This window comes from Hyla sarda, chromosome 11 (genome assembly GCF_029499605.1).
Source record: "Hyla sarda isolate aHylSar1 chromosome 11, aHylSar1.hap1, whole genome shotgun sequence".
NCBI lineage: Eukaryota > Metazoa > Chordata > Amphibia > Anura > Hylidae > Hyla > Hyla sarda.
The window spans coordinates 52,018,499-52,090,587 of record NC_079199.1 but is presented as its reverse complement, the minus strand read 5'-3'; positions in this window follow the sequence as shown (position 1 = coordinate 52,090,587).

The following is a 72,089-nucleotide window of genomic DNA, read 5'->3' as shown; positions in this document are numbered from 1 at the left end:
TTTGAAAAATGGGCCATAAATTGAAAAATAAGATTTTTTTACACTAAAATGCTGGGGTTATCCAATTTTTAACATTTTCACATGGGGTAATATGAGGAATTGGGTTACAAATTTTTGAGGGCTTTTCCCCCTGACTATAAAAATACATCCACATATGGGGTAACGTGCTGGACGGGCGCACAACAAGGCTCAGAAGTCATAGAGGTCACTTTGTATTTGTGACCTATGGCATATCAGTAGCTGACGGTTACATACATTCCGAGGAAAATACAAAAATGAAACACCCAAATGTGACACCATTACAGAAAGTACCCACCCTGAGGAATGGGTATAGGGGTAAAGAGGACATTTTTAATGCACAGGTGTTTCCTAAATTTATTTTCCAGGAATGGATGAAGGGTAGCTTTTGAAAATTGCAATTTGCAACCTATACTCTGCTTCATCTTTCTGGGAACAACTAACATGTGACTCCGAATTGTCGCCTGGAAATACGACAGAGCTCAGCGAGAACTCTTCGCATTTGAGGCGGATGTTTGTTACTGACCTAACAGTTACATACATTCAGAGGAAAATACAAGAAAGGAACACCCACATGTGAGAATACTATAAACAGTACACCCCCCTAGGGAAGGTGTATAGGGTGAAGTGGAGATTTGGAACAGACGGGTGTTCCCTTCATTTATTTTCCAGGAATGGATGAAGAGTACTATGGGGGGAAGAAAATTGCAATTTTAGTACTGATATGCCAATTATTTTCCCAGAATGATGACCCAGAGTACAGCCAAATGTAAAAATGATGCCCGCCCCAAACCCTATACTCTGAAACATCATTCTGGGAAGGGGATGTGTGGGGCCGTCCCTATTCTGTTACCTCAAATGCGCAACCCGCTCAGGTGGAGAGAGAGAGCGTTGCGCATTTGAGGCAACTGCAAACCTCCAATGCTGTTGATTCTGTGACCCATGACCCATTTTTTAGGGGGAAGAAAAAAAAAATATTGGAGTATTGGGAAAAAGGTTTTTTTTTTTTGGGCGGGGGTGATAGGGTATTTTGGTATAAAATTTGGAAGTCAATGTACCCTGGACTGGTACATTGGAGCCGAATTCTGGGGAATGAAAATTAGGGCAAAGGATGGAAAATTTAGTACTCCATGGAAGTGTGATACTCCGTTAAGCATTCTATGCAGAGGCCCGGATTATCTGGGCAAGTGTCACACTGAATGGTGGTGTCCCTCCGTCTCCCCTTCCTGTAACACACTCTGCATTTCTTCTGGGTTCGTCCCGACCTTCTAGTGTTGGGGATCACACCAGGAAAGTGTTGGCCCGGGACGATTCGGGGACCTAAAGTTCCAGAGGTGCTCTGACCCGCTCCTTGGTGGTCACCAAAGATGAGGGCCTTTAGAACTACCTCTTGGAACTCCAGGTATGTCCCTGTGTTGCCAGCGTTCTGGTACAGTATAAAAGAGTTGTACATGGCAACCTGTACCATGTAGACCGCAACCTTTTTATACCATACACGTGTTTTCCGCATGGCATTATATGGCTTGAGGACTTGATCAGAAAGATCAACTCCCCCCATATACTGATTGTAGTCCAGAATACAATCAGGCTTGAGGACCGGTCCCGCGGTACCTCGCACAGGGACAGGGGTGCTGCCATTCCCATGAATTGTGGTGAGCATAAGGACATCCCTCTTGTCCTTATACCGGACCAACAACAGGTTCTCATGGGAAAAGGCACGGGACTCACCCCGGGGGATAGGAGCATGTAGGGGATGGGGCGGAAGGCCTCTTTGATTCTTCCGGACTGTCCCACAAGCGACCGTGGATCTGGCGGCGAGGGATGTGAAGAGAGGGATACTAGTATAAAAGTTATCCACATAAAGGTGGTAACCTTTATCTAGCAATGGGTGTAAAAGGCCCCAAACGATTTTCCCGCTAACACCCAGAGTGGGGGGACATTCTGGGGGTTCAAAACGGGAATCTCGTCCCTCATACACTATAAACTTGCAAGTGTACCCGGAGGTACTCTCGCAAAGTTTATACATCTTTACGCCATACCGCGCTCGCTTGGTCGGGATGTATTGCCGGAAGCTGAGTCTCCCCTTGAAGCTGATGAGCGACTCATCAATAGAGACCTCCCGCCCCGGGACATAGGCCTCCCAAAATCTGGCCCCGAAGTGATTGATGACCGGCCTGATTTTATACAGGCGGTCATACGCAGGATCAGTTCGGGGGGGACATGCCGCATTATCAGCATAATGCAAACATCTTCGAATGGCCTCGAACCGGGGACGTGTCATGGCCATACTGTAGAGGGGTGTCTGGTAAAAGACGTCCCCACTCCAATATTGCCTGACACAGGGTTTTTTAACTATACCCATATGCAGCGCGAGGCCCCAAAAGGTCCTCATTTCGGCTGCATCGACTGGAGTCCAGCCGCCGGGTCTAGCTAAAAATGAGCCCGGGTTAGCGGCGACGAACTGTTGGGCATACAGATTCGTCTGTGTAACCATCAAATTAACAAAGTCGTCACTGAAAAAATGACCGAAAAAGTTCTTTTCAGTGAACCCGACAATGTTAATTTTGATTCCTGAGTCGCCAACAAACTCAGGAATCACGGGCTTGTGGTCCGCTGGCTCAGCCCAGTCAAGTTCTCCGGTACGAGGTACCAGTGACCTTGGCAGGGGGGCTTCACTAGTATGAGCGCCAGGGGGACTCATACTAGCATGGGGCACAGGGTCAAGGGCAGAGGAGGTTTGCGGCACCGCACGGCGGCGTCTCCGCCGCCTTGGTGGCTCATCATCTGAACTAGATGATGAGGAGGACGATGAAATAAGGAAGGTGGGGTCTTCATCGTCCTCTGAGCCGCTCTCGGTGTCGGAGGCAATTAGGTCATATGCCTCCTCCGCCGAGAACACTCTGCGGGCCATTTCCCTACTCTAATGTGGATACGGGTATGTGTGTGTGTGTGTGTGGGGGGAAAAACTTTATTGGTGTATGTGCTGCGTGTGGTGTGGTGCGATATTACCTCCCTAACCCTCCCTAGCCTAACCTAACTAAACTAAACTAACCCGCCCTAACAGAAAGAAAAAAAATATAAAAAAGGGGACTTTTATTTTTTTTAAAGTGAAAGGGGACTTCTAACGCAAAAAAAGCTCTGCGCCAAAAAAAAGCGTTTATCTAATCAGTGGTGTGCGCACTGATTAGCGCTTGTGGCGGCAGGGGGCGCAGAAGTCAGTGGGGGGTCCGGCCACTCAGCCCAGAACAGTGGCTGGTGGCTTGTACACAGACCCCCACACAAAAAAACGAAAAATAAAATAAAAAAAACGCTTAACCCCGAAAAAATGCACCCGCCTGAACCCCAAAAAAACGCTGATCAGTGATAAATCACCGACAGCGGTGGGACAGGCTGCACACACAGGTACGGTCCGTCCACACAGTACACGCCTGCTACTGGTGGCACGGAACACCTATGGGTGCAAAAAAATAACGCGGTAACCGAAAAAAGTGCCTTTACCACCAAAAAAAAACGCTGATCAGTGATAAATCACTGACAGCAGTGAGGCACGCCGCACACACAGGTAAGGTCCGGCCACACAGTACACGCCTGCTACTGGGGGCACGGACCGCCTATGGGTGCAAAAACACGCTAGAAAACCCGAAAAAAAGCGCCGGCACCACAAAAAAAAACGCTGATCAGTACTACGGGACTGATCAGCGGCGGGTGGGCTTTAACAAACGGTGGCGGACCGCTCTTTTATAACTAAGAGGGTCCGCACACACACAAAAAAAAGATCTGCGCCCAAAAAAAAACGCTAGCGGCAGACCGCAGCGACCCAGCAGGGCCGGGGTCACGCAGCTAAAGGTGCTACGGACCCACGGACACCCACTGAGGTACGCTGGAAAAAATAAAAAAGACTTTTTTTTTTAACCCTAACCTGTCCCTACCTAATCTAAAGCTATCCCTGGGGATTTCTGTGCCACAGAAAGGGGGCAAGGGGCACTTTTTTTTTACTGAGGGGATGGTGGGCAGCACGGGGCTCCGTCCTGCACACCAGATCTCTCTGAAATGGCGGGCAGAACGGAGCAACATGCTCCTAGCCCACCAGATCCCCTCCCATTACATTGTGATTGGTATGGCCACTTTGGCCACCCAATCACAGCTGTACTGAGGGGGGTGGTCACAATGCCAGCCCCCAGTACAGCATGGATGGTGATTGGTGGTGTATACTACACCACCAGTCACCATCTATATCCAGGTCACAGGGTCACACGTGACCCTGATGACCTAGAACCGCTGCAGTACGCCGGTTTGTAGTTACCGGCGTCCTGCAGCGATCGCCGGTATAGGAGGTCCTCCGGACCTCCTCCGGCACACTGCCGGGATGTCTGCTGATAGAAATCAGCAGACATCCGGCTCCGATCCCCGCCCGGCGAGCGGCGGGGAACGGAATCGCAGCGCATAGCTCGTCTGAATTGGCGAGGGATGCGCTGCGATCGCCGACATGGGGGGTCATCATGACCCCCCTAGGCGATATGCCGGGATGCCTGCTGAACGATTTCAGCAGGTATCCGGCTCCGGCGCCCCTCCGGCTAGCGGCGGGGGGCCGGGATATGACAAACGTCCTGAGTCCTTAAGGACTCGGAAAAGGGGCCGTTTGAGTACGTCCTGCGTCCTTAAGGGGTTAAGGACCCATGACATAACGTTATGTAACGAATTCGCTCCTGATCTATAACGCGGGACCACTGCCGGGACCCGTGACTAATAACGCGCGGCAGTGATCACGGTGTTGCGCGATATTAACCCTTTAAATGCGGCGTTCAAATTTGAACGCTGCGTCTAAAGTGAAAGTAAAACCATGCCGGTTAGCTCAGTGGGCTGTTCGGGATCGCCGCAGGGTAATCGCGGCATCATGAACAGCTGCAGGAGATAAGGAGGGTCTCCTACCTTGCCTCCTGGTGTCCGATCGCCGAATGACTGCTCAGTGCCTGAGATCCAGGCATGAGCAGTCAAGCGGCAAAATAATCGATCACTGGTTTCCTATGAGAAAGCATTGAACAATGTAAAAGATCAGTGTGTGCAGTGTTATAGGTCCCTATAGGAGCTATAATACTGCAAAAAAAAAGTGAAAAAAAAAGTGAATAAAGATCATTTAACCCCTTCCCTAATTAACGTTGGAATCACCCCCTTTTTCCCATAAAAAAAAAAACTGTGTAAATAAAAATAAACATATGTGGTATCGCCGCATGTGGAAATGTCCGAATGATAAAAATGTATCATTAATTAAACCGCACGGTCAATGGCGTACGCGCAAAAAAATTCCAAAGTCCAAAATAGTTCGTTTTTGGTCACTTTTTATATCATGTAAAAATGAATAAAAAGTGATCACTAAGTCCGATCAATACAAAAATGGTACCACAAAAAACTTCAGATCACAGCGCAAAAAATGAGCTCTCATATTGCCCCATACACGTAAAAATAAAAAAGTTATAGGGGTCAGAAGATGAGAATTTTAAACGTATACATTTTTCCTGCATATAGCTATGATTTTTTCCAGAAGTACGATAAGATCAAACCTATATAAGTAGGGTATCATTTTAACTGTATGGACCTACAGAATAAAGATCAGGTGTCATTTTTACCGAAAAATGTACTGCGTAGAAACGGAAGCCCCCAAAATTTACAAAATGGCGTTTTTTTTTTAATATTTTGTCTCACAATTATTTTTTTTGCCCGTTTCGCTGTAGACTGCTGGGTAAAATGACTGATGTCTTTACAAAGTAGAATTGGTGGCGCAAAGAGTTATGATTTTTTTAAAGGTAAGGAGGAAAAAATTAAAATGCAAAAACGGAAAAAACCCTGGTCCTTAAGGGGTTAACTATTTTAAGTCCTGCACATAGTCAAGTCGTGTCTAATAACAGTCAAGTCTAAAGTACAAGTACAAGTCCATCAAGCTGTGAGGTCCGTTTGGTACTGGTCACATCTCTGGGACAATCTGGCCATAGCTGTGAAGATAATTACACCTGTCTTCTACTCAGTAAAGCCTCCGTTTACCTGCAACTGGTTGTGGACTCTTGATTCACTACTAGCCCATGGGATAGTGGAGAATCCGGGCATGTGGTGTTCCGGGACTTGAAAATCACACTGGCGTCACAAACACATTGGGGTTACTACCATCCGACGTCCGGTGTCAAGAACATCTGATCCCACCACTCACTGCAACACCAGTGGCCCTGCGACTATTCACTATAGTGGTGCACCACATTGTGAACCGAATATTTCATGAAATTCATAACGAATTTGGGTTCGTCAGCTTCGATTCGCTCATCTCTAAGATGTCTGATGGCGAGGGTCTGGCCGCTGGGTCCCCCCTGTGCTCCAGGCTGGCACCCAGCATTCTAAACATTTATTTCAGTTCAGTATGCTGGCTTCGTGTGGCCATGTTCGTGATGACACGCCACGCCCCATCCATTCATGTCTATGGGATGGGGCGTGATGGCTGGGGTCACTCGACTCAAAAAACGACAAAACACAAAAAAAAAGTTTTAGATTAAAAAAAAAATACTTTTCTAAAATTAGATTGAAAAAAAAAACATGGAAGAAGTAGGCGTATGTTCTTTAATTTTCATTATAGTACACTGTTTTGGGAAGTATGTTTCTTAATAAGAGGGCTATGTTTTTTTTATATAGGGCAATGTGGGTTTACTCTGTTATTCTGTCATTTAGTGTAGTGCTATTCAGGCTCTCCTCCTCTTCCCTCAACAGGTGTAACTTGAATGGTTATGATAGCCTTTGCTATTTTAACCTATTTTTTTAATCACTTCGTTAACCAGAAATTAATCCTTACCACAGAAAAAACCCTAAATCTTGGCCACTAGGTACCATCTTGTTAGGGAATATGTGTCTCAGAGATACCAAAGCACAAAACCCATAAGTGGGGTAGATTTGACAAAGCACATAAGTGGGGTAGATTTGGCAAGTGCTATGTGTAGGAGAGAAACCAAACCTGGTCTGTGTCCTGCAGGCTAAGCCAATCTGCCTGACATACTGTTCCTGAAAGGTAAATCACGGCTATTCCCACTGGTCACCCATAAAGATCTCAGTAGCTTTCTCTTATGCTATTGTCCAACATTTCTACATTTCTGTTGCAGGCTGATCATTTTGCAAGGTAGAAATACTATTTTAAGTAACATAGTGAGGGTTGTTGTCAGCGCCATGCAAACCTGGACAAATGCTAGGATAGGAATCTTTATATTCTGGGTAAATATGATCTTTACTTGTCAATCTGAAAGTAGGGGGACATCATGAGTCCAAGGGCCCACCAACACCTGGAACCATCCCTGGTGTCAGTGCTCATTTAAACACACACACACACACACACACACACACACACACACACACACACACATATATATATATATATATATATATATATACATACAGTGGGGATCAAAAGTTTAGGCACCCCAGTTAAAAGTTTGTATTAATGTGCATAAAGAAGCCAAGGAAAGTCAAATTACAGATTAAACATTCTTATACTATGTCAACAAAAGTTAGATTTTATTTCCATCATTTATACTTTCAATATAACAGAAAACAAAAAAAAATTGGTGTCTGCAAAAGTTTGGGCACCCTGCAGAGTTAATATCTTGTACTGCCCCCTTTTGGCAAGTATCACAGCTTGTAAACGCTTTTTGTAGCCAGCCAAGAGTCTTTCAATTCTTGTTTGAGGTATCTTTGCCCATTCTTCCTTACAAAAGTCTTCCAGTTCTTTGAGATCTCTGGGCTGTCTTTCACGTACTGCTCTTTTAAGGTCTATCCATAGATTTTCAATTATGTTGAGGTCAGGAGATTGTGAAGGCCATGGCAAAACCTTCAGTTTACGCCTCTTGATGTAATCCCTCGTGGATTTTGAGGTGTGTTTAGAATCATTATCCATTTGTAGAAGCCATCCTCTCTTTAACTTCAGCTTTTTCACAGATGGCAAAAAGTTAGCATCCAAAATCTGCTGACATTTTATTGAATCCATTTTTCCTTCTACTCGTGAGATGTTCCCTGTGCCACTGGCTGCAATACAACCCAAAAGCATGATTGATCCACCCCCATGCTTAACAGTTGGACAGAAATTCTTTTCATTAAATTCTGTTCCCCTTCTTCTCCAAACGTATCTTTGCTCATTCTGGCCAAAAAGTTCAATTTTAACCTCATTGGTCCACAGAACTTGTTTCCAAAATGCATCAGGCTTGTCTATATGTTAATTTGCAAAATTCAAACGCTGATTTTTGTGGTGAGGACGTAGAAGAGGTTTTCTTCTGATGTCTCTTCCATGAAGACCATATTTGTACAAGTATCTCTTTATAGTGGAATAGTGTACCACAACTCCAGTGTGTGCCAGATCTTTCTGGAGGGATTGTGCAGTCAAACATGGGTTTTGAATTGTTTTTCTCACAATCCTGTGAGCTGTTCTGTCTGATATTTTTCTTGGTCTTCCAGATCTTTCTTTAACTTCCACTGTTCCTGATGACTGCCATTTCTTAATTACCTTCCAAACAGAGGTTATTGACATCTGAAAATGTTTTGCTTTCTTCTTATAGCCTTCTCCAGCTTTGTTTGCGTCAACTATTTTCAGATTTCTAGACAACTGCTTAGAAGAACCCATGGTGCTGATTGTTAGGGCATGGTCAGATCAGTCTGAAAAACATTTGAGATTGACATCACCTGGTCTTCCCAGATGATGATTGAGAACAATCCATGACACTGGCAGGTCTCAGTTCATGCTATAAATTCTGCAGGGTGCCCAAACTTTTACAGACACCATTTTTTTGTTTTCTGTTATTTTGAAAGTGTAAATGATGGAAATAAAATCTAACTTTTGTTGACATATTATAAGAATGTCTAATCTGTAATTTGAAGCCTTTTGGATATTTTTCCATCTTTCCTTGGCTTCTTTATGCACATTAATACAAATTTTTACCTGGGGTGCCCAAACTTTTGATGCCCACTGTATATATACCGTATTTATCGGCGTATAACACGCACTTCGTATTTATCGGCGTATAACACGCACTTTTTTAGGCAAAATTTTTTAGCCTAAAGTCTATGTGCGTGTTATACGCCGATACACCCCCAAGAAAGGCAGGGGGAGAGAGGCCGTCGCTGCCTGCTTCTCTCCCCCTGCCTTTCCTGGGGTCTAGAGCCCTGCTGCCGGCCCTTCTCTCCCCCTGGCTATCGGCGCCGCTGCCCGTTCTGTCCCCCTGACTATCGGTGCAGGCGCCCCATTGCCGGCGCCGATAGCCAGGGGGAGAGAAGTGGCGCCGACAGCCAGGGGGAGAGAAGGGGCAGCGGCACCCATTGCCTCCCCCCATCCCCGGTGGCATAATTACCTGTTGCCGGGGTCGGGTCCGCGCTACTTCAGGCCTCCGGCGTGAGTCCCCTGCATCGTTGCTATGCGCTGCACGGCACGGCGCATGACGTCAGTGCGCCACCCTGTGCAGTGCATAGCAACGACGCAGGGGACGCACGCCGGAGGCCTGAAGCAGCGCGGACCCGACCCCGGCAACAGGCAATTATGCCACCGGGGATGGGGGGAGGCAACGGGGCAGCGGTGCCGGCAATGGGTGCCGCTGCCCCTTCTCTCCCCCTGGCTGTCGGCGCCGCTTCTCTCCCCCTGGCTATCGGCGCTGGCAATGGGGCGCCGGCACCGATAGTCAGGGGGACAGAACGGGCAGCGGCGCCGATAGCCAGGGGGAGAGAAGGGCCGGCAGCAGGGCTCTAGACCCCAGGAAAGGCAGGGGGAGAGAAGCGGGCAGCGACGGCCTCTCTCCCCCTGCCTTTCCTGGGGGTGTATCGGGGTATACACGCGCACACACACGCACCCTCATTTTACCATGGATATTTGGGTAAAAAACTTTTTTTACCCAAATATTCTTGGTAAAATGAGGGTGCGTGTTATAGGCCGGTGCGTGGTATACCCCGATAAATACGGTATATATATATATATATATATATATATATATATATGTATATATGGTACAACAGTGGCAGAACAAGTTCTTATAACCTGATGTATGCAAAATTACTTTATCTTCTACCTCCCCAACCCTCTCAGGGCCAAGTGCTTCGTTGACTTATGCCTTTGTTCATCTCAAACCTGGCAGCAGGTATGTTGTCAGAGTCACCTTTAGCTATACTACTGATGAAATGTGCTCCTCTGTGCAGAGAAATATATGACGGTATCACACAACCAGATGGAGATGTAGATTAATAATGTACATGTACTGCATTAAGGGAGATACACTGCACACAATGCATTTTGCATACTATCACATCCTACTCCCATAATGTGTTCTACACCCATGAAATTTCATACTTGTTTTTTGACTTTCTTCAATTATTTACATTATCCGTATTGTACAATATTTGCAACAACTGCGGTGTTAGTTCCTAGGAGCTGCAATAAAGTCTTTTATAAATGGAAGCCGACCGTTTCAAGTCCATTACCAAATAAGCGGAGGCAGATTGTTAGCCGGGCATATGTTCTTGTATTTGCAGTGTCGCACCATAAAAGTGTTGAGTAGAGAATATCGGGTTTCTTTGGGACTCTTTCATTAGTAGTCCCATCACTCGGAAAGCTTCTCTCATTAACATTTAAATAAGTCCTGTGCTGCAATGTCCACACCACTACATTTTATTCTTCAATGGAAGGATGAATCTTGCTCATTGTTCGCGGCTGAGAATTTGTTTTCAGATGTAATTCCCTCTAATGGTTCAGCTAGAGAACATGTGTCGGTCCTATACAGATTGTCTTCTCTATACCAATCCTACATTCTTTCTTTTCTGATCTGTTTTATGTTTGAGCTTCATTATCATAAACAGGAATTGTTAAAATAAAATATAAAATTTATGGGGACTAGATGAAGTTAATGTGTCGGATACTACAGGACTATCAGATTAATGGTATAAATATATTACTCAACGTTTATAGATTTTCCAAGATGTAATGTAAAAATATTAAACTGAAATAGAAAAAAAATAATATTTTAACATGAATATTTTTAATGCTAACCCTAAAACGTAACTAGTTGAAATGTGAATCTGTAATTATGTGTCATGAAACTGCACATTCAATTGCTTGACCCCTTAAGGACTCAGGGTTTTTCAGTTTTTGCACTTTCGTTTTTTCCTCCTTACCTTTTAAAAATCATAACCCTTTAAATTTTCCACCTAAAAATCCATATTATGGCTTATTTTTTGCGTCGCCAATTCTACTTTGCAGTGACATTAGTAATTTTACCCAAAAATGCACGGCAAAACGGAAAAATAAATCATTGTGCGACAAAATCGAAAAAAAAACGCCATTTTGTAAATTTTGGGGGCTTCCGTTTCTACGCAGTGCATATTTTGGTAAAAATTACACCTTATCATTATTCTGTAGGTCCATACGGTTAAAATGATACCCTACTTATATAGGTTTGATTTTGTCGGACTTCTGGAAAAAATCATAACTACATGCAGGAAATTTATATGTTTAAAAATTTCATCACCCTATAGCTTTTTTATTTTTCCACGTACGGGGCGGTATGAGGACTCATTTTTTGCACCGTGATCTGAAGTTTTTATTGGTATGATTTTTGTTTTGATCTGAGTTTTTGATCACTTTTTATTCATTTTTTAATGTTATAAAAAGTTACCAAAATACGCTTTTTTGGACTTTGGAATTTTTTTGCGCGTACGCCATTGACCGTACGGCTTAATTAATGATATATTTTTATAGTTCGGACATTTACGCAAGCGGCGATACCACATATGTTTATTTATTTTTTTTTTACACTGTTTTATTTTTTTATGGGAAAAGGGGGGTGATTCAAACTTTTATTAGGGAAGGGGTTAAATGACCTTTATTAACCCTTTTTTTTTGCAGTGTTATAGGTCCCATAGGGACCTATAACACTGAACACACTGATCTCTCATCCTGATCACAGACGTGTATTAACACGCCTGTGATCAGCATTATCGGCGCTTGACTGCTCCTGCCTGGATCTCAGGCACGGAGCAGTCATTCGTCGATCGGACACCGAGGAGGCAGGTAAGAGCCCTCCCGGTGTCCGATCAGCTGTTCGGGACGCCGCGATTTCACCGTGGCGGTCCCGAACAGCCCGACTGAGCAGCCGGGATACTTTCAGTTTCACTTTAGAAGCGGCGGTCACCTTTGACCGCCGCTTCTAAAGGGTTAATACCGCACATCGCCGCGATCGGCGATGTGTGGTATTAGCCGCGGATCCCGGCCGTTGATTAGCGCCGGGACCCACGCGATATGATGCGGGATCGCGGCGCGATCCCGCTTCATATCGCGGGAGCCGGCGCAGGACGTAAATATACGTCCTGCGTCGTTAAGGGGTTAAAGGGGTACTCCGCCCCTAGACATCTTATCCTCTATTCAAAGGATGGGGGACAAAATGTCTGATCGCGGGGATCTCGCCACTGGGAACCCCCGCAATCTTGGCTGCGGCACCCGTGCTGGATGACTGGCAATGTGGGGCAGAGCCTCGTGACATCACGGCCACGCCCCTTCAATGCAAGTCTATGGGAGGGGACATGATGGCCGTCACACCCACTTCCATAGACTTGCATTGAGGGGCGTGGCCCTGATGCCTCGAGCGGGGCGCAGCTGTGACATCACAAACCTCTGGCGCTGTACCTGGCACTCTAAACGAATGCCGGGTGCAGCAGGGAGATGGCGGAAGTCCCCAGCAATTAGACATCTTATCGCCCTATCCTTTGGATAAGGGATAAGATGTCTAGGGGTGAAGTAACCCTTTAACTTCTTTCTGACATACTTGTACATCTAGTGTCGGGCAGGCAAGTTGTGCATTGTCTATGGAGCTGCATGAGATAACCAAATAAAGAATGCTAGTAGTTGGACCCCCTGTGATCTGACATTTATCCCCTATCCTGTACATAGGGGATAAGTTGGAATTCCCCTTTTCATTTTCAGCTATAAGCCTACTAGGTTTGCCATGTACTGTATAGACTAGGAGAGCTGTCAAAGTGCAATGCAGAAGTATTGCAGTATATTGTATATTACATGTTAATACATTTGCTTGCTCACATCCCCAAGGGACCTTAGAATTATAAGTAAAAAAAAATATTAAACAATTATAACTACAACTGTACCAATAAACTGTACCAATAAACTGTACCAATAAACTGTACCACAACTGTACCAATAAAAGTTTCACTGTGACTGACAGCCATTAAGTAATGAGGGCATGAGCTAGACCTACCTGGGATATTGCTTTGCTGGGGAATGCCCCCTGGACTTTTGAGCCACATTTGCATAAAAACCAAAATGCTGAAATCTTGTTGCTGTTTCTGATGTCTAGTCGTATCTAGCCATGGGTTTATTTACACCCATGGTTTTTCTGATGAGAGGTCTACTTTAGACAAACAGAGAACTAGTACATGCGGGACCTGCAGTAGTAATATGGGGCAAAAGAACAATCTCTAGGAGAAAGGAATATCAATCACCACAGTCACTGCGTCAAACTGGTTTCATCAGGTGCATCCTAACTTCATCAGGGATCTTATGGAGTTTTTTCCATTCCACCACACAAGTTACTTTTAATTGTTCAATATATAAAAACACCAGTGCTGCATCAAGAAGGAGTTAGGAGGACATTGATGAATGAGGACCAAGAAAAGGAACCCTCAAGATACTGTGGTACACCTAGGGGGTTTGTAGGGTAGTTGGGATGTTGCTGTTCTAAATAATAAAGGGCGCTGTTAACCCTTGTCACTCGTAACGCCAGGGTGAGGGTTAAATACTGTAATGGTGCTGGGCCTATCCCCACCCTTCCCAAGAGCGATAGGTGAGTGCATAATAAATGGATTGTCCACAACCACTGTTTAACTGAAAACTTGCAGGAACTTTTACTGAAGATTTTCGGTAGCAGGCAATATCAATAACAGTCCAGATAACAAAGTCTATTTGTAGTTGAGCAGCGATTGGCAGTTGGTTGGGATCAGATAAGCTCAGTTTAGCTTTGGAAAGATTCTGTTGCATAGATCCGCTGGATTTAGGGGTGCGTTTAGGTCCAGTGATCTTGCGGAGAGTAGCGGGGAATTGTAGATATATAACCGCTTTGGTATAGGCCGAGGCCACAAGGCTTTGGCCTAGTAAACTTACTTGTAAGTTGCGGAGGTCCTACATCATTCAGTGACAGCAATCCAAGAGAGCGATCAATGGCCGTAGCTCCCTTATATGGGCAGGGGCTGATTCGTTTTGGATTGGTCCATAACAACTGTCACTCACCATTACATGGCATTATGGGTGAACACGTGACTTAAGAACCACCTAAGGTCCTTCAGCATACCATAGAATTCTGAGTAACGGGTCACATGACCTAAGGTCCTGCGACGCCAAACAAGTGAGTAATGCAATATACATATTTACAATGACAATATTAATAAATATTAACTTACTAAGGGGTGACTAGGGGCTAACTAGGGAAGCAGACCCCCACAGTCCTAGGAACTCTGAATTTGGGGACCCCCCCACCAAGGCACAGTATGAAATGCGGTGCCGGGACACCACAATACCATCTATATACTCTCTATATAGGAGCAGAACATTGAAAATGATGGTTAGTACCAGATTCTTTACATGTCAGACACCAATGGCAGTCAATAAACTCCATTGACTTTAATGGGGCCTGTTAGAATTGTACATGCTGCACTACAGTGTTTTTAAATGAATAGAAATGTTTCAAAAACCAGCATTTTTACTGTTGTTTCGCCTTGCATCTCAATATATTAGCATATGTTATTTGATTTTGTTAGCAAAAATGATTAAAAAAAATATATATGTATTTGCATATATTTGGTTGATGTTCAGGCTTCAGAATGGTGCCCCATATCATAAGAATCATGAAGTGACACATTTTCTTCAGGATCATGGCACTGAAGTGTTACCATGGCTTAGCAATAGCTCGGACATGAATCAAAGAAATTATGAGCAGATTTAAAAAGTAAAAAAAAAAAGATCCATAACGAACAAAGAACAACTGATGGAGGAAGTTATAACAGTTTGGGCATGCAATGCCTGTGTAACGCTGGTGGTTGTACCTGTTGGTGTAAAATAGGTCATGGTCCTTACCTTGGCCGAGCCGCACGCTCGGTTCTCCATCCTTGCTGCAGGCTTTGGACTTCCTCCTCTGCACTGTCGCACATGGTGACAGTTTCTGGCACATCCCGTAGAGCAGTGTTTCCCAACCAGGGTGCCTCCAGCTGTTGCAAAACAACAACTCCCAGCATGCCCGTACAGCCTTAGGCTCTCTGGGCATGCTGGGAGTTGTTATTTTGCAAAAGCTGGAGGCATCCTGGTTGGGAAACACTGCCATAGGGGCTGCATGCATGCACCAGCTGTCTCTACAAGAACCTTTTCACATCTCTGAATCTTGTTCTTTTCCAATCCCTGTCAGGCATCATCTATATGAGAGAACTCCTCCCTGACCAATATTGTGTATTGTTACATACTGCGCACCGGCGGTTAGCACCAGCCGTGAGAGCAGTAGCTCCGTGTCCCCGGTCACCGACGGGGCCGCGATTCGCATTGCGGGACGTGCCCGCATGCGATTCCCGGCCCGTCACTTACCCACGTCCACTCCTCCTGCTGCTGCTTCGTCTCAGCCTCGGCGCCCACATCCCTGTCCCTTAGGGTGCGCACGCACTGGTGCTTTGAAATTTAAAGGGCTAGTGCGCCCATATTTATTAAGTGCACCTGAATGCTACATTATAAATTCCTGCACCTCCCACACATCCCTGCCTGATCTTCAGTGCTCATTGCCTAAGAGAAAGTGTTCCCATTGCCTGTTTTGCCTACCCGTGTCACCAGACTTCCTCGCTACGCTTTTTGACTACGAACCTTTTCCGCCTGCCTTGACTTTCTGCTACGTTGACTACTCCTCTGTCTCATCCTCCTGTACCTTGTCCTGCCCAGTACCTGTGTGGTCGAGCCGTATCGGGGTTGGCGACCTGGGTGCCCTCTGCCACAGCAAATCCATCCTGCCTTGCGGCGGGTTCTGGTGAAGAACAGCGGCACCTTAGACTCCGCTCCTCAATTCGGTCCGAGTCATCAGCCACACAGGTAGAGGATCCACTACCTGATCCGTGATATCCGCATCCAGGTACGTGACAGCAAGATCCGGCTATGGATCCAACTGGGGTTCCTCTGCCTGACATCTCGGATCTTGCATCTATCGTGGCGCTCCAGTCTCAGCAGTTGGCCCAGCAGGCACAGCAGCTTAAGCAGCTATCTGCCATCATGCAGCAGTTGTTATCTGCTCAGCAGCAATCCCCACTGCCGCAGCCTCCTCCTCCTCCTCCTTCTCCAGTACAGCCTCCTGCTGCTGCAGCCTACTCTGGGACCAGACTCCGCTTGTCTCTTCCTGAAAAATATGAGGGGGATCCCAAGTCCTGTCGAGGCTTCGTGACACAGTGCTCCATGCACATTGAGCTCATGGTGGACCAGTTCTCCACGGAACATGCAAAGGTGGCCATCGTCATCAGTCTCCTGTCTGGAAAGGCCTTGGCCTGGGCAACTCCGCTATGGGATCACAGTGATGTCATCACTTCAAATCTCCAGGCATTCCTGACGAAATTTTGCACTGTCTTCGAGGAACCTGCCTGTGATTCCTCTGCTGGTTCAGCTCTGCTAAGTCTCTCCCAGGGCAACTCCACTGTTGGCGAGTATGCCATCCGGTTCCGAACCTTGGTGTCGGAGTTGTTCTGGAATATAAAAGCCCTCTGCGCTACTTTTAAGAGAGGTCTATCGAGTCAAATTAAAGATGTCCTCGCTGCACGGGAATCTGCACGACCTTGGCGCTTCCCTCGTCTGGCGCCTGTCTTCCACATACCTCCGCAACCTGCTTCGTTGTCTCCCGCTGTGGAGGCTATGCAAGTGGTTCGGTCTCGTCTGACCCTGCAGGAAAGGACACGCAGATGAAGACTTTGCTGATGTCTTTTGCGAAAAGCAAGCTAAAGTTTTGCCTCCACATCATCCATATGATTGTCCTATTGACTTGCTGCCTGGTACCACACCTCCCAGAGGCTGAATCTACCCTTTGTCTGTTCCAGAAACCCAGGCCATATCTACCTATATTCAGAAAGGGTTTATTAGGAAATCCTCTTCTCCTGCCGGAGCTGGTTTCTTCTTTGTGGAAAAGAAAGATAGGTCCTTGCGTCCTTGCATCGATTACCGGGGACTGAATAAGATTACAGTTAAAAAGCGTTATTCTCTCCCCTTAATCTCAGAGTTGTTTGATCACCTGCGAGGAGCCATGGTCTTCTCCAAATTGGATCTTAGAGGTGCCTACAACTTGATTAGTATTAGGGAAGCGGACGAGTGGAAGACTGCATTTAATACTCGATACGGACATTTTGAGTATCTTGTTATGCCTTTCGGACTATGTAGTGCTCCAGTAGTCTTCCAGGAGTTTGTCAATTACATATTTTGGGATTTTCTCTACTCGTGTGTTATTGTCTATTTAGATGACATCCGCATCTATTCTCCAAACTTCCACACTCATCGTCTCCATCTCCGTCAAGTATAACAACGTCTACGTGACAACCAACTCTACGCAAAACTTCAAAAGTGTTCTTTTGTCAAGACCAGCCTTCCATTTCTAGGATATATTGTTACCAGTCAAGGGCTTCAAATGGATCCTAACAAGTTATCCGCTGTACTGGAGTGGCCTCAGCCTACAGGACTGAAAGCAATACAACGCTTCCTTGGCTTTGCCAATTATTATCGCCAGTTTATTCCCCACCATTCCACCTTGGTCGCCCCCATCGTATCCCTAACAAATAAAACTGCCAATCCTAAGGTCTGGTCTCTAGAGGCCGAAAAGGCCTTCAAAGAGCTAAAGTGTGCCTTCTCTTCCGCTCCGGTGTTGTCAAGACGTGACCCGGACAAGCCATTCATTTTGGAGGTGTATGCGTCTTTGGTCAGTGCAGGAGCAGTTCTGACACAAAGATCTTACAAGTGTAAGATTGTGACCTGCGGATTCTTCTCGAAGACTTTTTCTCCAGCGGAAAATAATTATACTATAGGAGATTGTGAGCTCCTGGCTATTAACTTGGCCTTGGAGGAATGGCGTAATCTCTTAGAGGGCTCTATGCATCCCATAACCATCTATACGGATCACAAGAAGTTGCTTTATCTCCAGTCAGCCCATCACCTCAACCCACATCAGGCTCGCTGGTCCCTGTTCTTCTCCAGGTTTACCTTCCTCATTCATTTTCGTCCTGCAGAAAAGAATCTTCGGGCTGATGCCTTATCTAGATCTACTGAGGTACAGGATCCGGGACCTCATCTGCAACACATTGTCTCTCCGGATCGTCTTATTTCCGCAGCACCAGCAGGTCTTCAGAATTTGCCCCCAGGGAAGACTTTTGTTTCATCTCGTTTGGGACTCCGAATCCTGACATTTTGTACCCTTGCCTGGGTTACCATCTGCATCTCAACTTGCCAAAAAATTCCTTACTCATATTTTCCCGCCTCCATGGATTGCCGACACATATAGTCTCTGACAGGGGAGTCCAGTTCATCTCAAAATTCTGGAGGGCACTCTGCTCATGGCTCAAAGTTAGGTTGGATTTCTCCTCACCCCCAGTCTAATGGACAAGTTGAAAGGGTGAATCAGATTTTGGGAGATTATCTTCGCCACTTTGTCTCCGCTCACGAAGATGACTGGTCTAACCTTCTACCCTGGGCCGAATTTTCATACAACCATAGGGATACCGAATCCACTGGACCCTTTTATGTAGTCTATGGACTTCATCCTCGTCCGCCTCTGCCCTTGTCAACTCCCTCCGGTGTCCCTATGCCAGATGAACTAGTACGGAACTTTACCACCATTTTGAAGAAGACTCGGCTCTCCCTTCTTCGTGCCACAACACGAATGAAATGTCAAGCGGACAAAAAAAGGCGTCCTCCTCCTGAATTTTCCCCTGGAGACAAAGTGAGGTCATCTTCAAAATTCATTTGCTTCAGAGTACCCTCCTACAAACTGGGCCCACGCTTTTTGGGGCCTTTCAAGGTTAAGAGACGTTTAAACCCGGTGGCTTATTCGCTACACTGCCTTCCTCCCTCTGGATCCCAAATTCTTCCACGTTTCCCTCCTGAAACCAGTTATCTATCATCGCTTTACTAAGAAGGACATTTCTCCAACTCCCATCTCTGGTACCTCAGATGTTTATTCCATCAAAGAGATTCTAGACACCAAACTTGTCAGAGGTAAATGTTTCTTTCTGGTAGATTGGGAGGGATTCGGTCTTGAGGAGAGGTCCTGGGAGCCACAAAATAACATCCTGGATCAGGAACTTCTCAAAAGATTCTTGAGTCATAAAAGGAGGGGGAGACCAAAGGGGGGGGGGTACTGTTACATACTGCACTCTGGCGCTTAGCACTGGCCATGAGCGCAGTAGCTCCGTGTCCCTGGTCACCGGCGGGGCGGGGATTCGCATTGCCTGTTTTGCCTACCCGTGCTACCAGACCTTCTTGCTACGTTTCTTGACTACAAACCTTTGCCGCCTGCCTTGACCTTCTGTTATGTTGACTACGCATCTGTCTCATCCCCCTTTACCTCACCTTGCCCAGTACCTGTGTGGTCGAGCCGTATCGGGCGTACGACCTGGGTGCCGCCTGCCGCAGCAAATCCATCCTGCCTTGCGGTGGGCTCTGGTGAAGAACAGCAGCACCTTAGATTCTGCTCCTAGATTCGGTCCGAGTCATCAGCCACACAGGTAGAGGAACCACTACCTGATCCATGACATCCGCATCCAGGTATGTGACATGTATCTTGACAACAAAGGTCTGTTCTCCAGTGATCCTGTGTTCCTGACCAAGCTTGTCACCTGACTCTGCCTCAGCTTGATTCCTCTGTTTCTGTCTGTTTCCTTGGGCATGGCCCAGATTGTCGATAGCTCCTATGTCTGCTGATCAAGCCTGCTCCACCTGGCTGTATCTGAGCTCCTCAGCTCTCCTGTTCTAAAAGCTCCTGCTCAGTTATACACCAGGCCAGCTCTGCTTCCCCAGACTCTGTGGCTGTGCTAATTTCCTCTATAGACACAGCTTGACCTACCTGCCTGTATCACTGGAACTTGGCATCAGGACATTCTGGCCTGTCTGCCTAGCTGACACTGTCACGATGCCGGCTGGCAGGAGGTGGATCCTCTGTGCCAGAGAGGGATTGGCGTGGACCGTGCTAGTGGACCGGTTCTAAGCCACTACTGGTTTTCACCAGAGCCCGCCGCAAAGCGGGATGGTCTTGCTGCGGCGGTAGTGACCAGGTCGTATCCACTAGCAACGGCTCACCTCTCTGGCTGCTGAAGATAGGCGCGGTACAAGGGAGTAGGCAGAAGCAAGGTCGGACGTAGCAGAAGGTCGGGGCAGGCAGCAAGGATCGTAGTCAGGGGCAACGGCAGAAGGTCTGGAAACACTGGCAAGGGACACACAAGGAACGCTTTCACTGGCACTAAGGCAACAAGATCCGGCAAGGGAGTGCAAGGGAAGTGAGGTAATATAGGGAGTGCACAGGTGATAACTCTAATTGGAACCACTGCGCCAATCAGCGGCGCAGTGGCCCTTTAAATCGCAGAGACCCGGCGCGCGCGCGCCCTAGGGAGCGGGGCCGCGCGCGCCGGGACAGAACAGACGGGGAGCGAGTCAAGTAGGAGAGCCGGGGTGCGCATCGCGAGCGGGCGCTACCCGCATCGCGAATCGCATCCCGGCTAGCAGCAGGATCGCAGCGCCCCGGGTCAGAGGACGTGACCGGGGCGCTGCAGCGGAGGAGGTGAAGCGAGCGCTCCGGGGAGGAGCGGGAACCCGGAGCGCTCGGCGTAACAGACACTTATCCGGGACCACTTTTTCTGTAGCGACCTGGTGTCCCCCTTAAAGGGGTACTCCACTGGATTTTTTTTTAATCAACTGGTACCAGAAAGTTAAACAAATTTGCAAATGACTTCTATTAAAAAATCTTAACCCTTCCAGTACTTATCAGCTGCTGCATTTCTTTTCTTTTTGAATTTCCTTTCTGTCTGACCATAGTGCTCTCTGCTGACACATCTGTTCATTTTAGGAACTGTCCAGAATAGGAGCAAACCTCTCCTGCTCCGGACAGTTCCTGACATGGACAGAGGTGTCAGCAGAGAAAACTGTGGTCAGACAGAAAAGAAATTCAAAGAGCAAAGATTATACATAAGTATAATAAGTATTATACAGCAGCTGATAAGTACTTGAAGGCTTAAGATTTTTAAATATAAGTAATTTATAAATCTGTTTAATTTTCTGGCACCAGTTGATTTAAGATAAAAATTTTATCTACCGGAGTACCCCTTCAGGCTGAATTCCAGTTTCCTCTTCCTGGAGCAGGATAAAGGATGAAAACCAAGGGAATACTGGCCCAAACCCAAAGCGGTAAGTGGCACAGGGGGACCATACCTGTTGGAGCATTACAGCCTGTAGGACTGAACACATTTAATAATTTATGTATATATATATATATATATATATATATATATATATATATATATATAACATAAGAAGATGTTTTTTTTTGTAAAACAAAGTGTCATCTATTATGTCTGTATTAATTTTTTTTAAAGATTTCTATTACTTTGTCAACACTGTACAGTATATTGTTTTGCATTTATTGTGGAAAGGGCAAGGGAAATTCTAATTCCTATCAGAAACTCAAATACAGTAGAAAACAGAACCTTATTACTTTATCTCAGACAGGGTTGGAGTGATCGAGTACCAGAGGATCATTCAGTGGGATTAGGCTCTTCCAGCAGGCGAAAACCTCATTTGAATTCAATAACTTAATATTAGGGTGTACTTCTTATGGAAAAAAAAAACTTTACATGCCCTTTGTGTATAGTAATAATAAAACTATATTGCAATTATAGGTGAACATGCATTTAAAGGGGTTCTCTGGCCTTAAGACATCTTATCCCCTATCCAAAGTATAGGGGGTAAGATGTCTGATCGCAGGGGTCCCACCGTTGGGGACCCCCACTATCTCGCATGCAGCACCCACCTCTGGGACCTGCACGCAGCACTGCAGCCTTGGAATCAGCGGCGGGACTCCTGCAATCAGACATCATATACCATATCCAAAGGGTGGACCCTCAGAATCCCCTATTTTGAAGGACCCAAGAAACCCTCTTTCTGCTTTTATATATATATATATATATATATATATATATATATATATATATATATATATATAGTGGGCATTCTGTTTGAGACATGATATAGCACACAAAGGGTTATACTGAGACAAAGATGCAATCAGGTAACAGCACTGTTGGTAATATGAGGTTGTCACTATGTATTACTTGAATGTATGCTTACTCTGTGATTTTATCTTTTCCTGTTGGATAAACACAGACATGACTTGCTACAGCACATTGCAATGCAACATAACAGGAATAATTTACCCCCTTGTGGTGTAACACATATAGACATTATAAGTTAGACCAGAGCTGTGACAATAAGCTCAATACTTATATTTAAGTCAATGAAGCTTTTTATTTTCCTATATAAAAGGAAATTGTTCTTCGAGGTCCAGAAGTTTTATTTTCCAACCAAGCCATCTGTTTATATGAAAAGATACTTATATCAAGGTGTAGTCTATGTCCTTAGGCTTATAATTTCTATTGCTGTAAATGTTTAAAATGAATTATAAAATATATATATTTTAGAAGTAAGCTAAGAAAGCTCTACTAACATAAATGGGATTGAATCTGGCCCTGTGGGGTCCGGAATGCCTTTTTTTAGTGCCCTTCCCTTGGCACTAAATATATGGTCATCTGCATGGAGTGAAAGGATAAGCTAATATAAGTGAGACGTTATTTAAAGATGTTACAGGGCCATAGACATGTACAATGGTCCCTCAACATACGATGGTAATTCGTTCCAAACGACCCATCGTTTGTCGAATCCATCGTATGTTGAGGGATCCGTGCAATGTAAAGTATAGGAAGCTGTACTCACCTGTACCCGTTGCTCCGGACCAGGTCCACACCGCTCCCGATGCTGTCCCAGGGGCTCCCGATACTGTCCCGCTGCTCCGGTGTCTTCTTCGCGATCCTCCGGCTTCTTCCGCATCTTCTGCAGAGTCCGGGCCTCACTTTCTGGTGACATTATTACGCTTCTGCGCGGCGTGCGTAGTGACGTAATAACGACGCCGGAAAGCGAGGCCCGGACCCTGGAGAAGATGCGCAAGACACCGGAGGATCGCGAAGTGGACCCGGAGCAGCAGGAATAGGTAAGCGAACCTGCCAGGGATGCTTAAACTGCTATCCGACAGCAGCTTAAGCACTTTGCGCTGTCGGATAGCAGTTCATGCGATGGCCCCGACATATCGTAGGTCGGGGGGTTACTGTATGTTCACCTCAACATTTAAAGGGGTACTCCGGTGGAATTTTTTTTTTTTTTTTTTTTTAAATCAACTGCAGCCGGAAAGTTAAACAGATTTGTAAATTACTTCTATTTAAAAATCTTAACCCTTCCATAAATTATCAGCTGCTGTATACTACAGAGGAAGTTTTTTTCTTTTTGAATTTCTTTCCAGTCTGACCACAGTGCTCTCTGCTGACACCTTTGTCCATGTCAGGAACTGTTCAGCGCAGGAACAAATCCCAATAGCAATCCTTTTCTGCCCTGGACAGTTCCTGGCACCAGTTGATTTTAAAAAAAAATGTTTTCCATCAGATTATCCCTTTAATCATTAACTGCATATAGCAGCGGGTTGTCTTCTAATAGGTATATAAATATACCCCAACTATAAGTAGTTTATGGCTTATCCTGTGTCATATTTTAATGGAAAGGTGTGGGAAATGGTTATGAGTAAGAGACTATCAAGCAACCCCACCCTCTAGATATTTCTACATTATAAAGAAAAGAGGAAGGCCACAGCACCAAACTTGAAACTCTGGGATCTTGAGCTTTTAAAATTATTGGATTCCAAAAACAACTTTTTGGCTACATGTTAGCCTTTATCAAGAATACAATGTGAATGAACTAATCCCACAGCGCCCTTTATAATTCAGGAAAAGCAAAACCCCAACTACCCTATACCCCCACCAAGGTACCACCAAGTCTTTTTGGCGTCACGAACAGGATTCGGGTGTGTGCCTGCTGCTGTTGCCACTAGTGAAATTGTACTCCCCCTAATATAACGGACTTTATTCATGTGCTGCAAACCGCATTTCTGTGTACAAGAGCGGTGCGTGTGGTGTGCATCACAAGGGGGCCACACGAAAAGTAAAGGGTGAGGTGAAGATTTATTTGCTGCAAGAATGTGTAAACTGTGAAATAAATACATGCTACGATCCTCTGGTCCGGTCAGCACAGGAAGAGTTAACCTGCTGCCGGAGAAGCATGCGAAAAAGTCCCTCAAGTTGCTGTGTCGCAGCCGAAAGGGAACTTGGAAACAGAGGAGTCATTTCTGGGAGGACAGGAAGTCGGGGCTGCACAGATGATGTCCTTCCTGCCGGCCGCCATTTTGGAGAAGCCCAGTATAAAGGACACCCTGCACAGTGACCTCTTGAGTCTGCACAAGGAGCCGGAGAGTACAGACATGGAGGAGAGCAGCATTCCACGTGGTGAGAACAGCAAAATGGTGCTGGAGCAAGGGAAAGTTGTGGTGGTCGCAGCCCAACTGTTCCAGGATATTGCCGACCGTCTGCAGCGGTTGTCATTGGACGAAGAGGGGTCCTGCAATCTTCCCCCACTGCCCGATGATGATGATTACTGGCCGGATACACCTACAGGAGACTGCGCTGGGACACCTGGAGTAGCATCGCCGGTGAGATTGTCCCCTCAACACAGGACTTGGGGCTCATGGGTAGGGATCCCATCGGAGGAGTCTGCAGTGAGTACCCCACCAGTGGCAGCCTTTTCTTACTCCTTCAGCCCTGAGCCTGAAATACCCCTATCCAGCCTGCAGAGTGCACGACCGCACTCACCAAATTTGCCCCAGTGGATTTTTGGGGAAGAGCCGGGTCACAAGACCAACAGCCCCAACACAGCTTCCCTTCAAATACTTTCTGTCTACAGATTGGGAATCGGATCCCTTCAACCTGAAGCCGAAGTGGTCGCCTCCACCAACGTACTCAAGGAGGAGGAGCCTCTACAGCATCAGTCATCTGTTTCGTGCAGCAAAGTGCCAAGACCTGCTCAGGACCAAGAAAGTAAGCCCAAATTGTGGGCACCAAAGACCGTACCTAGACCCTCTCGGAGCAATGAGAGTTTGTCTGTTTCCAAGGTACCAGTGTATTAACTAGGCCCTCTCTGAGCAATGAGAGTTTGCCTCCTGCAAGGGTACCAACGAAAGTGATCTGGCCCGCTCCTGGCATGGAGAAGGGGCTAAAACCTTATGCACCAACCTTGATCCCGACGAGTAAACCCCTGGTCACTTTGAATCCCACTGTTATCCATTCTACTCTCACCAATGTGGTGTGGGAGAGTTACATTAATTTCCAGCCAGCCCCTGATGTTGGGAGGCTAGAGGGTCTACAAGAGGCACAAGAAGAGTACAGAAGAATGTTTTCTGAAGGACAGTAAAGTAATTACTGTTGTTATGTTTATAACTACTTTTATTTTTCAGCAACAGAAGAAGTTCAAGACATATGTGCCTAGCAGGACTATGCTAAGACGGTTCCAGTTCCAAGTTCAGCAATGTAGCCATTAAGCTTTGTGCCTGACCATCAGGTCAAGAGACTCCTAGCCAGTAGGAGATTCGTGAGTTTTGTGCCCGGCTGATTTGTGGCAGCCATAAAACATAGACTCCTAGTGTAGGTGGACTGCAGATCTTTACACGTCCGGTTGTGTATATATCCCTATATTCATGAGACTTTCTTGCTAAAAATTGCACTTATCAGGTGTATGCACCTGAACCTTGTTGGAGAGTTAATAAATGTGTAAACTTGTATAATAAAAATGTATATGGTTCTTGTACACAGAAAAGATAGCTTTGTGTCTGTGTACATAAAAAGTAAGTAAGTGTTGTACACAAAAAATTCTGCTAGGTGCACGTGTACATTAAAAAACAAAAACCACTTAAATAATTCTTGTCTACATGTACATACAAAGGTATAAAAATTCAAAAAATGTGTTTTAGTAGTTGCTAAATAGGTGACTCTCCCGGCTCCTCCGAGAGTAGCATTCCAGTCACCAATCACTAGCACCTGTCACAAAATAAAACACCCTTAAGATACCAAGACTAACTTTTAAGTAGTACTTGCACACATAGTACCTTAAATTGCTCACTTAAATGTACTACCTCAGTCTTCTTCAGTACATACACAAAATACAAATATGTCTCACACTCAAGAAACACTTTAGGAATTGTAGCCTATTGATATCCAATTCCTGCCACTGTTAGGTACACAAATTTTCTCTCTTCTCTTTATTACGTTTGTGAGATGCTCTACCTGGCCAGTAAGTGCTCTTGCAAGCTTGAAATTAAACACTTATTTCTAAAGGTAACCTAGGTAAGGTTATACTGTTGTGTTCTAGGGGTAAGTAGCGTGTAGCCGATAGACCCTAGTAGCTAACCTTATTGGTATATAGCCTCATGCAAGCCAATTTACCCTTTTGTGTACTAACAGGTGACTCATCGTGGCAAAACAAAAGTAAATGTGGTGAGATTTCAAAAATGTTTAGTCAGCTTGAAACTAAAGGTATAGAGAGCTGTACTAATGTCTAGTTAGCCTCATAAATGTATAGAGAGCTATGTCTAGACAGCTTCATAATGTCTAGTAAGCTTCACAATTGTCTGGTAAGGATACTAGTCAGACTAAAAGAGAATTTTGTCAGAATGTATATAGAGTGTTTATAATTCTGTCCTTGTCCTAGTCCCTCTGCCTTAGGGGACAGGCGTCGGGGCCGACTTGTTTTAAGTAAGGGGTTTGTGGTGTCCCGGCACCGTATTTCATACTGTGCCTTGGCTATTAGTCCCCAAAGTCAGAGTCCCTAGGACTATCGGGGTTCGCTTCCCTAATAAGCCCCTAGTCACCCCTTAGTAACTTGATATTTATGAATATTATTTTTGTAAATATGTATATGGTGTTACTCACTTGTTTTAGCATCGCAGGACCTGCGGGTCATGTGACATGGTTCAGAACTCTTTGGTATGTTGAAGGACCTTAGGTGGTTTTTGTGTCACGTGTTATCCCATAATGCCGTGTAACGGTGAGTGACAGTTGTATAAGGGAGCTGCGGCCATTGATCGCTCTCTTGGGTTGCTGTCACTGAATGAGGTAGGACCTCCGCTACTTTCAAGTACGTTTGCTAGGCCAAAGCCTTGCAGCCTCGGCCTACATCACAGCGGTGATAGATATTTGGTCCCCTGCTTCTCTCCGCAAGATCACTGGACCTAAACGCACCCCTAAATCCAGTGGATCTGTGCAACGGAATCTTTCTAAAGCTAAACTGAGCTTACCTGATCAATCGCTGCTCAAATATAAATAGATTTTGTTCATAGACTGTTATTGCTATTGCCTGCTTCAGAAAATCTTCAGTAAAAGTTCCTGCAACTTTCAGTTGACAGTGGTTGTGCACAATCCATTTATTACGCATTCACCTATCGCTCTTGGGAAGGGTGGCGATAGGCCCAGCACCATTACAGTATGTTACCCCACCCTGGCGTCACGAGTGACAAGGGTTAACAGCGCCCTTTATAATGCAGGAAAAGCAACACCCCAACTACACTATACCCCCACCAAGGTACCACACACTTATATACATATATGTAAAAAATTATTGGATAAAAATGAAGTGCAAATAATTTCCATTAAAGGGGTATTCCAGGATTTTGTTTTATTTGACTATGCAACAGGAGCTGTAAAGTTAGTGTAATTCATAATATAGTGTCTGTACCTGTATTTCATGGTGGTCTCAAAATTCTTTTGTGAATTTTGTCCCAAGGTTTATGGTTAACAGCGTCCAAAATGAGTGTTGTTTCAGGTTTTCCCAGGTTGAATTGTGGCCCAAGACATTACATCACTAGTCAGGTGATCAGAGGGAGCCTGTCTTTGCTTCAGTGGGTGGAGCGACTGCTGGTTGGGAGGAAGGTCATTCTGTTTTTGCAACAGCTGGAGGCACCCTGGTCAGAAAAAACTTGTCTATTGCATTGAAGGTCTCAGAATTGAAACACGTGTTGGGGTGGCGGTATCCCGGGACTCCTGACTTCTCAATACTGTGGCTGTGGTTTGTATTACTGCTCTATTTTGGGTTATACATTGCTTGTAAGCCTCCAGACAGTAATCCAAAGAAAAGCATCACTCCTGGAGCTCAGGGTGAATGGGTGCACGCAGAACCAGACCTTGGTTAGGGGTCCATAAACTTCCCAGAAAGTTCATTTAAATCCGCAGCACACAAATCCAATGTGGTGAAAAAAGAAAAAAGATGTATTCCATCATGTGAATGTCATACAGCGACGTTTCTGCTGGCTCATTACCGACTCTGCATACTGCTTTTTTGCACATATATTTGTTTGCACATACTGCCACCAGACCCACATAGTATTTTACATATTTTGCTGCTATTATCACTGAGTTCATTATATCAAGTCCCGGGTATGCCGCCCTTTTTCTGATGTCCATTTCCTCCTTTTGTATGATGCACCTCTAATAAAGATACTGGGCCCCATTTACTAAGCTCAAACCGACCGGTTTTTGTCTGGTTATTTTGGCGCAGAGTGTCTGAGACATGTCTGCGCCAGTGTGCGCCTGGAAAATCCGACAAACCCGACATTGCACTGGGAAAAGCCGAAAAGAGACGTGGTCTGTCACAAATGGGGCGTGGCTGGTCCGAAAAGGGGCATTGTTTCACAACCCGACCAATTTACTATTGAATTCACAGAAAATCCTGTGGATAAATGGCTTGAAATATCCACCAGGAAAAAGTTGGTCAGAAAATGTTCCCGACTTTTACCAATAGTAAATAGAGACGAATCCTGTAAGTCTGAAACAACTTTCCCACTAGTAAAAACCCGAAACTCATAGTAAATGAGGCCCATTGTGATTGTTATACTATTTCTGAGTAGCTCCAATTCTTCTTGGTGTTTCTATATGCAACAGGAGTCTACATTGGCCATATTATTCCTGCACTGGGGGGTGCCCATCATTGTTATAACTATACAGGTGTTATATACACATACACAAATATAATATATACAGTTACATATTTACATGATGGGCATACACTAGAGACATGTTTGTGTTCTCTCTCCCACTATTGTAAAGGTAGTTTTGTACATGTTGCTGTGGTTTGTCTATTGCATTGAAAGTATCACAGGTGTGTTTAAGTGGGTGGGATGGCTGATATGTGGGAGGGTAAAAGTGACCTCACACTTACAACAAGGAATCATGGGATTTGTAGTTTAAATGAACAAACTCCAACACGAAATACCCAGTTCACAAAAATAACCTTAGCTTTATGGCAATCTCTCAACATTTAGCCCCAAGATAAGTCCGGATCCATTCTAAGCAAGTCCATTACTGTCTGGCAGGTACATACTAATATCACCTTATGTTGGATAACCCCTTTAATTGAAAACACACGCAGTGGCATAGGGGCAGGGGGCGTTCACCAAGTCACTAGCACAACATTATCCCCTCCCTTCCGCAACTCCTCCGTACTCATCATCCTACAGTGATCAGACATGTCGTCCACACTGATTTGGACCAGTGTGCCTCAGAACAGTCAAAGCAAAGAAGGCTGGCGCAGCACGAGGTCTGCAAGCTTGCCACCAGCCAGTAACAGAGTCTGACCCTGGAAAGCTACTGACAGGGATAAAAAGGGCTGCTGGTGGGTACTAGGTTTTGGGGAGGGGATTACCCGGGGGGGTTGCTTGCAGATGATGGGGGTGCTGTTTCTGGGGGGAGGTTGCTGGTGGATGATTGGGGTGCTACTGCTGGGGGGGTTGCTGGGGGATGATGGGGGTGCTACTGCTGGGGGGGTTGCTGGTGGATGATCGAGGTGCTACTGCTGGGGGGGGGGTTTGCTGGTGGATGATCGGGGTGCTACTACTGGGGGGGTTTGCTGGTGGGGGTTGGGGGTGCTACTGCTGGGGGGGTTTGCTGGTGGATGATCGGGTGCTACTGCTGGGGGGGATTGCTGGTGGATGATTGGGGTGCTACTGCAGGGGGGGGTTTGCTGGTGGATGATTGGGGTGCTACTGCTGGGGAAGTTGCTGTGGATGATTGGGGTGCTACTGCTGGGGGGGGGTTCTGGTGGATGATGGGGGTGCTACGGCTGGGGAGGCGGGTTTGCTGGTGGATGATGAGGGTGCTATCCCAATCATCCACCAAGAACCCCCCCCCCCCAGCAGTGGCACCCCAATCATCCACCAGCTGATGCTATTAACACAGGAGAGTAGGGGGAATGGGGAGGGGGGGTGTTCCTGGTCGATGATGGGGGTGCTACTGCCAGGAGGATGGTGCTGCTGATGGATGATGGGGGTACGAATGCCAGGGGGGGGGGGAATGCCAGGGGCTGATGGTGCATGTGAGGGGGCACAGAGGCATTACATGTGAGGGGGCACAGGGGATAAAATATTTGATGGGCACTGGGGCATTAGATGTGAGGGGGCACAGGGGCATTTTATGTAAGGGGCACATGACAGGAGGCATTGTATGTGTGAGGCACATGACGGCATTATATGTGAGGGTCACTGGGGGATTATGTGAGGGGAACGTGACAGAGAGAATTATATGTGAGGGGCATCACAGAGCATCATATGTGAAGGGCACATGACGGGACATTATATCTGAGGGGCACATGACGGGACATTATATGTGAGGGGCACAGGACGGGCCATTATTATGTCATGCGAACAGGATAGGGCATTATTATTATATGTGGGGTGCACAGGGCAGAGCATACAGTAATTACTATATGTGGGAGCACAGGACAGGGGGCATTATTATAATGGGGGGGCACAGGACATGTTGGGAGTATAGGATAGGGGAAATTATTATATTTTATATGTGGGGCACAGGATGGGGCCTTATTACTATATTTGAGGGGCACAGAGTGTTTTGCATTTCACAGATATGGTGTATATTATAAGGAATTTCTGGGGTGGTATGGTTTTTATGAGCCACAATATGTTGTGGTATTTTATTCAGATCGTGCACTGTACGGCAAGGTTATACTAAGAGGGCACAGTGTGTGGTAGTATATTCAGAGGGTACAGTGTGTGTTAGTATTATATTCAGAGAATGCAGTGTGTGTTTGTATTATATTCAGAATGTACAGTGTATGGTAGTATTATATTCAGTGGGTACAGTGTGTGGTTGTATTATATTTAGTGGGTACTGTGTGTGACAGTATTATATTTAGAGGGTACAGTATGTGGCAGATTTATATTTAGAGGGTACGGTGTGTGGAAGGTTTACATTCAAATAGTGCAGTGTACAGTAGTATTATATTTAGAGGATACAGTGTCTGGCAGGTTTATAATAATTATTGTTTTCATATAGAGGATCAGAATCTGCTTACATAGTGAGGAGCTATCTGGGTGTCAAGTTCTACCGAGAGAAGATTTTTCTGGAACAAGTCATGGTGGTATGTTCCATCTGAATTAGATAAGGAAAGACTATAGAGAAGATGTCACCTATAGTCACTGATCTCAATACATAATAACTTACATATTTAGGGGGCTGACAGACCTGTTTGTATACAAAACCTCTTCGCATGTGTGTGACATCATTCAGGCACGGGCTATTATAGGACCAAAATCCATGGGTTATGTCCGTACCCTTATTGTAACAATTTTCTTGCTGCATCTGTGCGATTATCCCACATCTGTGCAAAACACAAGGGGGAAGATTTATCAAAACCTGTCCAGAGGAACAATTGCTGAGTTGCCCATAGCAACCAATCAGCTGGCTAATAAAAATGTTGAAAGGCCACTGAAACATGAAAGAAGCAATCTCATTGGTTGCTATGGGCAATGCAGCAACTTTTCCTCTGGACAGATTTTTTTTTTCAAATCTCCCCCACTATAGTTCATAAGGTTGAAAAAAGACCATCAAGAGTAAATCAAGTTCAACCTATAACCCTAATGAGTCCCTACTGAGTTGATCCAGAGGAAGGCAAAAAACCCTCATACTAGAGGTAAAAATTCCTTCCCGACTCCAAATATGGCAGTCAGAATAAATCCCTGGATCAACGTTCTGTCCCTATAAATCTAATATACATAACCAGTGATGTTATTATTCTCCAAAAATGCATCCAGACCCCTTTTAAATTCTTTTACATAGTTCACAATGACCACCTACTCCGGAAGAAAATTCCACAGTCTCACTACTCTTACAGTAAAGAACCCCCGTCTGTGCTGGTGTAGAAACCTTCTTTCCTCTAGACGTAGAGGATGCCCTCTTGTTATAGATACAGTCCTGGGTATAAATAGATCATGGAAAAGATCTCTGTACTGCCCCCTGATATATTTATGTATAGTTATTAGGTCGCCCCTAAGCCTTCTTTTTTCTAAACTAAATAACCCTAATTCTGATAATCTTTCTGGGTACTGTAATCCTCCCATTCCCCGTATTACTCTGGTTGCCCGTCTTTGAACCCTCTCCAGCTCCACTATATCTTTCTTGTACACTGGTGCCCAGTACTGTACACATTATTCTATGTGTGGTCTGACTAGTGATTTGTACAGCAGTAGCATTATTTCCTTGTCGTGGGCATCTTATGCCCCTATTGATGCACCCCATGATTTTATTTGCCTTGGCAGCAGCTGCCTGACACTGGTCACTACAGCTAAATTTACTGTTAACTAAGACTCCCAAGTCCTTTTCCACATCAGTGGTCCCAAGTGTGCTCCCATTTAATACATAATCCCAGCCCGGATTTTTCCTCCCAATGTGCATTACCTTACATTTATCAGTGTTGAAACTCATCTGCCACTTCCCAGCCCAAAATTCCAACCTATCCAGATCCATTTGTAACAGTGCACTGTCCGCTGTTGTGTTTACCGCTTTACAGAGTTTAGTATCATCTGCAAAGATTGCTACTTTACTATTCAACCCCTCTACAAGGTCATTAATTAATATATTAAAAAGGACAGGACCCATGACTGACCTCTGTGGTACCCCACAAGTAACAGTCACCCAATCAGAATAAGTACCATTAATAACCACCCTCTATTTCCCTCTACTCAGCCAGTTACTTATCCACTTGCACACATTCTCCCACAGCCCAATCCTCCTCATTTTATGCACCAACCGTTTATGTGGCACCGTATCAAATGCTTTGGAAAAATCCAGATATGCGACATCCAAAGATTCCCCCTGGTCCAGTCTGGAGCTCACTTCCTCCTCACCATGTCCAAACTCCGCTCCTCTGTAAATGATAGCATACCGTGTTAAAATGACACAGTAATTCAATCTTACTAATTCAATCTTAATAATTCAATTATTTTATTTGAACCACAATTTCGGATCTGGTTGAGCCAAATCATGGCTTTCAAAATACCTTACGAACCAATTTGTTTCTTCATGAGGAGCACTAGTGCGGGTATAAAAATGTGTCAATTCTTTTTTTTTTTTTATAAAAAAAAAACCACCACCACAACATGTATAAGCCATTATCTAATACATTTGTGGTGGGACCATGGGGTGTAGCGGTGTAGGTGGAGGGGCAAGATGGTATTAACCCCCGGGGCAAGGTGTTGTTAACCCCTAATGTTTGTGACGCCAGGGTGGTTTTTGTGTACCAGAACCACACGAATGGAATCTCCGCTATTCCAGAGGCTAGGTAGTGAAAGGAGAGTCCACAACCAGTTATGGTTTTAACGGGGACTTTACTGAGTTTAGATAGATGGTATTATCTTCACAGCTGGGCCAGATTCCCAGAGAGGTAGCCAGGAAATCAGAAGGACCTCGCAGCTTGCTGGGACAAATTAGACTTGTAATAGACTTTAGAGATTTGACTTCAGACTTGACTACAGGCTGGACTTGACTATTTGTAGTGACAGCAGACATAGACTTTTGACTTACTGGAATGACTGAAGAATTGAGGCCTTCCAGGTGCTGGACACTAGTACTGGTTGCTGGTCTCAGTAAAGAAGAGTCTCAGAGAAGAGAGACAATTATAGTAGCCACCTCCTATATAGAGGGGGGCTGAGCCAAAGCCCATTGGTCAAGCTGCGGGTCATGTGTTAAGCTGGTGCCCTCTGGGTAAACATGTGACAACATAAACATAACATGTGACATCTCACAGGTCCTTTAGACAACTGCTGGAGTCCTCCAAAGGTCCTTTATATTAACTATACATAGGACACTGACTATCCATAAACTACAATAGATAACAGTACAGTAACAGTAGGGGAGACACTGCAGGAGAGCCCCCAGGTCACTGAGGGACTCCACCTGACAGGGCCTTAGGGTAGTACAGAACCATGTTCTGTACTGGGATATTACACATTCTCCTAAAAAGAGCATCCTCCAAGCCCCAGAAGGAAGACATAATTTACTGTAGTATATTCACATAGGTGATAACAAACACAGTTTTATGATAACCATTAAAGCATTACAGTGGAGATGATTATGGATGTGACGAAAGCCTTCATATATTTCATCCAACATGAGTGGTATATAATAAAAATAGAAAAAAAATGTAAACATTCAATTCCAATGAATTTGCATTTATACAAAACTGAGCAAGATTTTAAGAAAAGAAAGAGAGAAAAAAAATGCAAAAAAAAAGAAGAAAAAGCAGGAAAACCAAGAAAAGGCAAAGAAAAAAAAGGAAAAGAAAGAAAGGGAGGTCAAAAAAGAAATAAAATACAAAAACTAGAGGAAAGAATGGGCACAAATAGCCACACATAGCATTTTGCCAAATAGTTAAATTCTGGTCTCATCTGACCAGAGCACCGTCTGCCACATGTTTACTGCGTCTCTCACATTGCTTCTGGTAAACTCTAAATGGGATTTCTTGTGGCTAACTTTCAACATCCGCTTGCTTCTTGCCACTTTTCCATAAAGGTCAGATCTTTGCAGAAATCTCCTTGCCGGGCTTGTCAGTTTGGGTAGATGGCCTTGTCTTAGCAGGATTTTATGGTACCCAGTTAAATGTTTTAAAGTTTGGGATATTTCCCCCTACTTTCAAATTATAGGCTTTTTGGTTTTGGTCCATTACATATAATCCCAACAATTAATTTTAATGTGTGGTTATACCATGAATTTTTTTTTTTTTTTTAAAGTCCATGGGGAATGGGTTGAATACTTACGTAAAACACTATGGGACATTTATCAAAGCATTTAGTAGGTTTTCTTTTGCTTAAAATTGTCGCAAAAAAGTCAAATGTGCGACTACTCTATTTTTTGTGCGACTTTTTGATTGTTCAATGCCCTAAGAAAATTAAAAAAAAAGAAACTTACTTACCAAAGCAAAAATGGATTTTTGACTTGCAGTGGTCAGAGATTTATCAAGTGCAAAATTTACTCCAGCTCAGACATGGAGCAGAAAAAGCCACTACCAAAGCAAAAAAATAAATAAATAAATAAATAAAATAAATAAATAAAATTGCTTACGTGAAAGAAATTTATCATCAGGCTGAAACCAGTTGATAAATACGTCGCACATAAGCAAAAGAAATAGTAAGAAAAAAAGAACTAAAAAAAGGAATACCTAAGCAAACATTGATAAATGTCCCCCTATATTATAACTTCAACTACCTATGATATTTGGACAATCCCCAAATAGTGGTATATAGAGGCACAAGTGTTGTTTTAAGGGATCTTTTTTTTTTCAACCTCCTGGGAAATCTGGAATTAATTACATGACTAAAAATCCCACAAGGACACTAACGCTCTTCTTCACCACTGGGACTAATACAAACAAATTCCCACTTAGAGTTTTATGACACTGTAATTCTGTTAGGCCCAATAATGTGTCAGCATGAGATATAGGAACAACATAAATGTAACTTGTCAGATTTTAGCACATAAGCTTTGGGTAAATTGCATCATCAGACACTTTGGCTTAATAACATGACCCTGAGCGGGGGTTTGAGCTGTCAGGTTGCCCAGGTCATCTGCTGGACTGGTGGTTTGTTATTATTATCTGGAGACAATCCTGTATCCAGGATGTATACCTATTCATACAAAGATGTGTATGAGACACTCATGACATACACAAGTGAACCCTTAAGGAGACCACCACTTCATTAAAGGTGTCTAGAATCTCTTCTTTACCGATGCATATACATATTGATTATAGCAGTCAACTCAATAACGTTGAAAGGGAACGTACTGTCTTTTTTTTTTTTACTTTAGATATATTTTAGATGTTTTTTAATGGTATTCTCTTTTTAGTGTCACAAAAGTAAGAGATAATAATTGTTCTATTTTCAACAACAACAAAAAAAAAACTTTCACTGAGAAAGAAACCTAAACCTTTACTTTTATTTGATACATTATAAACCTTAAAACCAAACACCAAGACTCAGTAATTCCACGTGTGCTCAGACCAACTATGTGCTACAGAAATAGCCCACTAGGGACAAAACAATTGCACTCACCCAACGCTGTAATGCCAGAGTAATGCCAGTGACAGATAAGTCACAAACCCACGATGGTAATACCACAAACAAATAATCAACAATGCATGTATAATGTAATAGATAAGCTAAAAATAAGGAAGGCAGTGAGTGCAGGGAGTGCATGATAAATGCCTATATAGAAAAAGAACAATGCACAATGTGTCCTAAAGATACTAACTGTACAGTTATCCTGACGGCCACATAGTCATGTGTAGCGGGCTTTGCTCCATCAGAGTAATTCCTATATGAACTGGTAAGCCAATTGGTATGTAAACTCTAACACAGTACTCTATAGTACAACCAAGGGGAAGACACAGACAGCAGAGGGCCCCTGTGCAAAGAATATGCCTGCCCCCCCCATACGTCAATTGTTCAAGAACCCCCCTTTCATATGTCACTTACTCAGGTGGGCCCCATATGTCACTTGCTCAGGGGGCCCCCACCCATATCAGTTGCTCAGGAGGACCCCTCCCCATCTAATATCAGTTGTTAATTATTTATTAAGGTCCCCCATATGCTGCAGCACATTCAGCCCCCCCCCCCCCATGTTGATGCTCTGAGAGGGTGACAGACAGTCCCATCAGACCTCAGATCAGACTAAATATAAATAAATAAAACTTACCTCTCCTGCTCCGCTGCTCTCCATGTCCGTCGGGGTGTCCCGAAGTGAGCACCTTCCCTGCTGGTCTCCAACAGCCCGTGCTGCACAGTCACGTGACCTGATTCAGCCTGCGCTGCACAGTCACATGATCTGACTGCGTACAGCGTCAGGTCATAGTGTGCGCTGCACGCAGTCAGTTTGGAGGATACCAGGGAGGAGGCGGAGGCCGAAGGAGTGAGTAGCGCTTCACTCCTTCTCTCCTTCCAAAAGCGCTCACTAGTATGAAAGGGCCAGGGCTGGCTCAAGACATTGTGCTGCCTAGGTCCAAGAGTCTATTAATCTTATGCATTAGGTAGCCAGAAGTTCCACCACATTAGGTAGCATAGTTTCCCCACATTAGGTAGCAGTTACCTCACGTTGAGTAGTATAGTTTCCCCACATTAGGTAGCATAGTTCCCCACATTAGGTAGCATAGTTTCCTCACATTAGGTAGTATAGTTACCCACATTAGTTAGCATAGATTCCCCACATTAGGTAGCAGTTTCCTCACATTAGGTAGCACAAGTGTACTGTAGCAAAATTTTCTGCCTTCATAAGTGCATACCACACACCTACATCTAAGTAGGGTACTGTTTTGTACCTGTTAATCTGTCAAGGGCCCAGATACTGTGAAAGGACAGCCAAAAGTACACACCTGCTGCTGTTCTAGACAAATATTGTTTTAAGCATAGTGAAGCGTTTTGTACTCCTCTCATATATGCACTAAGTATGTCAGGCAGAGAAGTGCCAGGACGAGCACAGAGGAGTGGCAGAGGCCTAAATTCATCAGGCGTGGGCAGAGGTCGCAGCAAAGAATGGTATGTAGCAGCAGGAGTCACAGGCAGAGGTCTGAGCTCCCATGTCAGCTGGCAGTCGTGTCTCGACCAGCAGCCCAGCAGCTGTGATTGATCGGTTCACTCAGTCATCCACTTCATCCCAAGTGATATCCGACACCCCCAGTCAACAGTCGGTGGGTTCCTCAGACTCAACCCTCAGTTGGCATTGCCCTCATGCTGCTGCTGCCACTTCCAGGCTCATTTTGCAGCCATATGGTCTCTTCATACAGATGCTGCCACCTCCAGGCTATCTCCTTGTGCTGCTCTAGAGTCTCCTCAAGCAGATGCTGCCACCTCCAGGCTCTCACTGTGCTGTTCTATGGTCTCCTCATGCTGATGCTGTCACCTCCAGGCTCTCTCATTATGCTGCTCTATGGTCTCCTCATGCTGATGCTGCCACCTTCAGGCTCTCTCATTGTGCTGCTCTATGGTCTCCTCATGCTGATGCCACCTCCTCCAGGCTCTGTCATTGTGCCGCCATATGGTCTCCTCATGCTGATGCTACCACCTCCAGGCTCTGTCATTGTGCAGCCATATGGTCTCCTCATGCTGATGCTACCACCTCCAGGCTCTGTCATTGTGCAGCCATATGGTCTCCTCATGCTGATGCTATCATCTCCAGACTCTCTCATTGTGCTGCCATGGATACTGCAAAACATAACTAAGGTGCTGGTCCCCAATTACAGAAATTCCTCTGCATTAGACCACAAGTAAGTATTGAGGATATGCATTAGCTAAAACTTAACTTTTCTTAGGATAAAATATATGGATCCAATATTTTTTTGAAATCTAACAAAAGGAAAGGTGTGCAACACCATGTGCCACCTACACCACCAAGTATTGATGCGATGCAAAGACCTCTAAAAGGTGGAAGGGACCAACGTATGGTCCATTGTAACAGGTGGGGGTAAAAACTTCCCATGTAAGGCCCTACTCTTGCACTATTAATTCCCTTATTGGCAAGTGTTACTCGTCCTAAAAAGGGCAGCCCCACACAGGAACCTCTCCCTATTTCCAACTAAAAACCATGGGAAATGACTGTGTTTTTAGGTGGAAGTAGGGAGAGGTTCCTGTGTGGGGCCGTCCTTTTAGGACGAGTAACACTTGCCAATAAGGGAATTAATAATGCAAGAGTAAGGCCTTACAGGGGAAGTTTTTAGCCCCACCTGTTAGAATGGACCATACATTGTTTCCTTGCACCTTTTAGAGGTCTTTGCATCACATCAATACTTGGTGGTGTAGGTGGCACATGGTGTTTTTGCACACCTTTCCTTTTGTCATATTTTTTAAATGTTTGGGTCCATATATTTTATCCTAAGAAAAGTTGTTTTAGCTAATGCATATCCTCAATACTTACTTGTGCACACCAACACTTTGAGAGAAAAAAAAAGACGGTTTTCTTCTGCCTACCTGCCTCAGCTACTATTCTGATCCTGCCACCCGCCTGATGCCACAAATCTGATGCCAAGTTCTCCTTCTTTCACCCACCTTTGTCACCAGGTACTGGTTTTAACACCCACAACCCCACTCTACCAAAGTGTATGTTACGCCGAGCGCTCCGGGTCCCCGCTCCTCCCCGGAGCGCTCGCTACACTCTCGTTACTGCAGCGCTCCGGTCAGATCCACTGACCCGGGGCGCTGCGATACCGCCTCCAGCCGGGATGCGATTCGCGATGCGGGTGGCGCCCGCTCGCGATGCGCACCCCGGCTCCCGTACCTGACTCGCTCTCCGTCGGTCCTGTCCCGGCGCGTGCGGCCCCGCTCCCTAGGGCGCGCGCGCGCCGGGTCTTTGCGATTTAAAGGGCCACTGCACCGCTGATTGGCGCAGTGGTTCTAATTAGTGTGTTCACCTGTGCACTCCTTATTTATACCTCACTTCCCCTGCACTCCCTCGCCGGATCTTGTTGCCATTGTGCCAGTGAAAGCGTTTCCTTGTGTGTTCCTAGCCTGTGTTCCAGACCTCCTGCCGTTGCCCCTGACTACGATCCTTGCTGCCTGCCCCGACCTTCTGCTACGTCCGACCTTGCTTCTGTCTACTCCCTTGTACCGCGCCTATCTTCAGGCAGTCAGAGAGGTTGAGCCGTTGCTAGTGGATACGACCTGGTCACTACCGCCGCAGCAAGTCCATCCCGCTTTGCGGCGGGCTCTGGTGAAAACCAGTAGTGACTTAGAACCGATCCACTAGCACGGTCCACGCCAATCCCTCTCTGGCACAGAGGATCCACTACCTGCCAGCCGGCATCGTGACAGTAGATCCGGCCATGGATCCCGCTGAAGTTCCTCTGCCAGTTGTCGCCGACCTCACCACGGTGGTCGCCCAGCAGTCACAACAGATAGCGCAACAAGGCCAACAGCTGTCTCAACTGACCGTGATGCTACAGCAGCTACTACCACAGCTTCAGCAATCATCTCCTCCGCCAGCTCCTGCACCTCCTCCGCAGCGAGTGGCCGCTTCTGGTCTACGACTATCCTTGCCGGATAAATTTGATGGGGACTCTAAATTCTGCCGTGGCTTTCTTTCCCAATGTTCCCTGCACTTGGAGATGATGTCGGACCAGTTTCCTACTGAAAGGTCTAAGGTGGCTTTCGTAGTCAGCCTTCTGTCTGGAAAAGCTCTGTCATGGGCCACACCGCTCTGGGACCGCAATGACCCCGTCACTGCCTCTATACACTCCTTCTTCTCGGAAATTCGAAGTGTCTTTGAGGAACCTGCCCGAGCCTCTTCTGCTGAGACTGCCCTGTTGAACCTGGTCCAGGGTAATTCTTCCGTTGGCGAGTACGCCGTACAATTCCGTACTCTTGCTTCAGAACTATCCTGGAATAATGAGGCTCTCTGCGCGACCTTTAAAAAAGGCCTATCCAGCAACATTAAAGATGTTCTGGCCGCACGAGAAATCCCTGCTAACCTACATGAACTCATTCATCTAGCCACTCGCATTGACATGCGTTTTTCCGAAAGGCGTCAGGAGCTCCGCCAGGATATGGACTTTGTTCGCACGAGGCGTTTTTTCTCCCCGGCTCCTCTCTCCTCTGGTCCCCTGCAATCCGTTCCTGTGCCTCCCGCCGTGGAGGCTATGCAGGTTGACCGGTCTCGCCTGACACCTCAAGAGAGGACACGACGCCGCATGGAGAATCTCTGCCTGTACTGTGCCAGTACCGAACACTTCCTGAAGGATTGTCCTATCCGTCCTCCCCGCCTGGAAAGACGTACGCTGACTCCGCACAAAGGTGAGACAGTCCTTGATGTCAACTCTGCTTCTCCACGTCTTACTATGCCTGTGCGGATATCTGCCTCTGCCTTCTTCTTCTCTACTATGGCCTTCTTGGATTCCGGATCTGCAGGAAATTTTATTTTGGCCTCTCTCATCAACAGGTTCAACATCCCGGTGACCAGTCTCGCCAGACCCCTCTACATCAATTGTGTAAACAATGAAAGATTGGACTGTACCATAGGTTTCCGCACGGAGCCCCTTCTAATGTGCATCGGACCTCATCACGAGAAAATTGAATTTTTGGTCCTCCCCAATTGCACTTCCGAAATTCTCCTTGGACTACCCTGGCTTCAACTCCATTCCCCAACCCTGGATTGGTCCACTGGGGAGATCAAGAGTTGGGGGCCCTCTTGTTTCAAGGACTGCCTAAAACCGGTTCCCAGTACCCCTTGCCGTGACTCTGTGGTTCCCCCTGTAACCGGTCTCCCTAAGGCCTATATGGACTTTGCGGATGTTTTTTGCAAAAAACAAGCTGAGACTCTACCTCCTCACAGGCCTTATGATTGTCCTATTGACCTCCTCCCGGGCACTACTCCACCCCGGGGCAGAATTTATCCTCTGTCCGCCCCAGAGACTCTTGCTATGTCTGAGTACATCCAGGAACATTTAAAAAAGGGCTTTATTCGTAAATCCTCCTCTCCTGCCGGAGCCGGATTTTTCTTTGTGTCCAAAAAAGATGGCTCTCTACGTCCTTGCATAGACTACCGTGGTCTTAATAAAATCACGATAAAGAACCGCTACCCCCTACCTCTCATCTCTGAACTCTTTGATCGCCTCCAAGGTGCCCACATCTTTACCAAACTGGACATAAGAGGTGCTTATAATCTCATCCGCATCAGAGAGGGGGATGAATGGAAAACGGCATTTAACACTAGAGATGGACACTTTGAGTATCTGGTCATGCCCTTTGGCCTGTGCAACGCCCCTGCCGTCTTCCAAGACTTTGTTAATGAAATTTTTCGTGATCTCTTATACTCCTGTGTTGTTGTATATCTGGACGATATCCTGATTTTTTCTGCCAACCTAGAAGAACACCGCCAGCATGTCCGCATGGTTCTTCAGAGACTTCGTGACAATCAACTTTATGCCAAGATAGAGAAATGTCTGTTTGAATGCCAATCTCTTCCTTTCCTAGGATACTTGGTCTCTGGCCAGGGACTACAAATGGATCCAGACAAACTCTCTGCCGTCTTAGATTGGCCACGCCCCTCCGGACTCCGGGCTATCCAACGTTTTTTGGGGTTCGCCAATTATTACAGGCAATTTATTCCACATTTTTCTACCGTTGTGGCTCCTATCGTGGCTTTAACCAAAAAAAATGCCAATCCCAAGTCATGGCCTCCTCAAGCGGAAGACGCCTTTAAACGGCTCAAGTCTGCCTTTTCTTCGGCTCCCGTGCTCTCCAGACCTGACCCATCTAAACCCTTCCTATTGGAGGTTGATGCCTCCTCAGTAGGAGCTGGAGCGGTCCTTCTACAAAAAAATTCTTCCGGGCATGCTGTTACTTGTGGTTTTTTTTCTAGGACCTTCTCTCCGGCGGAGAGGAACTACTCCATCGGGGATCGAGAGCTTCTAGCCATTAAATTAGCACTTGAGGAATGGAGGCATCTGCTGGAGGGATCAAGATTTCCAGTTATTATTTACACCGATCACAAGAACCTCTCCTATCTCCAGTCTGCCCAACGGCTGAATCCTCGCCAGGCCAGGTGGTCTCTGTTCTTTGCCCGATTTAATTTTGAAATTCACTTTCGGCCTGCCGATAAGAACATTAGGGCCGATGCTCTCTCTCATTCCTCGGATGCCTCGGAAGTTGAACTCTCTCCGCAACACATCATTCCTCCTGACTGCCTGATCTCCACTTCTCCAGCCTCCATCAGGCAAACTCCTCCAGGAAAGACCTTCGTCTCTCCACGCCAACGCCTCGGAGTCCTCAAGTGGGGTCACTCCTCCCATCTCGCAGGTCATGCAGGCATCAAGAAATCTGTGCAACTCATCTCTCGCTTCTATTGGTGGCCGACTCTGGAGACGGATGTCGTGGATTTTGTGCGAGCCTGCACTGTCTGTGCCCGGGATAAGACTCCTCGCCAGAAGCCCGCTGGTTTTCTTCATCCTCTGCCTGTCCCCGAACAGCCTTGGTCTCTGATTGGTATGGATTTTATTACAGACTTACCCCCATCCCGTGGCAACACTGTTGTTTGGGTGGTCGTTGATCGATTCTCCAAAATGGCACATTTCATCCCTCTTCCTGGTCTTCCTTCAGCGCCTCAGTTGGCTAAACAATTTTTTGTACACATTTTTCGTCTTCACGGGTTTCCCACGCAGATCGTCTCGGATAGAGGCGTCCAATTCGTGTCAAAATTCTGGAGGGCTCTCTGTAAACAACTCAAGATTAAATTAAACTTTTCTTCTGCATATCATCCTCAATCCAATGGACAAGTAGAAAGAATTAACCAGGTCTTGGGTGATTATTTACGACATTTTGTTTCCTCCCGCCAGGATGATTGGGCAGATCTTCTACCATGGGCCGAATTCTCGTATAACTTCAGAGTCTCTGAATCTTCCTCCAAATCCCCATTTTTCGTGGTGTACGGCCGTCACCCTCTTCCTCCCCTCCCTACCCCCTTGCCCTCTGGTCTGCCCGCTGTGGATGAAATTTCTCGTGATCTTTCCATCATATGGAGAGAGACCCAAAATTGTCTCTTACAGGCTTCATCACGCATGAAGAAGTTTGCTGATAAGAAAAGAAGAGCTCCTCCCATTTTTTCTCCTGGAGACAAGGTATGGCTCTCCGCTAAATATGTCCGCTTCCGTGTCCCTAGCTACAAGTTGGGACCACGCTATCTTGGTCCTTTCAAAATTTTGTGCCAGATTAATCCTGTCTCTTACAAACTTCTTCTTCCTCCTTCTCTTCGTATTCCTAATGCCTTTCACGTTTCTCTTCTTAAACCACTTATCATCAACCGTTTCTCTCCCAAACTTGTTTCCCCCACTCCTGTTTCCGGCTCCTCGGACATCTTCTCCGTCAAAGAGATTCTGGCATCCAAGAAGGTCAGAGGGAAAACCTTTTTTTTAGTTGATTGGGAGGGTTGTGGTCCAGAAGAGAGATCCTGGGAACCTGAGGACAATATTCTAGACAAAAGTCTGCTCCTCAGGTTCTCAGGCTCTAAGAAGAGGGGGAGACCCAAGGGGGGGGGGGTACTGTTACGCCGAGCGCTCCGGGTCCCCGCTCCTCCCCGGAGCGCTCGCTACACTCTCGTTACTGCAGCGCTCCGGTCAGATCCACTGACCCGGGGCGCTGCGATACCGCCTCCAGCCGGGATGCGATTCGCGATGCGGGTGGCGCCCGCTCGCGATGCGCACCCCGGCTCCCGTACCTGACTCGCTCTCCGTCGGTCCTGTCCCGGCGCGCGCGGCCCCGCTCCCTAGGGCGCGCGCGCGCCGGGTCTTTGCGATTTAAAGGGCCACTGCGCCGCTGATTGGCGCAGTGGTTCTAATTAGTGTGTTCACCTGTGCACTCCTTATTTATACCTCACTTCCCCTGCACTCCCTCGCCGGATCTTGTTGCCATTGTGCCAGTGAAAGCGTTTCCTTGTGTGTTCCTAGCCTGTGTTCCAGACCTCCTGCCGTTGCCCCTGACTACGATCCTTGCTGCCTGCCCCGACCTTCTGCTACGTCCGACCTTGCTTCTGTCTACTCCCTTGTACCGCGCCTATCTTCAGGCAGTCAGAGAGGTTGAGCCGTTGCTAGTGGATACGACCTGGTCACTACCGCCGCAGCAAGTCCATCCCGCTTTGCGGCGGGCTCTGGTGAAAACCAGTAGTGACTTAGAACCGATCCACTAGCACGGTCCACGCCAATCCCTCTCTGGCACAGAGGATCCACTACCTGCCAGCCGGCATCGTGACAGTGTACTAAAGTGCACGGCAGCGCCGACGTGTGGAGCTGTAACTATGGTCAGGGACAATACATGTCCTTTATGGCCAACTGGGTGAATGTGGTTCCTGCACAGCCACAACAGCAACTTGGACATGTCACACTGCTTCTGCCTCCATGCTCTCAGGCTATTGGTCCTGCCACAGTGTGCGACTCTGCCTCCTCATCCTCCACCATGTCCCATAGTCACTCCAAGGAGAACTTGTCTGTCCACGAAAAATGTGGAGAGACTGACCTTTGTGAAGATGAATCAGGCATGGATCAGCCAGGATTTCCATTCACTAATGCCTGATGTATCAGAGTAGATTGACCATGGTGCCACACCAACAGTTCACAAATATGGATAGTGCCAAACAGATTTAAGACGCTGTTCCCCAGTTACAAACATTCCTCCTCATCAGACACTTTTTTCACCCACCTTCGTCACCGGGTACTGGTATTGCCACCCACCGCACCACTCCGTCACCGGGTCACTTTCAGGACTCCTGATGCTGCTGCTGCCACCTCCAGGCTGTCTCACTCAGCCACTATATGGTCTCCTCATCTGCCGCCACCTCCAGGCTGTGTCATTCAGCCACTATATGGTCTCCTCATCTGCCGCCACCTCCAGGCTTTGTCATTCAGCCACTATATGGTCTCCTCATGCTTCCGCCACCTCTAGGCTGTGTCATTCAGCCACTATATGGTCTCCTCATGCTTCTGCCACCTCTAGGCTGTTTCATTCAGCCCCTATATGGTTTATTGATGCTGCTGGGCCTGGGACATTACCTAACAATTTTTATGGTAGCACTAGCTACCATAAATCTTCAATTTAAAATTGAAAATTCATCTTTCAATCTTAGGGACTGTGAAGCCCTATTGTCTCCTTATGCTGCCGCCAGCTCCAGGCTGTCATTCAGCCGCTAAATGGTTTACTGATGCTGCTGGGCCTGGGACATTACCTAAAAATGTTTATGGTACCACTAGCTACCATAAATCTTCAATTTAAATTTGAAAAATCATCATTTAATCTTAGGGATTGGATGGCCCTATGGTCTCCTCATGCTGCCACCAACTCCAAGCTGTGTCATTCAGCCATTATATGGTCTCCTCTTGCTGCCGCCACCTCTACACTTTGTCATTGTGTCGCAATACGACTCCTTGTTAGATTGGGTTTTGTGGTCATACAGTATTAGTTCAAAGTAAACACTGGGACATTAAACTTGGGAATCTAACATAAATCTTAAATTTAAATTTAAAAACTCGATGTAATTTTTTCAAGACTGACGCCCTATGGTTGTCGACGTCATATTACCTGTGGAATTATCACAAAAATCCAATGAAACAGCTTGGAGCAATAACAATGAACCATAACTGATTCATTGAAACATTTGCACTTTCACAGTCAGGAGTGCTGAGAGGCAGGGGTTGGAACAGGTGGTGTCTGGATGGCCAGCTTGATGCTCACCAGAATGGGTAATCAAAAAATGTAAATAAATTCAAATTAAATTAAATTAAAATTACATAAAAATCTGCCACATCCAGACGCTCTGCGGCAGTGATTCTAATAGCGATGCCTGTTATCTGCATTTCATAATGAATAACAGTATTATTTCACTAACACAGCATACTCCATATGTGTGTTAGGACAAGGCTAAGTGTTCTACATCCCTATGGAGCCTCTCTGTAGGCCAGAAATAGCCGCTTTTAATAACAATTCGCTGCAAATAAGTTTGGTCCGAACCTAATTTTTTCAGAAAATTGGGCGAATCGACCGAATCACATTTTTCTTTAGACTTGCATTGAGGAGGCATAGACTTGCATTGAGGAGGCATGCCCATGAGGTCACAAGCATCCGATGCTGCACCTGATGCTCTAAACGAACAGTGGGTGCAGCAGAGTGATCGCAGGGGTCCCTGTTCTGTTTAGGGTAATGGTTGTTCTTTTATTCATTGTTTTTCTCATGTCTTAAAATCATGTCTGTACCAGTTCTTGTTTAAGTCACTAACCTGTAGAGGGGACTGTAATTCTTGTAATTGTTTTGTTTTACTATATGTAATTGCTTTATTCCTTACTGTATAGCAGCCCAGTAGAGACAAAAAGTGCATTTTGTTAGTTAAATGGTTGGCCTATGGATACACTTGATGCTATACACAAGAAAATCTCATGCTGACACTACAAAATGCTGTGTAAAGGCAGCCAAGCAATCTATGTATTCCCCTATCAGTAGTTACATTATTGTGAGCAATCACTGTCAATCCAATAGGGTCTAATTTGGTAAAGAGGCAAGAGGGAAGTCCAGTGGGTTTATGACTGTCATTGTACAGACTGAGACAATGGCTGAGCAGGAGGATTGTAATAAACTGAGTTTAAAATCAAAGAAGGGCTGATTGAAATGAGTGCACTATATGATGGAAGGGCGTAATTTAGGTTGATTATTGGCATAGCAGAATTGGTCTCGGTCCTACAATCAGGAAGGTAGGTAAAACATTTATGTTCCAAAATTGAATTAAACTTGCATTTCCATGATGTCATCTGCTGGTAGTCAATTTCTGGCTGTTTCATGTCCTATTAGGGATAAAGACGTCATAGACAGGGATCAAATACCGGGAAGAGCATGGTAGGAAAGAGCAGCTTGTACTATGCCAGACCTTTCATTAGCATGGGCATTGGCATGGGCAAGAATTTCTGAATCCATACTATTTTAAACCTCCTACCTGAATGTCAATTTAGCCAAGCTAAAGCGATAAAGTATATGGTACCTGTGTAGTGTTCCCTTGTCCAAGCTGCAAAGGTTGTCATGTGGCTTAGAATACCCTTGTCAAACTTCATAAATTTGTGTATGACATAGTGTGAGTTTACCCGCATAACTGTTTTTGTCTATTACACTACCAAATTGGAATACACTCTCACAACACTTGTCTCACAACCCTAGTCCAACCCCTTTTCCCAAGAGGGCTGAACCCAAAACAGTTAGATCTAGTCAGGCTTTTGCCAGAGCAACATCTCTCCTAGCACAGCTCCTGCTAGGCAGACATACACCTATTATAGAGTGTTCCTCCTAGGTCAAGTTAAGTTTAGGCCAGAGTGGGACCAATTTTGCTATGCCCAATGTCTTGGGACATTTTCAAGCCTCTTCAGTGTCCAAAATCCTATTAAAGCGTACCCGTCAGATCCAACAAAAAAAACATTTTTTTCAATATATCACCCAGTACCTAATCCTGACCATCTACATTTATTTTGTATGTGTTTAGCACCTTTATTTTTTTTTATTACACTTTTAATTTCAATTAATTTAGTCTGAATTCTTCTCAAAGGAAGGGGGCGTGGTCTCACTGTGCAGGTCTCCGCCCCCTCCCTTAGTAAGCTGTCTGCTCACATCACCCCTAGCATTAGCAAAACTACAACTCCCAGCTTGTCCTCACTGACAGTAACGGGACACAAGCTGACAGTGGGAGGATTTTACATCCAGCTCTGAGCCCTGCGCTCACACTTGTCAATCTTAGAAAGTGTGTCCATGACGCAGGCGATGATGCATGGACACAGCTGGACTAGTATGTGTCCAAGCAGGCGGGGGGCGGGGGGCGCGGGGTGGGATGTGGGGGGGGGGTTGGCAGTTGTTTGACTGTCTTTTTCAGTATGAAATACTGAACATTTTCTAATGAAAGCAATTGAAAAACCTATCTGACAGTGGCCATTTAAGCTAAATGCTGGTTCAAGCAAGTTACAAGTCCTGTTCCAGTTCTAAGTTCCATCCTACCTAAGATACATCTGGGTCAACACTGTACAGAGTTGGAAGGTTTCACCTAATTGGTAGTCTCAAGTCCATTGGTAGTCTCAATTTTATGCGGCATGGTGTTAAAACTTCCAGCTCCAATAAGCAGTGCTGATTAGCCAGAGGAGGAGAAAGCTGGAAAAAAAAATAACCTCTGCGTACACTTATTTTCTCAGTGACTTGTTTATCAAAGTTATTGCTGTGTGGCTCAACAAATAATAAACTTTTATTCAGCATATGTCCTACACAAAGGAAATCGTGCCACAAGTATTTGCACGACAGTAAGCCAATGTGTGTAGGCTCCTCACAGTAGAGAACAACTAATTCAATTCCTCTTGCCTGCATATGCATTTGTACTTAATGTGTGAAAAACTTCCCAGAGACTTTCCAGTCATTATATCTGATATTAAAGCAACTCTTAAAGGGACAATGGCCAACTCTTCACTCATCTATTTCAAATGTGTAACACGACAGAACGTATGTAGTATGGAGAACAACCCTTTGACAAAAGCATTGTTGGGCTTACAACGGACTATCAAGTTAGCTAAACCACCCTGCCACAAGACACTACCATCTACATCCCTACAGGACTACTACTCCCAAACCTATCGTGCCCTTGAGTCAGGGGCGGATCCAGAGTCTAGTCTCAGGAGGGGTACAATGAGAGTATCGTGCAGTGGTCGACACGCCCCCTCCCATAGACTTGCATTGAGGGGGTGTGGTGTGACATCATGCCCACGCCCCTCTTGACATTACGCCACACTGCCTCAATGCAAGTCTATGGCATGGGGCGTGTCAACCCCCACAAAAATGTTCCAAACAAAATGTTCCGAACACTGGGGCAGTGGACTACGTCTTTAAGTACGCAGCATAGTTTCCCCCACATTAGGTTGGCCGCATAGTTCCAGCCACATTAGGTAGGCAGCATATTTCCCCCATATCAGGTTGGCAGTATAGTTCCCCCCACATTAGATTGGCAGCAAAGTTCCCACACATTAGATTGGCAGTATATTTCCTCACCTTAGGTTGGCAATATAGTTTCCCCACATTAGGTAGGCAGTATAGTTCCCCCACATTAGGTTGGCAGTATAGTTCCCTGACATTAGGTAGGCAGTATAGTTCCCCCACATTAGGCTGGCAGTATAGTTCCCCCCACATTAGGTTGACAGTATAGTTCCCCCACATTAAGGTGGCAGTATAGTTCCCCCACATTAGGTTGGCAGTATAGTTCCCCCCACATTAGTTTGGCAGTGCAGTTCCCCCACATTAGGTTGGCAGTATAGTTTCCCCACATTAGGTTGGCAGTATAGTTTACCCACATTAGGTTGGCAGTATAGTTTCCCCACATTAGGTTTGCAGTATAGTTCACCCACATTAGGTTGGTAGTATAGTTCCCCCAAATTAGGTAGGCAGTGGCTCCCACAGACATACAGCCTTCAGTCATATACAGTATATGGCTGGAGGCTCTATGCCTTTGCACTGCCCCACTGCAGTGCTCTGACCACCGCTCTGCCGGTCCAAGGTCATGATCTACTGCTATGGCCTATAGGCCATAGCAGCAGGTCCGGGGACTGAAGGAGTGGTGGTCGGAGCACCGAAGCTGACGTGCCGCTGGTAACTTACCATGATCGCAAGCATGCGTCCTCCTCCTCCTTGATGCTCCACTCCTCCGCTCCTAGGGGCGCACGCATGGGACGCACGGGGCAACGCGGGGCCGCAGAGAGTTAACCGGGGCATCATTGTGTCCCGTAAAGATCTCTCGGGGAACAGGGATGTCTATAATACTGACGTGGGGGAGGGGGGGGGGGGTTGTTGGGGCAATTGTCCCATTGATCCCCCCCTTGGATCAACCACTGCCTTGAGTACCACACCTGCATATAGCTGTAGTGGGGTGCAGAGGTAGCAGTAACATCTGTAGTGCCTTAGGAATCTTAAAGGCCCCTGTGCTACAGTATATTAGTATTATAAATGGCACATGGTAAGTGAAGGGGGCACTGTTTTAGAATTTGAATTAGGATACCTGGTATATACCACTCCAGAACTTTGCAGTATTAAAAAGTTAAGTGACGATTAGTGTGAAAGCTGTAGTGCTGTACCCATATGAAATTTTCCGCACCACAGTGGCGTACCAGCCTCTTTAAAACCCCTAGAGGGGAGGTGTTACAAGCACTTCCAGTTCTTTCACTGTCAGTGACCAAGTTAGTGCAAGAAGTGAGTAGTTCCAGAGTGCACACGCTGAATGCAGAGGTTCAAGTACAGCAAAGCCAGTCTTCAAAATCACCTGGGCAGCCATGACAGCAAGAGCAACCTAGTGTATGAATGTTGTTGAACTGTAAGTGATTTCCGGCACCTGAATAGAGACTGTTAAGAAAGCCCTCCTTTTGTTAAATAAATCACCCAGGGAAAGAAAAACCAACCAAGATATATATATATATATTTTTAAACAGCACCACCTTTGTCATCAGGTTGTGTTTGGTAATACAACTTGGCTCTATTCACTTCAATGGAACTGAGCTGCAATACCCACACACATCCTGAAGACAGGAGTGGGGCTGTTTTTTTGTTTGTCTGCTCTGTTTTCCTAATCCTGAATAACCCCTTAAGGTTTGTTACTCTGTTTACTAGACTGATACCCTAAATGTTATCCGCCATGTTGGGCAATTATTTTGTTGTGTACGGTAAGTGAAGTTTTAGTAGGGAAGGGCTGGAAAAAGTACATAATCTAACTCCCAAGTTAAAAGATGGCACAAGAAGATAGGCTGGTGGCCAGTTATGGTTCATTTGACATAGTGTGTGTAATGTGCGTTTCATATGTATGCACCCTTCTTTCACTTTATCAAAATGTGCCGCCATATGAGAACAAAAAGAAACAATTTTACAAAAGCAAATATTCTGATCTTATCCTATTATACACTTTGTTTCCTTAAAGATAAAGGTACGGTCAAACAGAGACCCAAGACATAAATATAAATCTCTTATACTAATTTATCCTATAGTGGTCAACATGATGAATGATAACAGGAATGAGAAGCTGTAATCTAAGATTACATATCCCATTTACCCAGATTTTCTGTATCTAATGAGTAATGGAAGGGCCTCTAGAGTTTCTCTTAATAAAGCAATGATGGACCACTGGAACCGAGGACAGGCAAACACAAGAGCACTTTAGACAAGCTCGGGCCTAGATAACTGGATTATACGCATATCTAAAGTATATGGCAATATAAAGGAGTTTAATCTCGGCCATAGAGCGCGAAAATTTCTCCTTTGTCACCGGCTTCATTCCAGATTCTACTTTAGATAGTAATAATAAAGGAGTGGAAGTGTTGAACAGCACAAAGGCAATTCTGCACCAAGCACGCCGGTAATAACTGTATTTCAGAGAGACATAAACTCTTTCAATAAGCAATAACACTGCATAGTTCTTACCGTAGAATATCAAAACTTCAAGGCGTATGCTGAGATGAAATTGCTGTAAAATATCACAAATCACATGGAGCCACCATGATTACTGATTAGCCCAACAAGGATTGGGGGAAGGAAGACACAATAAAAAAAAAAAAAAAAAATATATATATATATATACACATTTTTTTTCTACCTTTTTTGTTATTTCAGTTGGTGGCAAGTGTCATCTTCTGTGTTTTTGGTCGAAGAGAGTGGAAAATGAGTTGTAAATTTGAGCTTTTACAGAAATGGCGATGATATCTGTTCTTAGCGTCTGTAGTTACAGTCCTGGTAATATGATTCTGTGTTCAGGGTATTGGCTTTAATAACACATCAAACCTATCTCAGCCTGACACGGCGAGGCGACGGCCAGTGAATACATATCACTTCTCAAAGAAGATACTTTTTTTTTGTTAGTACTGGGTATCAAAGTTATTTCTGGATGAGGAAGATTTTATATGTTATCATAAGAACAAGGAGTATAAGTCCTATTTCTACTATTACTGTTCCACCTTAAACACTGTTGGCCAAGTGCTTTTTTTTTTGGTAGATAGCTATTCCTCCCATCCTCCTCATTGACTCAGAGGGGTGAGGTCTGCCACCTCTTATCTACCTTGAGAACAAAGGAATCTGGAGCTGAAGTTACACATGCCCACATAAGATAGCTGCCCAATTCCATCTAAAGCCATGGCTCTGGATGACTTTGCTTTTATCTCATGGACTTTAGATTGGAATTTTTAATGCCAATCTAAGTAAAAGATATAGGGGGATTTGTGCAAAACTTAATAAAGGGGTTGTCCAGTGGAAAATAAATATTTAACCTGTGTTTTCAGAGTGTATAATAAAACAAAAAAGCTTCTACTCACCTTCCTTGCTCCCTCGTAACCTCTGGTACCAGTTCCCCAGTCTCAGCCACCACAGCACTTCACGGAGCTGTAGACACCACGTCACATTGACATAGCCACAGTGATTTCCTGCCCCAGTCAGTGATTGCATGAGCGGCGATGTGACATGGCATCTGAATCTCTGTGAAGTGCCGAGGTGGCTAAAACTGGCTGCTGATACTACGATGGAAATGAATAGAAGATTTTTTTGTTTTATTATACAGGCTGGGTCCAAATAAATATTGGACAACCTCTTTTTGGCACAAACCTCTTAATATATTCGATATATTTTAACCTTTCTGATAGTCGGAATTCAATCTACTTTATTCCAGCATTAAAGTAGGGACTTGTCACTTTCTAGACCAAATCCTATGGACACAATAGCTTCTACTTCATAGGAGTAAAAGACTTCCGTCCATCCTCCATGGCAGTTCCATTATTTATGAATTTCCTGCAGATGTACTATGGATTGTGTAGTGGGTCTAATCCTCTGTTTCTGACAGATCCTATATGTGGTGAGCTTGTAGGGATAATGGTGAACAGGGGTGTTGCAGAGTGGTAATGTAGGGTATAGATTGTTGTGACGCCAGGGTGCGGGCTTTCTCAATGTAATTAGTCCTACCGCCACCCGTCCCAGGAACAATAGGGAGTAATAAAGGATTGTCCACAGCAGAGGTTGAAGTAAACCAAGAATGAACTTTACTGCAGATTTTATGCAAGTGCAGATAATATACAGTCTTTTGTAAGACTCCTCACAGGTTTGCTGGGACTTTGTAGTTGAATGAGCTTGGATTTTGCTAGCCACTGTGTTACTGAATTTAGGGGTAATTTCGGTTCAGTAGTCACACAGGATTTGTAGGTTTTGAGCTGGATTAACTCACGTTTTGTGGCTGCTGAAGGAATAGGCTTCAGGCATAGCTTGAATTGTAGTAGATGATACAGATGTGCTTTCTCTAGAGATCAGCAGGAAGCAAGAGCATAGAAAGACAACCCAGATTAAGTGGCAGCAGCCCCTTATATATCAAAAGGGCAGGATCAAAGCTCATTGGTTTAGCAAACCTGTCAGTCCTGACCTAAAGCATTATGGGAATATCACATGACCCAAAGGTCCTTGAACCTTAGCATAACACAAATTATTAACAGTCACATGACCTAAAGTCCTGGACATCAATATACTATAATAGAAAAATATATACATTAAACACAGTATTAAGAGGCGACTAGGGGTTAGCCCTCCAGGAGAGCCCTGATGGCATGGAGGGACTCTGGCTGTGGGGACTTTAGACAGAGAGACAGGACCAAGTCCTGTACCGGGACACTACATATACATGTGTGAATACCGAAACTTCAAACTTGTTTTACCCAAACTGACTGCATAATGGCTCTGTAATAGGTGTGGACCTGTTCTGCCACCCGATCAGTTTGGCTTTTGGCCACTCCTGAGGGTGTTGTCTAACCCTGCCTGAGTGTTGTATGGTTTTCACCATTTAACCTTTTGATATGAAGATCTGGTCTTTACTACAAGAGGCTACCTGGTTATTAACTCTGAGAGTAACCCTGGTGTAGAGAGAAACTGACCCAACAGGGCAAGAGATACTGATACGGGACACCAAGGAGAAAGGTTTCTGGGTGTTAGGCTGACAGTGTATGTGTGTAGTCAAAAACAGGCAATCAGGTTAAGGCAGGCAGAACAGGTTCATAGTAAATCAGGCTGGGTCATACACAGGAGAAGCAAACATTGTACATGTGAGCAGGCAGGAATGAAGTCATAAGACAGGCTGAGATTATACACTAAGGCAGAATTACATGCACAAAACTCCTTCATTGGTTTAATAAGAACCATTGCTCAGCCAAGATGGAACTGTTGCTGCCTGATATGCCAGGTGATCAGAATGGGGAAAGATTTATGAGGGAACATTTGCCCCTTGAAAAGCAGGGAGGGATCACACCCAAAGTGCCCCCAACAGGCAGAGGTAAGAGCCCACAGGCAGAAGGTGGCAATGAAAGTGAGGAGGAGCACAAGCAGCAGTACCTTGACACTTTTTTTATTTAAAAATTTAAAATCTTTTTAAAGGTTAAGGGGAAAATTTGTAAAATAAAACCTCTATGGTTTTAAGGGGCAGATATCAAATAAAAGGAGGTGGTGGGCAAGTGACCCACAACCGGTAACCAAATCCACTTAATAGAAAATTTAAATTAATTTCACAGGGACTTTCCTTGCATTTGTTGGCCATTAACGCTGCGGTAACTGCTGTGTAAAATATATATACTCATAAACTTTAATGCTGTGATTATTCAATTTCCAGTTATTCGCTATCTGCTCAGCACTTGCAATTATTGTGGGGCTGTATTAACAAATAGGTTTTTTACTTTGTTCTAGAATATTAAATTCAATTGATTAAATATTTTGGTCTCTTGTGCTTTTAGTAGCCACAAAGAACTAAAAGGAAGAAGGAACCTAATTACAAAAGTCATTGGTTAAAGTTATTTCAGCAAGAATAAATATTGAACAAATTTATGCCCCTCTACAGACCTATCAAATTTATTGCCTCTGGGTCATATAAACACAGGCGTTGACGCTTCTTGTGGCATCTGGTGCATTTGAAAGACTCAGCATAAAAAGCCTGAACTGTGGCTCTTACTCAGAGGCTGACACATTATTTGTGTATATAAGGAAGATGAATTGTGCATATGGGTGTGTGCTCACAAAAGTGTATGTTGGTAGGGTGGAAGATTTGTAGGACGTGAGTGCTAAGACCATGACTTGTGTTTAAGTGGGCATAGTATGCTGTAAAAACATTACAGAAGGTAGTAAGGAAGAATGGTACATGGCTTATAAGTGATAATAATAACACCTAAAGGGAATCGGTCAGCAGGATCAGGGGTTTAACTAAGAGTACGGGGGCAAATTAGGGCCCCTGAATTTCGTACAACATCTCACAGCAGGTACTGTTCACACAATAACATTACATACATTTATGCATCACAAACAATATAATTTAGGATGAAAAATAACAAAGTATAACCTCTAGAAAGTTCAAATTCATTTAATACAAGTATGTTAACAGGATAAAGTTGAAAAGAGTACAGTTCCAGTAAATTGAGTAAGAGAGGAAATACATAGAGCCTCATTCACCCAATGTTTTTGGCCACACTTCATGCTATATGTCAGCAACCTGTCAATAAGAAATGCTGACATTTAGCCCTACATGTTGCTGATAGGTCCAATGACTCTAATAGATAGAACAAAGTCTAATAGTTAATGTTTGGTCAATTTCCCAAACATACACTCGCTCAAAAATGTGGTCTATACACCTACAAAAGGTGGTGCTTGAGAGCAAGCTCCTTTTCTTCTGGAAGAGAACTACTTTTCCAAGGAGGATTGCATCCCTATGCCAGCTTATCTACTTACGCAATCTACTTAACTGACCTTCATGAATACCAACAGATTAATCTTAAGTACAGGAAGCCCTTTCATTTGTTGTGTATATATATATATTCCATGTGTCCTACATGTCTTTTAATATGCATGTATCCTGAGGAAGGGCCCAGCTTGGGCTTGAAACGCGTAGATGTGTGCTGCCATCAATAAATCGGTTTTATGTTTATGATACCATAAATTTGGTGTTATAATTTCACATCCGGATCTGGCACTATGAGTTCCATTTTGCTTCTTCTCATTCTGCTACCCTCTTGTGTAGGACCTGGACTGTCGACCATGCCTCTGCATTCTGAGCAAGCTAACATCAGGCTGTTTCTGAGCTACTCAGCTTTGCTATTAACACCAGCTGTGCTCAGATAAATCAGACTCTGTATCTACATTTTTTTACTATCTACAGGTAGTGACTTCGCATTTCCCCATCAGCTGAAATTTTGCTTCCTTATCGTGGAGCTGTATAATGGGCAAAAACCAGGGGAATACTTAGGCTCTGTTACCAAGTTTGGCCCAAAGCCAAACCAGTAAATGACACAGCGGTCCACACCCGTTGGGGCGTTACACATAAAAGGGCCATGGCGCACTAGAGGATCTTTTCTCTGTGGGGGTTGCCGAGACCCAGCTACAGCTTTTGCACAGTAATTCAACCTGCCAATGTAAATGGACACCTCAAACGGATGCTCTAGGGTAATATACAACAAAAGAACTGTATCCAAAACACATTAGCCAGCCATTGCAATTCATTACTTTGGTGCTTTTGCACTTGTCCTTTTCTATGTCTGTTTTAGATGTAGAATGATGTAAGTGACTCTCTGATGTTTACTTTCTGGATAAAGCAGTAAATCTGCTTTATCCAGGAAGTAAGCCAATCTCAGTGTAGTGCCTTCATGGCCAAATAACAAGGGCAAAAATGATGTCCAGGAGTGCCAAATCCAGCCTTCCAGTTTTTTTAGGACTTTCTGTTGATCTTCTGCTGACTTAGAGTTTCGCTGAGGGTCTTCTGCTTCTTTCAAGTCAGTCATTGTCCCCCCAACGGAGCACAATCAAAATTCACCTGTCAGTTTGTCTTGGTTTGTGGAAGGAAAGAAAAGTACCCAGAGCAAACACGAAAAGAACATATAAACTCATTGTAGATGTTGCCCTTGGTTGGATTTGAACCTAGGGCCACAGCGCTACAAGGTAACACTGCTAACCACTGACCCATTGAGTAACACATACCGCATAACCAAATGATGGGTGACAAATGTTTGTTTGCTGGGTCCCTCACTGATCATGAGAAAGGGGGACTAGTGTCCCCTGTGAAATGTAACATGGGCATGTGTATTGCAGCTCCATACAACTCTGTAGGACTGACAAGGATAGGAGAGCATTATATGCAGCTATCTCTGTCAGTCTTGTAGAGTTTAATAGAACTGCAGTACACCCTAGACCATCAGTCCATTCAAATAGCTATCAGTTTTTATTATTTATTTTTTATTTGGCGCCCTTTTGCACTATTTATGTGGGCTACTGTTCATTACACTGTATTCTGATCTGAGGAAGGGAGGTCTCCTCCCAAAACACGTCATCACATGTTTTTTTATTTTGAACCAATTAACAGTTCTGTTGAGATAATACAGGTAATACACGAGGCGCCGGTATCAGTCTTATTCTTTTTTATTCCAACAAATAGCTAACAGGGTATTCCTATTCTGATTATTTGTGGATTTCCCAAAAATTTTGACCCAAGTGATGAGACACCCCTCTCTAAGCCAATGAGGATATCGGCAAACAAAAGACCATGCTACTATTCTGTGCTATGAGCAAAGGTGCAGAGTAAACAACCATTGGGCCCTGTGTACCCTTGACAGGATATGCAATGGTGTAATCTGTCATAGAGGTGTGGACCTCTTGAATTCCAATATAGGCTCCCCCCTAGAACTAGGGAACTTGCCATATGAGTCGTACAAAATCTATCCACATCAATCTAGCATAACCTGGATACATAAAGCTTACTGAAATACATGAGCTGCATCAGATAATACTTTCCTAACAAAATGTTTTACAACATATTACATAAAAATTTTAGAGCCAAGAGAAGGTCAAACCTTAGAATGAACTTCAATGGAACCTGTCTGTGTTAGGGGTAATCTTCTGAAAGAGGGGATCTTTCGGGAAGGTTTCACTGTATTTATTCATAAATACACTTCTATAAAATGTGGATTAAAAAAACTGCAGTAACAAACTTTAATGTGGTATCTTAGCAACATCGAGTGACAACGTTCCATGCAATGCGGTAAGTCAAAGGGACCTGTACTCTATAAGGACACCTATTCTTCTAGGAATCACATAAAAACAGCACGTGGACTCATTGTCCTATTTATGCCAGGTCCATTCTGTGGTCTACATAGCATCCTGTAATACACAATCTGCTATTCATTATACATCATGTCCATAAAAAGGCATTTGGATAGCAAACACGGTCTGTATAATTTAACCCTTCACTGGTACTATTAACTCAACAGATTAGAGAAAATATCTTGGGAATGTCAACGGGAACTTGCAAATATTTGGAAGTGAACCAGAGTCAAGTTAAAGAAAGACTTACGGCTCTAAACAGCCTGCCTACAGGGGGGATCTGGCGGCCGCATTGTTTTATTATAGTGCAGCTGATATTTGTATGACCTGACATATGCATCATCTCAGATATGGCTTAGCCAGCAGATGTTGTAGAATTTATACACAATATAGTAAGGAGCAGCCATGTCTATGATCTCCAACATAACCCAGATTGTTCTAATGACATGTTGGACCTTTGTCTTTTTCATCCTTTAAAACTACGTAACTATTAATGCAAATAAATGTAAGGTTATGCACTTGGACCATAAAAACAACATGTACAACTATGTGCTAAATAATAAAACATTAGCTAAAACTATTATCAAAAAAGGACTTGGGGGTACTGGTGGACAGCAAGCTTTATTAGCTGCCAAGGCTAACAAAGTCGTGGGATGTATCAAAAGAGGCCTAGAGACTCATGACAAGGACATAGTTTTGCCTCTGTATAAATCATTAGTCAGACCACATATGGAGTATTGTGCCCAATTTTGGGCTCCTTTATATAAGAAGTACATGGCTGGAGAGGGTGCCGAGGAGGGAACAGAAGAGGATTACAGGACCAAGACAGATGATCAAGCTTGGGGTTATTTAGTTTGGAATATTCATGGGACCCCTTCGTGCATGTCAGTGCAAGGTGGGCAGGCATATCTGTGCAGAGGGTATAGAGACAGTGACACTGGGTATGTGGGGTCCCGATTTTGTTGCGCAAAGCTGACCATTTCTATTTTTGCAATACTGTCTATAGACCCTGTATCTCCAGATCCAGGTAAGTTATACCTCATTGTTATCCAGTTTCCCGGGACCATAACGCTGTGAATTGGGTTTAGTGCTGTAAAACCACTGTCAATTTCCCTTTAAAGTGCCTTGAAACATGACTGTGGATTATTAGCCAAGCCAGACTCACATGCAAAATGAAGAGTTACCATCTAGGCAGCTTCTGTCCCTGGCTGACAACATTTTTTCAGCATATCAGTATATATCCATATAGAAACTACACAGATATTTGATGTGTGAAAAGTTAGTAGCTACTGTAATTGGACTAAATGGGTTGTACGGTGCTGAAATTATTTTACGGTGTAACCTTGAACAATGTCACTTTTATTCCTGGTTTACAGAAACTAAAATGAATAATGTGATCATCTGACAGAATGATAATGTCCTGATGCTGATTAATGGTCTTTTCAGTAATCTAGGAAAGACTGATGGGGTATTTGCATGTAAAAGTGGCTTCCATGCGTCAGGTATAGGAGGATCCTAAATGTAAGAGCTATAACACATTATGATGTATATATTGCATAAGATATACAGATGTAGTGATGGATTTACATAGAATTGCAGGTGAACCTAGAATGTACTAGTGGTGGAGAGTTAGAAACATACATTTCTGTAAGGAAAAATAAGAAACTAGAGACTACCGAGAGTAATGTCTATAGTCTGTAAACACTGAGGCACCTAGGTCTTCATAGGATTCAACAATTCTGTGATTCGATAGATTCAGTTGCCCTGATTCCAACACAGTTTTTACGTCTTTGCTACATCCTATTGTTCCTAAAATGAAATCGTTTTACTATTTGGTTGATTATGTATTTTTCACTAAATAGTTAGATGGGCGTGGACTTTATTGGGAAAAAGGGTGTGAATGTTTGGTGACCCAGTCCAGAATAACATGTTCTTCTGTACTCCTGCCCATCCTGTGTGGCAGATGTTGCACCAATTTCCGTCTTGGCCCACACTCCTTAGGACTCTATATTATGAACTGTTATGCAATGGATACGTTATTGGTATTTTCTATGTACTCGTCACTTTAAACATTAAACCTGTTTACATGGACCTTGTTGTTAGGGGAGTATGCATGCAGAGGTGAACCATGTGACTTATCTGCCCAATGGGAATGCTCAAAACCTGCTCCATATATAGTGTACCCAGAGTTCAGATTAAGCTGAGGTACAGTTGAGAGAGGTCTGAGCAGTGGCGTTGCTAGGGTTGGTGTCGCCCGGTGCAGTAGAAAATGGTGTCACCCCACACCTTCCCCCCCTCAGTAAGTTTTTAGCCTGTTGTGACAGACACCACTGTTGTAGCGCATTGTGAGAAATTCCAGTATAATAATCAGATATACCAGTTGCCACAGAATGGGAAAGTGTTAAAGCAGTTTTCACCATTTAAATATACAGCTCCCAGAATTACTTAAAGGGGTACTCCACTGGAAAACATTTTCTTTTATATCAACTGGTGCCAGAAAGTTAAACAGATTTTTAAATTACTTCTATTTAAAATCTTAATCCTTACAGTACTTATAAGCTGTTGTATTCTCCACAGGAAGTTGTGTAGTTCTTTCCAGTCTGTCCACAGTGCTCTGTCTGTCCATGTTAGGAACTGTCCAGAGCAATGGTTTGCAATGGGGATTAGCTCCTACTATGCTGACATGGACAAAGTTGTCAGCACAGAGCACTGTGGTCAGACAGAAAATAAATTTAAAAAGAAAAGAACTTCCTGTGAATCACTTATACAGCAGCTAATAAGTACTGGAAGGATTAAGATTTTTAAGTAGAAGTAATTTATAAATCTGTTTAACTTTGTAGCACCAGTTGATAATTTTTTTTTTTTTTCCAGTAGAGTACCCCTTTATGCAGTGGTAAGGTTATGCTGGGAGTTGTAGTTCCACTCAACATAACTGTAGAACTGACAAGCGACTACAGCTCTGATAGGACATAGAGAGGAGAATGTACAATGATATCAGTGACTACAAGTGACGTCTTCTATATATATAGTCTTCCCTTATCTAATTCAGATGGTACATAGCGCCTGGTCCAGCTAAATGTTCTCTCTGTAGAATGTGACGCCCTGACGTCTCCTCACTATGTCAGCGCATTCTCATCCTCTATGTAAAAACAAGTATTATTATAAACCTGCCAGACACTGTATCCTCTAAATATAATACTACTATACACTATACTCTTTGATTATAAACCTTCCATACACCATACCCACTGAATATAATACTACCACACACTGTACATTCTGAATATAATACCAACACATACTGTACACTCTGAATATAAATCTGCCACATACTCTACCCCTGAATATAAATCTGCCACATACTGTACCCTCTGAATATAATACTACCACACACTGTACATTCTGAATATAATACCGCCACACACTGTACCCTCTGAATATAAATCTGCCACATACTGTACCCTCTGAATATAAATCTGCCACATACTGTACCCTCTGAATATAAATCTGCCACATACTGTACCCTCTGAATATAAATCTGCCACATACTGTACCCTCTGAATATACCGCCACACACTGTACCCTCTGAATATAAATCTGCCACATACTGTACCCTCTGAATATAAATCTGGTGGTGTTGCTAGTGGATGATGTGGGTGCTAGTACTGGGGAGGTGTTGCTGGAGGATGATGAGGGTGCTACTGGCCATCCCCCCTGGCAGTATCACCCCCATCATCCATCGGCAGGATCATCCTCCGGGCAGGAGCGCCGCCATCATCCACCATCAGGATCTGCTGATGGAGGTGCTGCTGCTCGGGGGGTTTGCTGGTGGATGATGAGGGTGCTACTGACAGGGGGGGAGCATTAGGTAGGCAGCAGTTCCCCCACTTAAGGTAGGTAGCAGTTCCCCCACATTAGGTAGGTAGCAGTTCCCCACATTAGGTAGGTAGCAGTTCCCCCACATTAGGTAGGTAGCAGTTTCCCCACATTAGGTAGCATAGATTTCTCACATTTGGTACCAGTTACCCCACATTAGGTAGTAATTTTCCCACATTAGGTAGCACAGATTCCCCACATTAGGTAGCACAGATTCCACACATTAGGTAGCATAGATTCCACACATTAGGTAGCAGTTTCCCCACATTAGGTATCACAGATTCCCCACATTAGGTAACAGTTTTCCCACATTATGTAGCAGTCTTCGCACATTAGGTAGCAGTTTTCCAACATTAGGTAGCAGTTTCCCCACATTAGGTAGCATAGATTCCCCACATTTGGTAGTAGTTTCCCGCCATTAGGCCGCAGGTTCCCTTGCATGTTCCCCACAATAGGTCAAAGTGTCCCCACATTAGATCGCTGGCTCAAACAAACCCCCCCTCCCCCCACACAAAAAAAACCCACACACACACAGATAGAGAGAGAGACACACACACACACAGTCAGAGAGACACACACTCACAGAAAGACACACACTCACAGAGAGACACACACACAGAGTCACACACAGTCACACACACACAGAGTCACACAAAGACAGAAAGTCACACATAGACAGAGAGCCACACACAGACAGAGATAGCGACAGACACAAACACACACAGAAAGACACACACTCACAGACACACACACACAGTCACACACACAAACAGAGACACACAAACAGAGAGAGTGAGACAGACACACACTCACTCACCCATCCAGCGCAGCGCTCCTTCTCTCCGGGCGCTCTGCGAGTGACGTCACGTCCGCCCTGCGGAGGGACGTCGGACCGGCGCAACAGAAGACGTGGGGGCGCAGGCCGGTTCACTGTGCAGGTGACGGGGGGGGGGGTGCTATTACGGAGGCGCAACAAGTGAGGACCGGGGGGGGCGTTGGATGCTATTACAGAGACAGCGCAAGTGGGGGCCGGGGGGGGGGGGGGTGCTGCTAGTACGGAGACAGGCAGCGCAACTGAGGACCCGTGGCGTACCTGGTGTCACCCCATTAGGATGGTGTCACCCGGTGCGGGCCGCACCCCTCGCACCCCGGTCGCAACGCCACTGGGTCTGAGGAGTCTGTGAGGTGATTCTGAAGTAGGCCTGAGGCCTAGTCCAGCAACCACACATCTACTACCAGTTAACCCCTGCACCTGAGTGAAAGTCAAAGCCTGGTGGTAAGCAGTAAAGTCTTGGGGATTCAATGCAAGTCAAGTCAGTAAAGTTAGTCAAGCCCAAGTCACTAAAGTCCAGCGTGGGTTGCATACAGCAAGTCAGTCATACACAACACAATCAACTATAAGTCCCAGCAAGTCGATAAGCTTCCTAAAGTTCACCCTGTATCTCCTTCATGCTAATCTAAGTTGTAACAGATTGTACCATCTTTCCAACCTCAGTAAAACCAGTTATCTGTAACCTTGCGTTGGAGTAATTATGTGCCCTGTGCCTGGCCCAGGAGAAGCTGGTCTACCTCGGGTGGTGTATAGGTCAACCATGCCCTGGCGTCACGAAAAGGTTAATTCACACATTACCCTCACCAGACACTACAAATGTTAGGTGCAGGGGTGTGACAGAATGAATGAAGGCATCATTACTTTATAGTTATTGTTCAGAAATCCCTCTAGAGACCTACTTTCTTTCACGGCCTATCCTCCTCGGTGGCCCAGCAGATTTGCAGTAGGTCTAATTTTCACTCATCCACTTACTGTGCACACACTGCCCTGCGGTGCTAAAATATATGGCTATATGTACGCACCTTAACCCCACAACATCCACCATCTATTCAGATGCAAGACACAATGAAATGGCTCTCCCTGTCTAGAATATGTCCAACCTCCAAAAATCCACACCCCTGACCATACCCCGGAAACTCCCTTAACCACACCCTTAATCACACCCTAACCATGCCAAGCCTCCTTCTTTAATATTCTCCCGCTGCTGTTTATAACCCACCACACATGCAGAATGGTAACACCTCTTTAACACTAATAGTGTTGTTGGCCTGAGTTTACTTGAGTTTAATATCTTAAAGGCAAAGGATATACCTGTATGCCCTTTTCCACTCCCCTTCTGTCATCATGTCATAGCGGGATGGTCCTGGTGGCATTAGCATTAACCCATTTAGCCTCCACAATCAGAGCTGATTGCGGCATCTAAAATGTAAAAAAAGAACTATCCCAGCTGCTCAGTGGAGCTGATCGGGACCACCGCTGTTCTACAGTCTCGATTAGCTGAGAGGACAGCGGGAGGGCCCTTAACTGCTTCCTTGCCGTCCGATCAGTGCTCTGATGCTCCAATTAGCCATTGCAGGCTGGAGCAATGGAGCACCGACAACGCTTATCAATGCTATGCTATGGCATAGCATTGTTCAGTGTATGCAATCCAAGGATTGCATTTAATAGTCCTCTGTGGGGACTAATAAATAGTGTTAAAAAAATGTTTTCAATAAATGTGAATTAACCACTTTCCTATTAAAAGTCTGAATCACCCTCTTTTCCCAGGGGGGAAAATAGATATGTGAACAAAAATTAACATAAACATCTGTGGTTTCAAAGCATGTGTAAATGTCCAAACTATAAAACTATAATGTTAATTAAACTGCATGGTCAATGACGTATTCGTTAAAAAATACAAGTTCAGAATTGTATACTTTTGGTCCCTTTTTGTACCCTAAAAAAAAATGAATGAAAAGAAGATAAAAACTACAGATCACAGCGCAAAAAATGGGCTCACACAAATCCCAGTATATGGAAAAATAAAAAAAGTTGTAAGGGTCAGAGGAGGACAATTTTGAAAATACTAATTTTTGTTTCAAAAAGACGTAAAACAAAATAAAACCAATATCATTTAGGTATTTGGGTATTGTTGTAATTGTATGGACCTACAGAATAATGATATTATGTGATTTGTACCAAAAAGTGCACTGTGTAGAAACCAAAGCCTCCAAAAGGTTTTTTTCAATTTTGCTCCACAAAGAATTTTGGTTTTGCCATAGATTTTGTGGTGAAATAATTGATGTGATTACAAAGTAAAATTGGTGGCAAAAAAACAGCCCTCATATAGGTCTGTAGGAAGATTCCCCTAGATAGCTGCCCCCTGTAGGTAGACCCCCTGTATATATAATTGCCCTCTGGAGACAGTTGTCTCCTTGTAGATAGTTAGCCTCTGTTTATAGTTGCCCTCCTGTATATAGTTGCACCCTGTAGATAGTTGCACCCTGTAGATAGTTGGCCCCTGTATATAGATGCCTCCCTGCGTAAAGTTGCATCCTGTAGATAGGTGGCCCCTGTATATAGTTGCTCCCAGTACATACAGTAGTTGTCCTCCTGTATATAGTTTCCCCCCTGTATATAGTTGCAAGCCTGTATATAGATGCTCCCCTGAATATAGCTGGCTCCATGTGGATAGTTGCCTCCCTATATATAGTTTCCCCTTGAAGCTTAATAAAGTGTTTCTTCTTCCTCCACTCTGGTGCACAATGACGTCATTTGTGTGTTGGAGCATAGAGTTGCGTAGCCTCTTGTGAGTGCCAGATAATGCAGCTGGAAGTAACAAGGGAGATTGAAACACCTTGCTTAGTGCTGTCAAAGTTCTTTGCTGAAAATCAGCATCCAAAAGCAGGCAGGGCTGACAAAAGCGTGACTGTCCCGCCTAAATCGGGACTGTTGAGGGGATAGATTAGCACCTATTCATTTTGCAGGCTGGCTGTCCAGGAATACTGTTCATAATGCAAAAGAAAGAAACTGCAAAAAAACTAACAAAGAAATTGTGACACTGAAACAATGGTTTACCAACTCCTACTCTACACCCCATGGGGTGCCTTCATTCTGTTGGAAGAGTACCATAAACATTGCAGCAAAATGGCTTAAAGGGGTACTCCACTGAAAATATATTTTTTCATATCTACTGGCTCCAGAAAGTTAAACAGATTTGTAAATTACTTGTATAAAAAAAAATCTTAATCCTACCAGTACTTATTAACTGCTGAAGTTGAGTTGTTCTTTTCTGTCTGACAACAGGGCTCTCTGCTGACACCTCTGTCTGTCTCAGGAATTGTCCAGAGTAGCAGAAAATCTCCATAGCAAACCTCTCCTGTTTTGGACGGTTCCTGAGACAGACAGAGGTGTCAGCAGAGAGCATTGTTGTCAGACAGATAAGAACAACTCAACTTCAGCAGCTGATAAGTAATGGTAGGGTTAAGATTTTTTTTTTTATAGAAGTGAATGTACCCTCAGACAATGAAGTAGAGTATTGGCACCTTTACCAATGCCACATGTGTAGGCTTCAGGCCTGGTACATTATATTTATACAAGCGTAAACAATAACTGTCCTCGGAAAACCCCGGAGTGTGGAGCCTTCTTTTTTTATGACAACATAATCTCAAAGTGTGAAATAAATATAGATATGTGAGGAGGACGTGTAGACAAGAACATAATTAGTTCCAAAAAGTGGTGTATATGTTTGAGAAATGTGGCATGTGAAGAGGTCAGGACAGACTGTGGAAAGTGTGAGGAACTCCTCGGAAAGTTACTGATTGTCGTCTAATTAGAAGTATTCTTGGTGCCACACAGCTAAGCCTGCAGCTGCCTACTCCAAAAATATCTATTACCATGGAGAAGAAGTGTCAACTGCTCTTGTTTTCTTGCAGATATGACAATGACCTCATGTTCATCACTAACCCACCCACACAAGCAAGGGATTTCTTTGCTGTTAATATTTTGTAGCTTCGGTTCTTGTTTTGGAATAACACAACATCTCTAGTCTATGTCTTCCTCTCATATCTATCTTATAGTTATCTATCTCCTGTCTGTCTTGTATCTACAGTATCTATTTATCTATCTATCTATCTATCTAAAAGAGGTAGAAGTTGGTCGGCACATTCTCATACACAACCATTGTATGAAATAAGTATACAGGTGCACGCTACTGCGGCTGAACTACAAATACAAGCAAAAGAATTACAGCAGCACACTGCTAGCACAAAGCTACAGTATATATGAAATATGTTTAAATGGGCACTGTCAGATACAAAAACATTCGATATGTTGTAAAGCATGCAAAACCAATAGGTTTTGCAATTGCTTTCATTAGAAAATTTTCAGTATTTCATACAGAAAAAGCCAGTCAAACAACTGCCCCCCCCCCCCCCCCTGCCTGCCTGGACACATACTAGTCCTGCTGTGTCCATGCATCATCACCTATGTCATGGACAAACTTCCTTGATTGACAGCTGTGAGTGCAGGGCTCACAACTGGAGGAAAAATCCTCCCACTGTCAGCTTGTGTCCTGCTACTGTCAGTGAGGACAAGCTGGGAGTTGTAGTTTTGCTAATGCTAGGGAGATGTGAGCAGACAGCATACTGAGGGAGGGGCAGAGACCTGCACAGTGAGGCCACGCCCCCTCCCTTTCAGAGGAGCTAAATTAAAAGTGTAATAAAAATATAAATAAAGGTGCAAGACACATAAAAATTTAGATGTACATGGTCAGGATTACGACAAAAACTGAAAATCTCCAAACGACAGGGCGGGATGGATGGAAGCGCCGAGACCAGGCAAAAGCTCAAAAGACCCATTCCCACAATGCAACGCGTTTCACGATTACCCACTTCCTTAGACATGCCTGAGGAAGCGGGTAACCGTGAAACACGTTGCATTGTGGGATCGGGTCTTTTGAGCTTTTGCCTGGTCTCGGCGCTCCCATCCATCCCGCCCTGTCGTTTGGAGATTTTCAGTTTTTTTCGTGATTCTATTCCGGCGGGAAGAAGCTGCAGAGACTCTTTGATGACATGCTCTGATCCATTGTTGTACTTGGTTGCAGTACAACTTCATTTGGTAAGCGCAGTTCACACACAGCGTTACCATTTGCACTCTGGTGTTACACTACGGAGCGCATCCGTTTGTGCTTTTTATTTCATGGTCAGGATTAGGTACTGAGTGATATATTTTTTTTAAAAAGAATTTTTTGTTGGATCTGACGGGTACGCTTTAACTTAGCAATATTGTTATGTTGAAAAATAGAGGTTCTTTGCCAAGTAGAGTGGACCATCACACCACGATAAGGTGACCTTTTTGGGACAGACCCTACACTATGAATATGAATATGCCTTTCCTAGGCTGCACTGAGCCTCAGTTTCTGGGCATGTAAGGTCTGGCACATCCCTCACCTAATGAAATGGGTGGGGTGCACAAACCAACCTGGAGGCAGCCACTCCCCCCACATGTGCAGTACAAAAAGATGGTGGGATGGTACACACTATTTGGCCAAATGGTCAGCTAAGAACCTCTATTTTTCAACATAACAGTATTGGTAAGTTAAACATATTTCATATATTGCTAGCAGTGTGCTGCTGTAATTATTTTGCATGTATTTGCAGTTCAGCCAAAGTAGCATGCACTTGTATACTTATTTCATACAATGGTTGTGTATCAGAATGTCCAACTTCTACCATTTTTTTGTATTGCACATGTGGGGGGAGTGGCTGCCTCTATGTTGGTTCGTGCACCCCACCCATTTCATTTTCATTGGATACGAGCTCCCTGTTGAGTGTGATATGTCCTTCTCCACCACACCCAGATAATAGGAAATTCATGAACAACAGCTAAAAGCTTCTTCTTTTTTTTTTAATATATATATATATATATATATATATATATATATATATATATATATTGCATTTTTAATTTAGATGGACTGATTCATTACATATATGGATATACTGTATATTTAAATCTACTTAAGTCACCTTTTAACCACTTGAAAAAGGTTCTGTGAAATAACTGAAATGTCACCATTTTACATTTGATGGAATGAACCTCTGTTCACATTGAAATTTTTTAGTCCTGTTTTGAGTTTTTTGTATCTATCTACAGATGTAGCCAGAACTAACATCATAGTTGGCATGCTACATCTATCACAAAACATGTTACACTATTAGTGGAATGTGTTTTGCAAGGAGCTGAGACATTTGTTTTTGACAGATGTCCAGGTCCTCTTGTGTAGTTTCCACTGTGCCATATGCTATTAGCCTAGGGTGCCATGAAAAAAGTTCAGGGACAGTAAGCTAAATATACATTATGCAATTTATTTAATACATTTCCCAGCACATCTATTTTCACAAAAAAAAAGTGATGTCCCCCTGCTTTTCTATAACAAGTGTGAGACAGCGGAAAGAATGGACATCTGGAGGAAATAGTTAAAATTATTGGTAAGACTTAGTTAGCATGCTGGGGAATTTGGTAAGTCCTGTCATTGAGCCTGTATTTTTATAGAATGAAAGGTAGGTTTGGTAGTGGGGTCTTTCATCTCCTTCTTGGGCCAGTCCAGATTTTCAGGTTGGCCCCAAATCAGCACAGGTGCTGAGGACAATGAATACTGGGCTTGTAAAAGGTTTAACCACGTCTGCTCTGAGAGGCTGTTAGGAAACTCTGATGTGAGTTGGAGTCCTAAGGTAAGCAGCCTCAGAATGGGAACATATACCTTGTGTAAACACATTTTTGGTGACTGTTTTTTGGGTGACTGGTAGTAAGCCACCAGTACAGACAGGGAAGATTTTGTATAATTAGTGCTGTTCAGGCAGGATTTCTTTTGTATTTGTTTGTGCTTGACGTTAAAGGCTGTATGAGTTTTACTGAAAAATAAAACAGGAGAAGCCTTGTTTAAGCATTACTTACATGCCCCTGTCCCTGACTGCGATTTTGCCACTATTGGACTGGTTCTACGGAACTAAACTTCCACGAGGTAAAAATGGCAATTTTTGGCCCTTCGTAGCCTTATAATACCAGTCTGTTACCACCCAGACTATGAGCCTCATTATTGACAGTATCTTTCTGATACCCCTGGTGGCAGTGGGTACCAGAGTAATAGGGCATTAGTGCCAGCCATTTTAAGGCCTAATATTAAACACCTCTTTATTAATTGACAACATCTATCAGATCGCTGCACTACTAAGCCAAGAGTAAGTTAGAAAAACTTAAACAAAACACACTATAACAACAAAACTTTGCACTAAAACACCCCAAGACCCCCTACTGCAGTGGAGGATTCCTGTCAGTATCTAAGACATTCCTGTGTCCCGAAATATCTTTTTGGGACACAAGGATGTCTTGGTTACCTCTCTGCGGCCCCACGTTAACTTTAAAAATGCAGGGGCCACCAGGAGGTAGCACACACAAGGATGTCCTGTGTGTGCCCCCAGAGGAACGGAGGAGTGGAGCAGGAGGACGTGCACTGGCCGGCATGGTAAGTTACCAGCGACACGTTAGCTTTGGTGTTCTGACCACCGCTCCTCTGGTTCCAGGACCTACTGCTATGGCCTATAGGCTATAGAAGTAGATCATGACCCTGGACCAGAGGAGTGGTAGTCAGAGCACTGAATTAGGGCAGTACACAGACATATAGCCTCCAGCCATACACTGTATATGGCTGGAGGCTGTATGTCTGTGGGGGCCACTGCCTACCTGATGTGGGGGAACTATGCTGCTAACATAATGTGGGGGAACTATGCTGCCAACCTAATGTGGGGGAACTATGTTACCAACTTAATGTAGGGGAACTATGCTGCCAACCTAATGTGGGGGAACTATGCTGCCAACCTAATGGGGGGGAACTATACTGCCAACCTTATGTGGAGGAACTATGCTATGTCCTCAATGCAAGTCTATAGGATATGGCGTGTTGACCACCGCACGATACTCTGATGCCCCTCCCTAGAATAGACTGCCTCACTGACTGTTTTATTTAAGCTAAATTAAAGAAAGCTTTGTTCCTTCATAGTGCATCAAATCTGTCATAGTCCATAACAATTCAGGCCACCTCAAAGACAAACAAACAAGAAAAATAAAAAAAAGATTATTAAAAGAAATGTAGACAAAAGAAAAAACATACTTTCCTCTATTTGGTCAAGTGTTATATCCGCTCACTGCTACAGGACTTCTTGACCAAAAGAAGAAGG